The sequence below is a fragment of the Calypte anna genome, chromosome 2 (genome assembly GCF_003957555.1).
Source record: "Calypte anna isolate BGI_N300 chromosome 2, bCalAnn1_v1.p, whole genome shotgun sequence".
In the NCBI taxonomy this organism is placed as follows: Eukaryota; Metazoa; Chordata; class Aves; order Apodiformes; family Trochilidae; genus Calypte; species Calypte anna.
In genome coordinates this window covers 99997938-100070026 of record NC_044245.1, presented here as the reverse complement: position 1 = coordinate 100070026, position 72089 = coordinate 99997938, and the positions used below count along the sequence as shown (strand labels likewise).

At 39.4% G+C, this 72089-nt stretch overlaps 1 protein-coding gene across 1 annotated transcript; it reads left to right on the top strand.

Annotated features, from left to right (window-relative positions):
* The first annotated feature begins 23075 nt into the window (after positions 1-23075).
* On the top strand, positions 23076-48327 carry RAB12 (RAB12, member RAS oncogene family). The gene is made up of 6 exons (XM_030445126.1): positions 23076-23346; positions 36432-36492; positions 44043-44181; positions 44731-44820; positions 45762-45866; positions 46373-48327. The coding sequence occupies exons 1-6, from the start codon at positions 23103-23105 to the stop codon at positions 46484-46486; spliced, it is 753 nt and encodes a 250-aa protein (XP_030300986.1). The 5' UTR covers positions 23076-23102; the 3' UTR covers positions 46487-48327.
* Positions 48328-72089: the final 23762 nt, after the last annotated feature.

Sequence of the window (72089 nt, the reverse complement as noted above, 5' to 3'; positions counted from 1 at the left end):
GACCCTGAACCTGTAACCAGCAAAAAGGGAGAGGTTAAGTCTTGATTTCACCTCAGTGTAGCTGATACAATGCACGGACCTCAGTCCTGGCAGCCTAACTCAGGTTTAACTCGATCTGCTGGCATTAGCATATGTTTCCCTCACAGCTGTACCAGCATTACCCCTCTCCCAAGTCTCACTGTGCCTCCAGCTCTGTTTTATGTTTCCTCTTGCTTTTCTGGTACCTGTGCTGTGGTTTATGACTGAGTAAATATGAGGGACAAGTATGAAAGGCTACAGTTCTTCATCCAGATCTTCAGATGGGAAGAGCTGATATTCTAACCTGCATCTTGAGAAAAACTAACAGAAAGCCAGAGGAAACCAATATTTTGAATGATCCATAACTTCAAAAGGGCGTTAATCTCCCCACAGAGAAATGTACTGGGTTTAGAGAACACTGGGGATGTCTAGTGACTCAGTAGGAGAGATTTTAAAAGGCAAAAATAGGAACAATTGCCTCTCTGACATTCATATTTACTGTTATTGTTATTATTGTTATTATATTATTACTATTATTATCATCATCTTCATCACTGAGTATTTGTATTTCAAAATTTCCTCTGCAGTACCTAAAGGGTATGGTGATGGAGACTACGGGAAAGCTTAAAATAGACATTTTAACTGTAAGGATGTGAAAAAAAATAGAAGCTGACTGCAGAAAAACAACTACCTTTTTTTTCCTTCTTTTCATTTTTTTGATCTTAGATGCCAAGTTAGATCTCCAAACTAAATGCCTCCAAAAGTTGACCAGGGGATGACATTTCTGTTTTGTGGCAGCTCTTCAGGTTATGACATTTATTGTTGATGCTGTCTTTTTTTATTATTTATTTATTTATTTTATATTTTTTACTCCGTACCAGGATGAAAACATTTCCAATGTTTTCACAAGACAGAGCTATGCTAAAGTGCTGGTTTTCAGATCGTGGGGCTGCCCTGGGACACGGTCTCTCTCTCCTGCTTTTCAGTCCTTCAAAAAAAGCCTCTCTGAAATGGATACCTTCCTGCAAAACAACTGACCGGTGAAGCAGCCTATTTCCCATATGATAAATGAACAGCACGCCCTAACCAGCTCTAATGGGCAGGTACGGGTGAGTGGCTCGAAATTGGTATAAGAATAGGAACAAATGGAATGGAGTGAGGGATAGGAAAAATGCCCATTTACAGTGCATTTCTTGTCAAAAGAATAGAGATGGATTTCTCTAAGCATGGTGATATCCCCTCTTGCCCTGAAGGTAGTGTTTCTGAAGAGGGTGCTGCCAGTGCAGTCTCTGATTCATGGAGAACAGAATGAAAATGACAGCGAGCGTATTTAAAATTCGCATCCCAAATATTTTTTTCTTTGCATATTTAGACTCTTGATTGGCATTAGCATGCAGTTTGGTACCAGATGAAAGCACAGACTTAAGTTCATCAAAGATAACAAGTAATTCTGAGTAATGACTAAATGGCATTCCCAGGTATCTAGTTTTAAAAAAGGGCATGAATAGTTCTGGTTGTAATTACCAACTCAGTTTCTATATACAAAGCTAGAATTTATGAATATTGAACTAGGCTCTATTTGACTATGTAAGGTATGTGTCAGTTTACTTTCCTAATGCAAACAAAAGGAAATAATTTAGTCATTATCACTAGAACTGTTTGTTAAAGTAGAAAGGAGATAAATCATTAATTGGGTTGTCATTTATTCATTATGCTTAAAAATATATATATCCACTTGTCACTTTGACGAATCTAGTTTCTTGTCTCATCTCAGCTTATTGACATCAGAGATGAAAAGAGCTTCTTTACTGCATTCCTGCTGGAGCTTAGAGCCTTTACAATGGTTTATTGATGAACTAGTATTTTGAAAATCAAGACTGCTGAGGCTTAAGATTGTAGTTACAATTACATGGTGTTTTGTCACAAAGCTAACAGTTTGCATAGGATTGATGATAGCTTGACATTAAGCAAATAAAGTATTATTATTGTAATTTAGTACAGAATTTTGTAGAAAACACTGCTTTGGACCAATGCACAGACATCTACTCAGTGCTGTGGTATCTCTTTAGTGAGAGAATTTAACCACTTACACACCACTCAATTTGACATTTTTTACTGAATGATGCAAATGCAGAACTGCCAAATCCTGTAAGTACTAAAATGTGAGAGTAATTTCTTCCGGGGGATTCGTTCTGCTGCAGATTATTTATCTTATTTATCTCTACAAAGGAACCCATGCACCCCCATGCTTAAAGACCTGACCCTGGAAGACCTGCCATAAGTGGATGTGATATCATACAAGTCTGAAAGATATTTTGATATATGATGAAACATTTTTCATTTTTTTTAAATATATTGCTGCCTAATAGCTACTTCCTCACTAGAAAACACCTACAGACATTCATTGTACTGAATATATTTTGATAGAGCACTGATTTTAAAAGAACATCTGAAAATCTTGGCACAACAATGGGGAGCCAGGTGAGACACTCGTCCTGACATACCCAATATTAGGTGTCAGGTATGGCTTTAAAACATCCAAGGTCAGTCTCAAAGACTCTACACACCTGTTTTTATGTCTACTGGAGGGAAAATAATTGTATTCAATGCACAAAATCTTGTGTGGCAAAAAAAAGGATGAAGCCTGGGAATTCTGAACCTTAGCTCTTAGACCTGCAGCATTTTCACCCATGAGGAATTTATGGTGTGTGGCAGAAAACATTTGTTCTTTCTTGGAAGATGCACTTTGGGACTTGGTGCTACAGCCTCTTTGTTTTTGATATATATTCTTGAAAGCTATATAGGCAGTCTCACTCAGGGGTAATCTTTTATTTCTCCTAGCTGGATCAGTCCATGAGAAAACAAGGAGGGCACTTTCCACTATAGTGCTACTCATTCAAGAGCATCCTGATGTTGATGGGAAACTTCTTGGGAGGTGTGGTTTGATGGCTCAATGGTGTGTCAGCAGCCTGACCTTCAGTATTACAACTGGAAACTGGAAATTAATAGTCCTGATGTCTGATTAGACTCAGTCATGTGAGGATGTGCAGACACCCTCAGTTTCAGTACAGGTCTAGCTGCATAAGCACTGGGAAGTCAAATTGTTCATTTGGTGTGTCTATTGAGCAAACCTCTAAATCAAGATTAATTTTGAATTGCACCTTTCAGTTAAAATTGGGCATGTGCTGGTGGCAGCTTTAATACTGAAAAAAGAAGGGTTTCAGGTGCCCTGTCAGCTGTCTAGGAATGTAAGCTCTCCACATGGGGAAAATGCTGCCTTTTCTAGTATTGATACACGGTTTGACATCTTCCCAGAGACAGCCAGATCTAAAAAAATATTACACACGATGACAAAACACATGCACCTATATAACACAGCATTGCCTTTCGTGCATGTATGTATTACTGATACAGATCCCATAGGGTGAAATACACCAGCTGATGCTTTAATACCCTGAGGATATTATTCATCACTGACTAAGCCAATAGATTTTCTTTTTTAAGAAATATTTTTCTCAAACAGGTATCTGCCACGCCCATCCCCACATTGTCTCTGAAAGCAATGAGGCCATCTCCATAATTTTGTTTCCTCTTGTTTCCTCTTGTGGCTTTACTTGTTTAGTTCATATTGATGCAATTTCTGTGTTTAAGGGGCTATTTTGCGTTTTATCACTTAAGACTTTAAAGTACCATTACCTGAGTCACAGATTGTAAATTTCACAATGTAGCAGTGATACATTTCAATAGAACTGAGCAAACTTACCATGTTTTATTTTCATTTATATTGAATTCAGTCAGATTACTAGCTTTTGAGCAGGCACAGAGTTAACACCGTTTGTCTGTTACACTTCTACTTACAAGGCATTGCAGTTGCTTTCATTATTAATATTTTGTAGTTTAATCACACAAAAAAAATTAAGACACTTTTCACCCATTTAAATCAGCAAAGATTTGTGAATTTTAACCTAGAACAAGTCATGACTCTGTATTCAGTCCTGGTGTGTGCACTGGAAGTTATGAGTCCAGTTCTGGGCTCCCCAGTACAAGACAGATAGAGACTTACTGAAGCAAGTCCAGCTAAGAGCCATTAAGATGATGAAGGGACTGAAGCACCTCTCCTATGAGGAAAGGTGGAGAAAGCTAAGACTGCTCAGCTTGGAGAACTGATGGCTCAGGGGGATCTAACCAATTCATATAAATAACATGGGAAGGAAACAGAGCCAGCTTCCTGTCAGTCATGCCCAGTGACAAGAGGCAAAGAGCCTGACTGGAAACAGTCCTGGACAATCTGCTTGGGGTGACCCCGCTTGAGCAGTGGGGTTGGACCAGATAGTCCCTTCTGTCCTCAACAATTCTGTGATTCTGTAACAATGTCATAGTCTTCCTGGTCCATCCTGCAGATCTAGGGACCCGTTTTTGTTCCAGAACTACCTAAAATGGGCCATTTTCATCAGATAAAGTTTTGCAATAGATTGTAACTAGAGGTTACCCTTCCAATAATGAGAGTGATGAGGGGTTTGTAAGAGTAGCAGAGACGGAATCAGATGTGACTTCCAGTTCAGTCCAGTCATTTCAGTGTCTACCCCATGATTTTACATGGGCCATCAAACAATGCTCACATTATAACAATTTAGGAGGACTCTGCTATCATTGTCTTTAACCTTAGCTCACTCCTGTGAAAGATGATTTACCTGAGAGGCAATTAAATAAAAGGCCAGCTAGGCAACAAGAGCCTTTTATGAGCCTGAACAAGCTTAGAGCTGAGGAGCTGCCAGGAAGAATTTTTATCACAGTAATTTTGCTGGACTGCTCTCCAGGGAGTTGCAGAGAGGGCTAGGGAGTCTCAGGGAATAGACACTTCAGCATCTGTAAGTTTACAAATACTTTCCCTGCACTGAAGTCCCCATTCAGAACACCACTAAACTTCAGGAAAGTCTAGATCCCATTTTATGTGGCTTAGGAATGTTTCTTATTAGAGCGGGGAAGACCAGATATAAATCTCTGTCCAAAACAGTAATCCTCTTATATTTCATTACTAGCACCCCAAGCCTCTGTGAAGTGTTCTCTATCAGAACCATAATAACAATGGGTTGTGACTAAGTTTTCTATCCCAAGCCCGGTCACAGCAAACACACTAACACATTAAATCTGTACCTACCTTTGATTTATTAGTGCTCCCTAAGCTTTTCCACAGTCAGATGCTGGGTCTGAGGCAGCAAGTAGCAGCTGAGAGGGAAGGGAAAATTATTTTAGCATCACATCTCTGCTATGCCCTACTATGGGAACACTTCATTTCAGGACATGTTATCTTAACAAGCTGCTGCAGATAGTTGAAACGAATCTGTTATTTGTCCTTCCTTTGAATTGGATGGTGTGTAACTCTTAGCTGAGAGCTAGGAACTGACTTCAAGTGCTCTTCTGCTCCATCTAGGGGAAAATTCAAACAGGTGAATTTCAACTAAGCTAGTTGGGTTTTGTCCTCACAGAAGTGAAGGCACAGGCAATTATTGAAGTGAAGCTAGCAGAAATGACTCATTGTCATTGATGAGGAGCAGCTAAAAACAGTCTCTGACTTTCTCCTCTTAGTTCCATGTGTCCTGGTTTGCTCCTCAAGAATGTCTCAGACACTTCTTCCACCATGCTGTTAAATTTTCACTTAAGCTCCAGGGGGAGTTTGACTGGAATAAATTGGTAAAGTTACACTCTTTGAGGTTTGGGTGTTCAGGGAGTGAATTGTCCTGTGCTGGGATGAGTAGAGCTACCCCATGTCTCCTCAAAAATGGACACTGCTTTTAAAAGAACTGAAGTTTGTTTTAGCAAAGGCTTTTTTCACAGTAACCTATAAAAAGAACAAAACTATAGGAGTTCTGTTCTTCAGTCAGTGAATTCTTCTTGGGAGTTGGCCTTTCCTAGTAGTCACTTGTGATTGTACGTGTTCAAGACTATTACTGTACACAAGCTGCGTCTGATGCTTTTATTGCATAAGTATTTCCCACATGAATATTCTCTCCACAGTCTTTTGCACACATGCAAATCTTTGTCTCCAGCAACAGAATCTGTATATTGGTGAGGTAATTGCTATGTATATTATTTTTGTAAATAAATGGAAGCTTGGAACATGCGTATCCCCCTTTTAAAAGGACAGTAGAGGAAAAAATAGTACAAAATAAGAATATATGCTCTACTTTTTCACTGAAAATTGGATATAACTTATTTTTAAATTATTTTTCAGCTCAAACTACCACTGAGTTCTTGTGCTATCACATTCAGCATCCAGATACACTGTGCACTTGTCACAGGTAGGCATGGCTATTTACTGTTGAGGTATTGAATTGAAGTGCTATTATATTCTAGTTGTTTCCTGTAAGCAAACAGCAGAAAAAAAAATCATTTCTTTGGTACTGTCAGGGTGATTAAACTGTTTCTTCTCAGCTCCAACAGCATCTTGCACAGGTCTGAGCCAGTGAACTTCCAGCCAGAGCTCAACCGTTTTTAGAACCAGCTCTGGGTTTTTAACTATTTTTGTTGTAAGAGAGCCATCTTGTGGTGCATCTTATAAACGACAAATAATAATAAAAGAAGACTATTATAGTTCAGAAATTGTGGTCCACAAAGACTCTGGTGATTTTGCATCTTCCATGTATCCTGTCTTCTCAAGACTCCTTTTGAAATGGAAATAACCTAATCTCAAGTTGCACTTCTGAGTCATGGCAATATTTATTAGGGAATGGGAAAGAGGATGTATTTATCTTAGCTATTTTTTTATTTTAAAAAAATGCACCAGAAGGGTTTGTAGTACAAACAAATAGCTACAATTTACAGCACAAAGTTACCCCTTCCCTAAAAACTGGTGTATTAATCAAGGCAGAAGGCAGCTTTATTAGTGTGATATATGAAGTTTTTTCCTACTGCAAGACTTACTATCTATTCTGGAAACCATTTAAATTCAAACAATACTTGTTGTTACTGAAGTTATATTCAAAAATATCTTAAAAACAGCAAAAGCACATTTGAAATGTCATTCGGGATGCTTGCAGATTGCAAGAGTTTTCCGGTGGCAGGGATGTTTTATATCACACTTAAAATTCTTGTTTCCAAATCTGTAGTTAACTGAAAAAAACAGACTCACCTGAATTAGAGTCAGTAAAACTATTCAGAAACTGCTTTGAATTTTGGTAGATTTCCCCTTCCATAAGATGCAAATCTTCACACAATGCTAAATAAAAAAAAGCAATGCAGTGTGCAAAATGTTACTGAGCATCTGAAAAAAACAGTGTTTAGAGGAAAAACAAGAAACCCCAAGTATTTCTAGAAAACAGAATGTCTCTTTGCATTGAAAGTTTTCCCTCTACAGCTTTGAATAAGATGGTAACATTTTGCCTGCATGTATATAACTGTTCATTTCTCCATTAATAAGCTGTAATTATCTATTGTCCTTTCATTGAAAGGAAAAAAGCACTGTGTAGCCAAAGATCATTACTGGTCCACCCTCTGCTATCAGTGAAGTCAGTGAAAATGAAACAGTAATTACAGGGGGTCTTAAGAATGGTATTCAATGAATAACATGTTTTCTAAAAAATCAGGTTTAAACCTTAAAAAGTACAGTCCTGTAGGACTGACTTATTTAATCTTTGCTCATATTGACTAATTTTTGTTCTTGATGGGCAACAGGCTTTCATAAAAACAATGTCACAAGATAAGGACCATTTAAGAATCAAATGGGGAAGGAAAGGCACAAAGAAGAGGAACAAGAGTGGAGTGAACCCTGAAGAGAGCCTCTGCTTCTGGACAGGACATGAACAGGAGAACAGATGTGATTCTTAGAACAACTATTTCTGACCAAGAAGTGAACAGTCCACTCAAGTGAAACTATGAAGATGACTCACCGATGAAAAGACAATCTGCTTTCCTTTAACACCCAAAGAATTAGAATAAAATAAGCCAGGCAGAGATAGCCACAGAACTCATAACAATATTTCTCTGTACTCTTCTGTATCCTTCAACCATACCTCCACGTCCGTCTAGAAGGGTAGCATTGAAAAAAATGAAGAAAGTATTCTAGTAATGTTGTAACTATTGATATATTTACTGGCAAAGTCTTTTTGATTTTTGCTTTTGCTCTTTCTTACTGAAACTTAGTATTCATGTTTAATTTTGAGACCATCACCTAAAGTGAACTTTCAACTCTTCTTTGAGTCAGTCATCTACTAAGACAGGGTAAGCAAGTCAGTGTGATACAGTCATACCTGAGGGGGCCCCTTAAGAGTTAATTTAAACATGAATAACAGCATAGCCAGAACCACAAGCCCAGGCAAAGTAGCCCTGTTGAAGAGTACTCATCTCTGGCTCAGATTTTGCAGTGCCTGTAATGCCTCCCAGTTATAGATGTGTCTGTTCTGAATCACAGTGCTTTGGACTGCGTAATTGCATTTAATTAGGTCACTAAGTCCTCGATGTGAAACAACTTGTATTCATTATCTACTTCCTGGTTGATCTTTAAGTCATCTTGAAACCATCCAGGCAAAGATTCTGTATCATCATCCACACAATTGATTTTTAAAAGAGCGTTGAAGTGATTTAATGACCGCTTTGGAACCTGCTGGAGACACCCTCCTCTGTCAGTCTCATATCACTTGCATTTCCAGGCCTCTCAGTAGTGCAGTTTTAAGTCTATATGATGTGCACTCTGGTTGTCCCACATGAATCACACCTTTTATTGAGAATGTGCAGTATTATATCAAACCCACTGGAGAAAACCAGCACTGCTGTGTCAATACACCTGGCTTGTTCCACAGTTCACTACAAAATAAACATGATGAGTTTGTTTGGAAAGAAAGATATACCTTCCATGAAATGAAGTTGATTGACAATTTAAATTTAAAATTGTATTTTTAACAAAATTTACCGGTTTGTTACTTTCTATGGGTTTTAAGCAAAGAAGTAGATCCCCAAGTTCATTCACTTTTTCTAGAGCTGTGCTGGAAATCCTCACCAGAATGTTTTCAGATTTCCAAGAGAATTTGAAAATTAATATTATTTGACATAATTTCAAGAACTTTAGCATTGCATGAATTTTTTATATAAATATGTTAAATTTTAGATGCTAACAGACATTTTACTTTCTGCCTTCCTTAAGTAGAGTAAATGCTATGCTCTATCCAGGAATTTTTTTAAGATGATCTTGTCATCAATGTCACAAAGAAGCCAGCTTGTACAAAAAAAGGTCCAGACCTTGTAACTTGGATAACTTGTGTGATCAGACACAAACCTGGAGCTAATGTATTAATCTCTGAACAGTGACATTTACTGAGCAGGTGCTTTGGTCAAGCTTGCCATGTGTAACCAAATGTGGTTTCACTAAGGGCAAATCATGCCTGTCCATTTTGGTGGCCTGCTATGACAAGACAGTGGATAGACCCCATGCAGTGCTACAGGCTGGGGACAGAGTGGCTGGAGAGCAGCCAGGCTGAAAGGGACCTGGGAGTTTGGATTGACAGGAAGCTGAACATGAGCCAGCAGTGTGCCCAGGTGGCCAAGAAGGCCAATGGCATCCTGGCCTGTATCAGGAACAGCGTCACCAGCAGGTCCAAGGAAGTGATTCTGCCCCTGTACTCAGCACTGGTGAGGCCACACCTCGAGTACTGTGTCCAGTTCTGGGCCCCTCAGTTCAGGAAGGATATCGAGGTCCTGTAGTGGGTCCAAAGGAGGGCAACCAGGCTGGTGAAAGGACTCAAGCACAGACCCGATGAGGAGAGGCTGAGGGAGCTGGGGCTGTTCAGCCTGGAGAAGAGGCGGCTCAGGGGAGACCTCATCACTCTCTAGCCAGAGGGGGATTGGTCTCTTTTGCCAGACAACTTTCAACAAGACAAGAGGGCATGGTCTTAAGTTGTGCCAGGGGAAGTTTAGGTTGGATATTAGAAAGAATTTCTTTACGGAGAGAGTGATCAAGCATTGGAATGGGCTGCCCAGGGAAGTAGTGGATTCTCCATCCCTGGAGATATTTAAAAAGAGACTGGATGTGGCACTCAGTGCCATGGTCTAGCAATCGCAACGGTGGTTTAAGGGTTGGACTCGATGATCTCTGAGGTCCCTTCCAACCCAGCCAATTCTATGATTCTATGATAGTGGCAGAGCAACTGATGTCACCCAACTGGATTTTTGCAAGGTATTTTACACCATCCCACATCGCATCCTGCTCTCCAAACTGAAAAGACATGGATTTGACAGATGGACCATTTGGTGGGCAAGTAATTGGTTGGGTGGCTGCACCCAGAGCGTTGTGGCTAATGGTTCAGTGTCCAAGTGGAGGCAAGTGACGAGTGGTGTTCCTCAGAGATCAGTATTAGGATCAGGAACATCTTATTTGAAGACACAAACAGTGGGATAGAGTGTATCCTCAGAAAGTTTGCTGACAACACCAAGCTGTGGTGTGGTTGACACCTCGGAGGGAAGGCAGCCCATCCAGAGGGACCTTGACAGGCTGGAGAGGTGGGCCCATGCCAGCCTAATGAAGTTCAACATGGGCAAAGTTCAGGATCTCACAACTGGGTTGGCACAACCCCGGGCACAAATAGAGGCTCTGGGGAGAATGGATAGAGAGCAGCCATGAGGAAAAGAACTGGAGGTAGTAGTAAATAAGAAGCTCGACATGAACCACTAGTGTGCAGTTGCAGCCCAGAAGGCCAGCCACATCCTGGGCTGCACCAAAAGAAGTATGGCCAGCAGGGCAAGAGAAGCGATTCTGTCCCTCTATGTAGAGAAACAAGATAAACCAGGTGCCTCGAGTTGCCAAGGAGTGGGTGTGAGTCCACCTGTGCCTGGTTAGGGCAGGCCCCCTATTACCAGGGGGCCAATAAAGGTGGGACACACACCCACAGAAAGAAGCTCACTCTGGTGCGAGGCATGGAGAGGCCAGCAGCTCATCGAGCCTCAGAAGCAAGAAAGGCTCTTCCTGCTACATCTCTACTCTGCTCTTGTGGTACCTCACCTGGAATATTGTGTACAGCTTTGGAGCCCCCAGCACAGGAAAGATGTAGACCTGCTGAAGGGTTCAGAGGAGGGCCACAAAGATGTCAGAGGGCTGGAGTACCTCTGCTATGAAGACAGACTGAGTTGGGGCTATTCAGCTTAGAGAAGAGAAGGCTCTGGGAAGACCTTAAAAAGGCCTTCTAGTACATGAAGAGGGCCTACAGGAAAGATGGGGTGGGACTTTTCACCAGAGAGGGTAGGACAAGGGATAATGGTTTTAAACTGAAAGAGGGTAAACTTAGGTTAGATATTAGGAAAGAAATCACCACCATGAGGGTAGTAAAACACTGGAATAGGTGTCTGGAATAGTGTTCAAGGACAGGTTGGATGAGGTCTTGTGCAACCTGGTCTAGTGGGAGGTGTCCCTGCCTATAAAGGAGGTTGGATCTTAATGATCTTTAAGGTCCCTTCCAACCCAAAACATTCCATGATACCACGATAAATAGCTGATGGCTTTTCAGGAATTTGGAATTTAAAGCTTTGACACAACACAGCTGGTCATCGTTCATCAGAGCAGGTTCTGCTACCAGGACCTCTTCAGTAGTCCAGACATGATTTAAATCTGTTTTTCTGGCAGATCTCCTGGAGAAGGGAATGATGCAATTAGCTTTCCCCAAACCATGCCTATTTTTACTGCTGGGAAACAAAGTGATGACAAGATGAGCTTGACTGTTCCCACCACCAGTAGATACCATTTTTTTTAACCACATTTAAGTGTCAAACAAGTATGAATAGTTGATGCCAAGTCTCTTGTTCTGCAAAAGGAGATAACATCTGCAGCAGAGAACACTGTGACTATATGGCCCCAAACCTGGCAGTAGCTGTGAAAAGCAAGGGTTTTGGAAACAGATGGGAATGTTGTGCCTGTTCCATACAACTGGTACCATGCTGTTCTTCAAAACCAGTGCTTAATGTGAAAGAACACTCAAAGCATTTGATGGATGAGGCCTCACTATGGTGAAATCATAGGTGAAAAAAAATAACTTCCCAATTAGCTTAAATTGATTTGGTATCACCCGCTGATCAATACAACATGGAGTGTGCTTTGAGTCAGGTTACATTTTCTTGATCACAGCAAAATTCTGGGATACATATTTGCACCTTGCAGTCAGAGAGATTAAACCAGGAGCTGAACATGCAGAGTTTTATGATTCCTAAACTTTGTTTCAAAATCTTAGCCACTCTTACCATTAGCCTGGTTCCTGGGGCATTCTGTAAACTGACTGCATAGCCCCTTAAAACAATCTTAGGTATTAAGAGAAGGATATTTTACAGAAGTGATTAATCTCTTAAGCTAGGCTACTAATTTACTATGTTTTATTGTTTACTTCTGCACTGTTATTTTTTTCCAGACCTTGAAAACAATGTGGATACAGCTTCAGTCTTAGGGTCATCTTACTGACATGGAGAAAACAATTGATCTCTTGAAATTTTTAATCTAAATTTTTTGCCAAAACTTTTTATAAAGTTCATCTGCCTTTCAACATAAGTTTCAAATCTCTTTTGTTCTTCTCAAAAAAAAAAAAAAAAAAAAAAAAAAAAAAAAAAAAAAAAAGGGGGGGGGAGTGCATTTGAGTCAAAAGAAGGATATAATGTTATCTCCATTAGAAAGCAAAACAGTGGTATCAAGCACATGTAGCAGCAATAATCCCATTTTTGCATGTTGCACATCTTATTTCCATGTTTCATTTATCCTAATATGCTAACATAAACACACTATTCATGCCTTTTAGTTCTATATCCTGTCCCATATTTATGTTCAAACTAGTACATCTTCTAGAGGATACAAATACAGGTTTGTTAAGCACAGTAAAATCACAAAGGTTTCCAAGACATTTCACACAGCCATGATCTTCCATTTCTGCAGGTCACTCACACTGTGAGGTCACTCACAGGTTGTGATTGCTGTTGGCATTTCACTCTTAAGCATATTTAAAACTACCATGGATAGGCTTGTTTAAAGCTAGAGATTTGTATTATAAGGATGCAGAAAAAGTCTTCTGTTCCTGTCTATCCTTAATCTGCAGTTGCATGTACAGAATTAGCAGGTAATAAAATATATTAGGAAGGGCTGAATGTTAATGGTAAGAACTCAGGTCTTCACATATTGTTTAAAAAACAATAGATGTCACATTTAAGATGATAATGAGCATCAGAGCTCAAGTGAGATTAGAAACTTATAAGTGAACCTTAATTACATTTTTCAATTTTCAGTAATTGCTTGACAGTAAATCCCTCCTGTTCCAGACAGACCAGAATATGAGCAGGCTTTTTGTGCTTTCCTTTCTTAAAACATTGGAAAGGCTTTTTGCAGGATTTCCTTGATACCTTTTATTCACCAAGTCAGTAAATGAGGGCTTAAAACTAACTGGCCAAGGATATGCTTCAGCTAATTGCACAACATGAAGTCTCTAGCATATTTTTAGCTTTATTCTCACTTGTTCAGATTACACTGGGCAGCAAAAGGCTTCAAATTCAGTTTGATTCTATGAATACTTCATGTATTTCCTCTCACTCACTGTAAAACACTACACAGTTTGCTGCAGTGAATAGGCAGCACCTAGTGGTCTTGAAATGCATAAACAGTTCAAGTTTTTAACAGTTCCAAGTTCTTGAAAGAAGCATTTCATGAGATAGAAGTATTAGTTTTCATATGTGTATGTGTGTTTGCATGGGAGAGAAAACATGCAGCTTGAGACTTGCTCTGCAATCTATCTCTTCATCTGGAAGGACTTTATGCTTTAGTATTTCACAGACAAATACAAGGAAGAAAACCAACTCCTTAGTTTTTCAAAAGCCATCGGAGCCAGTCCACATTTAACAAAAATTTTGCTACTTAAGTACTTTAGGCTTTTAATCTAATTGTAATCCTTCAATTTTAAATTTGAAGCCTTTAAGTTAGTCGTGATAAAAAGCAATATTGATTATTAAACCTCAGAGTTTATTTCTGCTTAAACAAATCTAAAATTTGAAGGTTCTGGAATTGCTAGGAAAAGCATAGATTTAAAAGTAAGGAGGAAACCTGGTTTGTTAAGCTTATTATAACAACCTGAGCTCCAGAAGACTGCAAACTGTGGAGGTATGGTTTATATCTTACCATATACCAGTAGTCAGAGATTATTGGATCATTAGCTTTGATTTTATTCTAAGAATTTGTGGATCCACTTAACTACAGGATCTATTTTTTGATCTCTACTGAGTTTCTCATTTCAACACCAAATATATCTAAGACTATTGAAAAATTGCTTGGAACAGGAGTGAGGTAAATGTGCGTGCGTCAGCAAAGCCACTCTGTACATTTTTTAGTGTTCTGGACTCCACTGGAAACTTCAATTAAAAAAAAAAAAAAAAAAAAAAAAGCAATAAAAAAACCCCTCAAACAGTATACACGAGTTTGATTCCCTCAAAGTCAATGAACAGTGTTTGTTTCCATATCTGGTTACCTTGAATAGCCATGACATCAATGGACCAAGAGATGAGTAGGAAGCTGCAGAAGGCATCCAAACCACCTACTGCCCAATGGACTTCTCTGTTCCCCCACACTACATCCCACACTTCATCTGGACTATGGCAGCTTTACCTGGAGGGAGGGAAAGATGGAGTGAGCTTTATAGTTCTTATACATGTACTGAAGCACTTAAAACTGATGCCTTCTTTTGCAATGAGTCTCATGCTGTATTTAAAGCAGAGAATCTGAAAGCTTTCTGTAAAGCATGACTAGAGCACTAAGACCACATCTGAAGCCACCACTGTGTAGCTATGAAACCACTCCACGGAAGTCAATGATGAGAAAAACATTGCTTCTTTGTGATAAAAAGTTTCTCAGAACCAAGGAAATCAGCAAATTATCATTCTAAGAGAGCCTTTGATTATGCATGGGGAGCTGCTTTCCTTCACAGAGCAGACCAAAGTTCCTGTGGCATATTACACAAACCCATCGTAATAGCTAGAGCGTATTAGATGTTCTACATCTCCAAATTTCTTTTAAAATGAGGGCTAAGTGAGCATCTTTGCTTACTTCCTTCAAGTTCTGCCAAGGATCTCAGCATATGAAGAAATCCATCCTTATTCTAGGAAGATCTGGAAAGCTGTTCACTCCTGCACAAGTACAGGTATGGGATACATGTGTACAGGCTGTTTGTTCTCTGTGTGCATGGATCTGTGTGATGTGTCACAGGAAAACTTATTCAGAAGTGAGAGTGATCAGAATACAGTCCATTAACTCTGACACTAATGGTACTAGAAAAAAATCCCTTCCTTATACAAAATCCTTTTATCATCTTTGTACAAATTTTAAGGTACAATCAGGAAAACATCTCATTCTATTGATTTTTAACACTGCTCAGAAATCAATGAGGAGACCTGCTTAAAATCAATAGTACAATAAGGAATCTGCAGAGCTGTTTACAGTAGGACTTCTAACTTTCTTTGCTTTCTTCTTTGATTTAATCAAACTCAATCTGACATGTTGGTTCTGGATGACAAATATCCCATGCATGTATGGAATTTGTCCAAAATCAGAACAATTTAAATGCATTAGTATTAGTATTGAATTTTCAGGGGGAAAAGGATATCAAGGAACTAAAACAGGGTGTGAGAGCACTCAAAACTCCTTTCAAATCCTTGAATAGCTTCTGATGGTCTTTCCGATGAAAAGGTTCTTTCAGTTCACTCACATAGTAAATAAAACAAATCAAATCTGGAAGGGAATAAACATATTAAAATGAGGTCTATTGCTCAGAATAAAAACACTTTAGAAAGTATATCTAAAATTCACACAAGAATCACAGGTGAACACCCTGAAAAAAAGAGGGAAAAACACTCAGAGCTGATGAAGTTTTTGAAAATAGGGAATAAAATGTATTTGTTTATTTCTACCCAAAGAAAAAATAAGTTGCACATAGAGATCCAAAGTGTTTGTATCTTTCCACAAATTTATAGATAAAGGAGCAATGAAGTAAACAGAAGCTACTGATTTATTTATATGGAGAAGAGATTATCTTAGGAGTTTAGTCTGCATTCTGCTATCCACCTTGAAGAAGCTATACAAAACTTTGAACCTTATGGGGAACAGAGATGTTATCTCTACCCTGTGCTTAGCATTTCCTGCAGAGTAGTTCAAGACAGCAGTTTCTTAGATTATTCTTCTGAAGTGCTATAACTTTTCCAATGCACTGTATAGTACAAGCCTTGAACCCTGCTTTTTGACCATGGTAACATATGCATGTAAACTTACAGTCCCTATCTTGTGTTTCTTTTGACTGCTATTGTATGAAAAATTATTTTACCACCCTTTCCCAAAGAGCAAATTCCAACTAGTTTAGGAAGGAAGTCCTCAAGACTTAACACAAAAAATAGCCATTTAAAATTTTTTCAGCTCAATCTTAAAAAGTACATAGCTAAAAATATCAGGGCCTCAGTTTCCCATTTATAATATGGGCATAATGGTATCCCTTTACACGTGCCATGAAAATAGAAATTAAAATAGAAAATAACAGAAAATAAAAACTATAATATTAGCATAGTTCAGATGCTATGGTGTAAGTATCACAGAACAAGATGTGAGAAAGATTGATTCAAGAGATATTAAATTAACCATACCACTGTACTCAAATGATTAGCAAGAGTTCCATTCCTAGAATGATGACCAGTCCTGTCAATATTCCACCAATATCCTGTAAGCTCAGAGAGATGAGTCTGACAGCCATGCAGGCTGATCTAGTCAATCAGCCTGGCTCACCAAACCTCTCTCCAAATGCATACTTTATGTATTTTCTTTTAAATATTTCTCTTCAAATAAATTCCATCTGAATCAAACCTAGAAAAGGGCTATAAGACATAGCAGAAAGCAAAAGAGACTATGAAAATAAAGAGGTTAAGCCTAGGGCAGGACTGGCATCACGTAGAGGACATATACTACAGGCTGTACAGTGGAAATTAACTGGACAGACACAAAGTGACATCTCCAAACAGCTCATCACATTGAAGCAAGTTTCCTTAAACATTTCTAAATATAAACACATGAGCTAGCTGCCCTAATGGTGTCTGGGATTGTAAAGGAGGGATGGAAACATTAACTAAAATTCACCCTGAGAACACATCTTTAAAATGTTTTAAAACAGTTCTTTCTTTTTCCACACATCTGCTTACTAATAAAAGAAGAGCTTTGTGTTTGGCTTTTATTATTATTATTTCTTTTTGTTTCTTTGCTTTCTAAGAGATCAGAAGTTCTTTTTTTCTGCTTCAACCATGTTGTTGTACCAGTCCTGTGAGCTTTTTTCTGACGGCCAATACCAATTTAATTTGTAATGAAAACATTACAACTCAGACTATACTACCTACTAGCATATTGATTATTTCTCACCAGGCAATTACAAGGAAATCAAAATCCCATCTCCTTCTCTGCTTTTTGAGATAGTTTTTGATTACTGCTTTTTTTTTTTCATTTTGGTCTTTTATTTGTGTACATAAATGAGTCAAAGTGTAGGTCAAGATATCCATAAGAGTTGTACAGCTTTACCAAAACTTCTATATATAGTAATAACAGTACAATCTTCTAATGTAGGTACTTCTACTGATGCACATACACTTAATAGATCATATATACATGTTCCCATTCATGGAAAGTGTATAAACCACATCATAAAAATCTCTTTATACCAGTAAAAGAGTATTCACATTATGAACTGCAGCAGTATTTTGATTTTTAAAATCATGCCTTCTGTCAAATTGATCCATGTTATAACAATGCAGCTCAGATCCCAGTCCCTTCTTTCCCTGAAATCGAATACATTTAATGAAACTAATTAAAATCTCCAGTTCTTGAATATCACCTCTTTCCAGATCAGACAAAGAGCCTTATCTTCATGTTTTTTAATGACTTTTCCTCTAATTATGTGTTTCTGGATTGGGTAGGAGAGGAAGAAATCTAGATGAAGACACCAGTCCTTCTCATGTCTCACAGCCAGAGAGATTAAAATACTAAACTGGTCACCCAGAGATGGCAAGTAACATACACAAACTAACACCGTGGCATATCAAATTCCTTGGAAAAGACATTCCATTAATATAAAGCAGTAAAATTCAGACCATTTGAAAAGTCTATCTGAAAAACTCTTTCCTATGGGCAGCTACTGATAACAGTGTCTGATTTCTACAGAAAATCCAAGCCAAGCTATTAGGGAAAAAAAAACAAAGCAAAGCAAATCCAAAACAAGAAATAACCTGCAATAGAAACACGTTTGGAGTGAAATAGCTGAGAGCATTACAAACTCATTTCTGCAGTACTGCAGGCTGTCCAGATGTTTCTTATCCTGCCTGAGATTTGTAGTCTGATCTTGACAAACGAAGATCTTTTGCTCTACCTGTTGGTTTGGGTTGCTGGCAAGTTGAATCTGAGTCAACACTGTGCCCTGGCAGCCAAAAGAGCCACCTGTCTGGTCGAGGGAAGTGACTGTCCCACTCTGTGCTGCACTGGTGTGGCCCCCACAGCACGCACTGTGTGCAGTTTGAGGAGCCTCAATATAAGAAGGACATCAAACTCTTAGAGTGTCCAGAAGAAGGAGAGCGAGATGGTGAAAGGCCTCAAGGGCAAGACTTACAAGAGTGGCTGAGGTCACTCGGTTTGTTCAGCGTGGAGAAGAGAAGGCAGAGGGGTGACCTAATCACAGTCTGCAGCTTCCTTAAGGGGGGCAGCAGTGGGGCAGGTGATGATCTCCTCTCTGGTGACCAGAGATAGGAGATGAGGAAACAATTGGAGTTGCATCAGGGGAAGTTCAGATTGGACATTAAGAAAAGGCACACTGGGAGGATGGCCAGTCACTGGAACAGGCTCCTCAGAGACATGTCCAGTCTCAAAGTTTAAGGAGCATATGATGACACTCTTAGTCATATGGTTTCACTTGAGGTAGTCCTGTAAGTACCAGAGAGTTGGACTTGACAGTCCATATGGATCATCCCTTCCAACTTGAGATATTTTATGATACTCAGTATTTGGCTATGCTTGTCAGTGTTGAAAAGTTGAAAACAGATGATGAAGGAGAAGTTTGGATCCCACAGACTAGCTAACATGAAAAATCTATATGTGCTTGCTGAGATGGCCCCACCAAGTCAGAGAAGAATGAAGAAGATCAGCAATGGCTGGTGACAGACTGCTAAACGTGACAGACTGCTAAACATGACAGACCGGAGGCACAAAGGTATTTATTTCCTGTATGTGGGTTCTCTGCATCTGTTTACTAAGAAGAAAAAAGCTCTTCTGTTGCACAAAAGATAAACAACCATACTCAAGGCTATGCACCTGAAGCCTAGCATTTACAGAATCACAAAATCACCTTGGTTGGAAAAGACCTCCAAGATCATTGAGTCCAACCATAACCTGACACTGACAAGACTTTCTCTAAGCCATATCCCTAAGCACTATGTCTATATGACTCTTAAGTACCTCCAGGGATTATGACTCCACCAAGGCCCTGAGAAGCCTGCTCCAATGTCTGATAACCTTTTCAGTGAAGAAATTATTCCTAACATCCAATCTAAACCTCCCCTGACTCAACTTCAGCTCCTGTCACTTGTAACTTCACTGAACAGACAGAACCCCACCTCTTTACAACCTCCTTTAAGGTAGTTGTGGAGAGTGATAAGGTCTCCCCTCAGCCTCCTCTTCTCTAGGCTAAACAAATCCCAGGTCCTTCAGCCACTCCTTATAAGACTTATGCTCCAAACACTTATTCAGCTTCATTGCCCTACTTTGGACACACTCTAGTAGCTCAATGCCCTTTCTGTAGTGAGGGGCCCAAAACTGAAGACAGCACTCAAGGTGTGGCCTCACCAGTGCTGAGTACAAGGGTAAGATCACCTCCCTGGTAATGCTGCCCACACTATTTCTTATACAAGCCAGGATGCCACTGACCTTCTTGCCCACCTGGGCACACTGCTGGGTCATGTTTATCCAGCTGTCAATCAGCACACCCAGGTCCCTTTCTGCTGGGCAGCTCTCCAGCCTCTCCTCCCCAAGTCTGTACCACTGCTGGGAGTCATTGTGGCCAAAGAGCAGTACCCAACATTAATAAAACTCATGCAATTTTCCTTGGCCCACTGATCCAGCCTGTCCAGGTCTCTCTGCAGAGCCACCCTACCCTCAGGCAGATCAACACTTCAACCCATCTTAGTGTCATTTGCAAATTTACTAAGGGTGCACTCTATCCCCTTGTCCAGAACATTGACATAGATGTTAACCAGCAGTGGCCCAAGTTCTGAGCCCTGGGGGACACCACTTGTGACAGGCCACTAACTGGATTGAACTCCATTGACCACAACTCTCTAGGCCCAGCCATCCAACCAGTTTTAAACTCAGCGAAGTGTATGCCCATCCAAGCTATGAGCAGCCAGTTTCTCTAGGAGAATGCTGCAGGAAACTGTGTCAAATACCTTACTAATGTCAAGTCAGTTCATTCAATGAGGGACTGGAAATTAATATTGATGTTGCTGATTGTCTGTGTGCAGGTACACAAATAGCCTGGTCAATCTAGATTAGTCTGAATTACCTTGTCTGAAAGTGAGTTGGTAGGACACGAAATAGCATATGGAACAGGGTAATGTGTAATGACCAGTAATGAAGGTGAGGGAACAGTTTACAAAATATCTAGTGGTCTGCATAATTTAGGAAGAATTAAGCAATCCTGAGGATCAGTGTTACGGATGGGTCAGAGCAAGTGGCTGATTTTGGAGAATATTATAATTTTTGAGGAAGGAACTAAAGAGGAAAAAACCAACCCAAATCAAGCCAAAAAGGTTATCTTGCTATGACACTCTCCTTACTAGATTATTTCACTTTCAGTGATAGAATGCCACTTCAAAACCCTAATTATACCATTATATGTAGTCAGTAAGAAAAGGGTAACACACAAGAAGTGTTGAGATTGATTTATTAAACCTGGGTGTTTAGGGGGGGGGTGTTTTTGGTTGTGGTTTTTTTTTATGTTTGGTTGTTTTGTTTTGTTTTGCTTTAAAGTTTAGACAATTCTAGTTGTTTGAAGAACTGACAGTATTTCTGGTGATGAACATTAGTGACAATTAAGATAAAATAAATCTAGTTCTCCTTTTTTGTGTGTTGTTTGGTTGGTTTTTTATTTTCTCAACATAGCCTTACTGCCAAACTGTCTTGTGTTTCTTCAAGATTAGCTCTTCAGAAAATCACTCCTGTATGGCAGTGGCTTTCTAAGTGTCTTTACAGTGCTCAATTTGGCATTCCCTTCTGGAATCTCCTTAGCTTACAAATGGTAGTCAGAATATTGAAAATGAAACCAAACCTTTCCAGACATCCACAAGCTTTGGCTGCCCTCACCTCTGATGTTCAGAAAAACACTGCATCTACTTGTAGATCTCAGCTAAAACTGTGAATCCTTCCTACTCTGGAAGTCAGGCCTGCATCTTTGCTGCTGGCTGTTCCTGAAAAGTCTGGATTCTTTGAACACCAAGTCCTCAGTGCTTGGAAAGATAGAAATTTCCTCAAAAACTACCGTGAGCAACGATCATCTTGATAATTTTCCTTCACATGGTTTATGACACTACTTCCCTTTATGCCATTTTTTTTCTTTGCTTGGAATATGAACAACTGAAACAGTTGTTAAGCAAAGGTCCGTGCCCAGAAGCTATCACGTCAACCTTATGCACTGATACCAGGTTTGGATTTGGTAGCCAGCCAACACCAGACCCACATGTGGTGCCACACACAGCAGGTCAGCCTCAGGCTGGTGTCTGAGTGCTTCAAGGTAAATTTTATAGAATCACAGAATGGTTTGTGTTGGAAGGGATCTTAAATATTATCTAGTTCCAACACCCCTGCATGGCCAGGCACACCTCTCACTAGACCAGGTTGCTCAGTGTCCTACCTGGCCTTGAACGCTTCCAGGGATGAGGCATCCACAACTTCCCTAGGTAATGTGCTCCAGTGTCTCACCATACCCACAGTGAAGAATTTCCCCCTAATATCTAGCTCAAATCTACTTTTGTTCAGTTTAAGACAATTACCCCTTGTCCTGTTGCTACATGTTCTTGTAAAAAGTCCCTCCCCAGCTTTCCTGTAGGCTACTTTCAGGTTCTGAAAGGCCACTACATGGTCTCACAGGAGACTTCTCCAGGCTGAACAACTCTAAGTTTGTCTTGGTAGGAGAGGTGCTCCAGCCCTCTGACCACCTTCATGGCCCTCCTCTGGACTTGCTCAAATAGCTCCCTGTCCTTCTTGTGCTGGGAGGCCTCCAGAACTGGACACAAGGTGAGGTCTCACATGAGCAGAGTAGAGGGGAGGAACCTCCTCTCCTCACCTGGGAGCGCTACTCCTGATGCAGCCCAGGATGCGGCTGGCTGCAAGCACGCGTTGCCAGCTCACACTGAGCTTCTCATCAACCAACACCCTCGAGTCTTCTCCTCAGAGTTACTCTCAAACCACCCTCCACCCAACCCCGTATTTATCCTTGTGGAAGTCCCGCCAGGACCAGCTCGCCCTGGGCTTCGAGGCAAGACCGGACTGTGTAGGCTTCCCGGAGCCCCGCTCACTAAGACGGGCTGAGACGACACGGAGCCTCCCTCCCGCACTCCACCTTCGGAAACGCCCGCAGGCGGAGGCCGGCTGGGCTGCAGGGCTGAAGGAACGCCCCGGGGACGCCCCGGGCCGGGCCAAGCTCCGGGGAAGGGCCGGGGGAGAATCGGGCGGGGCGGGTCAGTGGGCGGGCACGCAGCCGTTCCCCGCCCCCGGCACTGCGGCGCGGGGCTGCAGCTCCGGTGCTGTAGGTGGCGCTGCGCCGCCGGGCCCCGGTGTTGGGCGCGCCGCTCATCGCGGCGGCAGCGGCGGCGGCGCAGTTCCCGTTCCTGTTGCTGTTGCCGTTCGGTTCGGGCCGGGCCGGGCGGTCGCCGTGTCTCGTCCTCGCTGCCCCCCTCCCCTTCCTGCCTGGCAGTCGTCGGTGCCGGTGGCGGAGAGGGCGGGAGCGGAGGGCGCGGCGGGGGGGGCGGGGAGGGAGCGCGGCGGCGGCGGCAGCGCGGCGCCGCATGAGTCGCTGATGGAGCCGGGCTCGGGGCTGCTGCAGCGCAGGGTGGGGGGCGGCGGGCTGGACCTGGGGTCGGGCTCGGCGGGGGGGTCGCCGGCGCTCTCCGGGGGTCAGTCCCGCCGCAGGAAGCAGCCGCCGCGCCCGGCAGACTTCAAGCTGCAGGTGATCATCATCGGATCGCGGGGGGTGGGCAAGACCAGCCTGATGGAGCGATACACCGACGACACCTTCTGCGAGGCCTGCAAGTCCACCGTGGGTAAGGGAGCCCGCCGGGCCGCGCCCCGTCCCGGGGGAGGAGGAGTAGAGGGGAGGGGGTTCCTCGCCCCGGTGCCGGCCGTGCCCACCCTGCCGTAGGGGCCCGGCCGTGGAAGCGCAGGGCTCGGGGTGACGGGCGCCTTCCCTGGCCCCGCTCCCGCCTTCCCCTTCCCACCCCCCACCCCGCATGCCGGCCCCAGGCTTCCCCCTTAGGGGCCGTCCCGTCCCTGTCCTCTTGCCGCCGAGCCTCCCGCCTGGCAGGGTGGGTTTCCCCGGCCCGGGTGGGTTGCTCGACCGTGTGTGCCCCTTGGCAGCGGGAAGCTCACGGGGTTTCTGGCGAGGGAGCCCTTGGTGTCAGGCTGACCAGCTCGGGATGGAAAGGTCGAGGAGGCCCTAATTGTCCTTGCAAGTTTCGAGGAGGTGTTGGGTGTCCCGTTTCAGCCTTACTAACGACAAGCAACACAATTTAAAAAATAAAAATAAATCGGAGATGGTTGGTAGAGCGGGTGCACGTGTCTTAAGATGTTTTGTGTAGGGAAACAGAACTATTTCAGGAGCAGAGAAGTTGCCCAGTGGGATGGGACTTCAAATACTTTTCCAGACCTTAGCCTGATTAACTCCAGATTCCTGTTACGTCTTCCTAAAGAAACCCCCCCATGATGTTAGATCTGAGGAAGTTAATGTTTTGTTTGTGGACGAATACATCTTGAGAACACTGTGTTTTGCTCCTTGCTCAACCAATTGGAGCACAACCTCCTAGTTCTGCAGAATGGTGTCTTGTTCATGATTTAGTCATCTCTACAACTCTTGGAGGTAATTTAGTGCCTGCTGTCTTTTGATGCAGAAATATGTAAAGGGAGTAAAACAAGCTAGTTAGTTTGCATGTTATTAGAGTCCTATCCTTGGAGTTGAACTCTGAAGTATTGCAGCAAGACAGCTGTTAAGTCTGTGTCACTGGAAAGTATATGTGCTTAGCTTAATTGTATCTTGGAATGTGAGGAAAGGTGTGGCATTCGATGGAAAGTGGTTGTATTGCTTTTAAGAAACTGAAATGTTACTATCTTGCCATGACAACTTAATACACAGTTACTCTTAGTTGTGTTTTAATGTGTATTTTATCTCTTGTTTCAGTCTTAGGTCCTTTAAAAATCCAAATCTAGTAGTGCAGATTAGTGCTGTTAGTGTTGATACATTTTATTATTTTTTTTTAAGTTGTTAGCTTTTCCTTATGGGAGTTAGAAAGACAGTGGTAACATCAGGCATAATCTTCAAGTGGCATGTTGTAATGAAATGCTGATCGTTTCTGTAGACTGACAGATTTAATTAAATATGTGGTACAGCTGAATGGAATGTATTCCTTAGAAATTCTCCAGTTTTATATTTTATTTTGAAGCCAAGTGCCTCCTCTTTGGGCTCACCTACAGTAAGGGTTCCATCAGGGTTAGTTTCCTGACACAAGTCTTCAGGGGTGAGAGGAGGTGCTCTACATCCCAGTGCAGACTTCCAGTCTGGTGACTTGTAAGAAAACTGGTTTGTTAGATAACTGTGACAGTGATATAAGCAGAGTAACTTCCTTATTTAAGAAAAGAAACAGGAAATAAATTGTGGTAAACTGCTAGACAGAAGGTTACGTAATGTTTGATATATGAAGTGTGCCAACATAAAGCAGCGTAAGGGAAATCAACTTGTACCAAAATACACAAAGAGAGACTTGACAGTAATGGCATTTTTCTCAAGGTCCTCTGACTAAACTTGAGAGCTGTTGAGATCCCCCCAGATCCTTTGACTGCTAAACGAAAGAGCTTTTCACAGCCAGCTTGCACCCTGCTCTCTTTGCACTAAGGAGTAAGAAAAAGTAACCTCTGCTATTCACATTCCATGTATATTGAAAATAACCCACACTCCAAAATGACCTGAGGTCAGACTTTGATACACAGTTGAAGTCATAAAGCTCTCTCTTTGTCACTGCTTACTGTGGTGGTTTTCAAGAATTGCAAGTGGAGAATGTGTATTGAAACATTGTTGAAGACCTTGTGACTGATCCAGTTTCAGAGGAAGTTATGTAAACTGAATATACCTTTGAAAACTCTGCGTAACTAAACAAATGACTAAATTTTGCTGTATCTACTTTAAACTAATGAAGCTCTATTTAAAATTGAATGCTAGAGTACATATTTTTCCCGTACCTCACTATTAATGGTCTCAAGTTTACTTTTATACTAAACCTGTCGATGTACAGACCAAATAGAACAATACTTAACACCTTGACCTTTTGTATGAAAGTGTACGGGGTAATCAAAGATCTTTTCTGGCAGTGGAAGGGTTGCAGATGTCCAAAAGCTTTGGCTATCTCCCATCCTAAGGGCTGTTTAGGATAATAACACTGTGTCGTTGAAAAATGAAGTGTTTCTGCTGAAAAGGGGATTCAATTAAGGAAGATACATTTTCTTAACACTATTTCACAGAGACTACATTGCCAGTTTGGTAAAGTAAATTCTATAATAAAAGCACAACAACACGTCTTCAGTCTCAGCTCAAGTACTGAAGTTCTTTGAAAGTGTACAAAAATAGCTCGGCAGATTTCAGCACAATATCCATAACAGCACACAGTGTGATGTTGATCTAAAATTCTTTTGATGTATTTATTTTGGGCTTTAAATTGGTTGCATAGAATATTGTGTCAACTTTGTCCGCTATTTACATAGTACGGAGAACACTCAGAATGCTCAGATATTTACTTATGTTTGCATGTGGTTGTTAGATGAGGAATAGGTGTTGCTGTTTTGCAGTTTCAGGTGCTAGATCTGAATATTTGTTCTGTTAGGTTGTAGCTTTTATTACTTGTTTTGGCAAAGAAGTAGCTTCCAGAAGCTTTCCTCTGTATCTGCACTTATGTAAAATTGCTCTGTTCGTGCCAGTGTTAAATCCAGAGTACTTAAGGTAACTTATTTTCTATAACAGAATAAGACTCGTGCAAGGATAATATTGACATCTTATTAGCTTTGTCAACAAACATAAATACACAGTTTTTCTTTTAAAATAAATTTGATCTCTGCTTATAATTAGTTACTTACTGCACACACCTGCTTTATTACACAGGAGCAGAATCCAAAACTATCCCTTGGAGGTTTTTCAGGCTCCTGACCACTAAAATCTAGTATGCCGAATTTGGCATGAAAAAGGATGATCTTTCCAAAGGTAGTCTAAATAATACTAAATAAATAATCAGATAAATACTAATTGCCACATTTGTGAGAAGACTCAAAGATGGGTGGTGAAGGAAGAGCCTTTGCTGCTTTTCCTCTCTGTACCCTGCCCCAAGTAGTTCGTATCCCTAAAGAAAAACATCTTCATTCACATCTCCGTAGTGGTGATGTTATGATTTATATATTGATTTTTAAACATGGTGCTTTCTCACCCTCTTTTTTTTATCAGAATGCCTTTATTTAATAGTCGAAGACCTCTGTTCCCAGCTTCTGTCCAGCTACTGCTCAGTCTCACGGCTGTCTGTCCTACCTGCATCCACCAAGTCTTATCTCATTCTCAATCCCTGTGTTGTTTTTTCGTTCTCAGTCCCTGTGCTGTTTTTCTTCTATGGCAGATCTACAAAATTCCTGTCCATCTAATTTTTCCACAGGCATTATGGTTTTCCCTGGGCTTTATTCACTGACCCAGAGGTACCTGCTCACCGATACCTGAGGCCCCACACTGACACACCTCTCAGGTAGCTGACTCTGGCTCCCTCAAATCAAGCTCCACAACTCATCTTTTACATGCTGGCTTAGCATGTAAAGTTTCTGAGACCTAGTCTTATATTTCCACTTTTTTCCACTGCCTCTGAAAGCATCCCAGGAAAGAGGCCCTGCCCTTGCTAGTATCAGAGCAGTTAAGGTGCTTTGTGCATTGCTGGTGCCTTTTAGCAGCTGTTCTCAGGAAACTACAGTACTGCTTGGAGGAAATGCTAAAGCTTCTCTCAGTTCTAGTTTGAAAGCAAAATCATAGGTAGATCTACTTGGCTAAATTTGTAATAGGAAGAGTTGTTGTGAATCAGATGGGAATGTTGTGATCAGTTTTGGACTTTTTGTAGCCATTCAAATGCACTGCCGTGTTAAAACTCCTTTGACTTCACCAAATTGCTCTTTGACCTTGATTCACCTTCCTTTGATGTTACCATGAAATCCTATGTAAACTGGAAGCTCACTAAATTCACAGAGTTCCATAGCTCTTTCTTCTGAGCAGTCTTTTCCCCATCAATTCTTTTTAAAATACCTGTGTCCAGGTGAAATGCATAACATACATCAAATAAACAATAGTATTTGTGGAAACTTTTGGTTTATTTTTTATCAGAGCAACCTTAAGTAAGGCAGCTTCTGGTTTTAACATGTATACATATGTGCTATAAACACATGCATATAAATGTAATTATATACATATATATGTATTCAGACGTTAAGATTTCTGAGACAGTTCAAACCCTTTTTTCATTCTTGTTATCCTTCAAAAATGTGGAGCAACAAGCCAAATCTTATATTTCGCTTCCATAAGCTTGTCATAGAACATAATTACATTCATTTAAAAGTATCAGCCTATTCATTTAAAAATTATCTATTGGTCACTGTTTAGAACTTCTCTTTAAGTTGCCCCTCAGTTTTTTAGTTACCTGGTTAGTATTCATTCTCACAAGCACTGCAACCATGGTTTGTGGCTTACTAACCATTTAAAAATTAAATTTTCAGTAAGTCATAATAAAAATTCTGTTTTACTAAGAAGTTGAGTGGTGTGTTGTAATCTGAAATTAAGAACAATCTACATTAAATATTCAGGAAAAAAGCATCCTGCATCAGCTAGAAGAATGTTTATCTTTTTGTTACACTTGTATGTGTCAGTGGGCTCTTTCTGACAACTCTAACTCCTTTGAAATTTTCTTTGAAGGTGTTTTTTTTTTCACTTGCTCAAGATGGTACTGAAAACTTAATTTAGGTGGGGAGAGGGAAGAGAAGGTAAAAATAGGTGTCTTTTGCTCTATCACATCATGACAAAGCAGCAGTAAGAAATCCTTTCTTTATACCCAAAATTGGCTCTGTACTGAGAGATTTTTGCTGTTATGCAAAAAATAAAGTTTTGATCAGTAACAAGAATTACTGTGAGATCCAACCCTTATCATCACATATAGGGTGTCAGTGTATACCTCTTCTTATACCTTTTTTTTTTTTTTTGGCTAATGCAGAATAGTGTAAAAAATCCAAGCACCTCATTAATGGTGTGCTGCATTTACTTGACAAACTAGAAATGGAGCAGAGCAGGAGGCTGGAAACTTGCACAGAAAGCAATTTTGCCCTACACAGAACCTTGAGATAATTAGGGACAGTATATGAACCTGCCTGGTTTGTCTTCAGTTCTGTAAAAATAAGCTTAGGAAAAGCAATTTACAACAGATGGAAGTGTTTGCTGGAAGTTGCCTTTTACCTTTAGGAGCAGTCTTGCCACTTGTAATTGGCTGAAAGCAGCTGGAAAGTCATTGTTTGCCTTGGATGGGTCAGCTAAGCCTATTATACAGCTTGGTGTAGTCAGCAGTTGTTTTTGATGTGTAATATTTTGAAACCTCCTAAGGTAACATAACTATAGTCTGAAATAGGAAAACGTGGCAGGTAAATTATACAAATTATCCAGGAATAAGGTGTTGGATGTTTTTCATTAGCAAGAGGTTGGGAAGAAGAGCAAATTTGAAAATTACTTAGTTTTCTCTGGTTTAAAACTGTGCTAACTTCAGCTGATGGAACTATACAGCTACTGGGTTATATCAGCACTGCAGAACTGCCCCAGTACCTCATATTCAGTATGTATATAAGGATATGTAAGTAAAACAGGAGTCAAAATGAAGAGGCCACTTGTATGGTGGAGTTCAGCTTGCAAGGGGAGTAGAATGCAGCTGTCAAACTCAGTCTCTGCTGTGAACAGCTGAACACGTCAGTAGCAAAGAAGAAAAGATTTAAAAAAAAAAAAAGTAGGGCTACATCATTCTGAGTTATGGGCTTTCTTTCTGGGACTTGTGAGTTTAAATATTCATTTAATTTTAAAAATTTTTAGCTAAACCATAAAGTAAAAGAGACAGGCTTTTTAGAGTGCTTTCATTAAAAAAAAATAAAATCCTTAAGTCTTTGTAAACTCTTCACCAGGATGTCCTTCAACAAGAAAGAGCATTAAAGCATTAATATTCTCTGTTGTTAATATTGCAACTACTTAACAGCATGTGGCAGCACTTCTACAACTTGCTTCTTCTGAACTTGATACCCAAACCAAAATGTTAACTTGTCTCATTTTGAAATAGAGTCTGTGTTTTACTGGATAGTGCTTCTCATGATTTAAGTTTAATTTTTCTTCACATTCAGTTTTTCTTCAGGTCAGGTGTTTGCAGACCAGTGGGTCACTATGTTTTCCTCTTCTGTTATCAGAAGTTTTGAAAATAAGTCTTGTTCAGGACGGCACAGAAAGTCTTACTCCCTCCAAGGGGAAGGGGGAATAGGAGCTTCCAGCTCATTCTCTTTGTAAAAATTTTGATGCATGCTTTGAACTTAGCACTGTAAACAGGCTCAAAAGTCTATATTTTGTGAAAGGCTCTATAGTTTTCCTGTCAGTGAGAATGTAAAGAAATGATAACTCGCTCCATTCTCATGGAGTTTGCAAGTCCCAGTCATCTCAGATGTTTAGGAGCTGTAGATTGGATGTTCAGAATAACTTGGCAATTTCCAGAAAAACATACCTTCAAAATTTAGTTGCTGCATGCAGATTACCAAAACTTTTTTTTAATTTTTTTTTCTTTTGTTGGTGTATCTGTTTCATTCTGGTCTGTAGCACATTTGCCAGTTGAAATATCGGTACACTTTTATTTTAGGCAAGCACTCTCAAATGTCTGCATGTTAATCATTCTAGAATTACACATTGAGGCTTTATGGACAACATACACATGATGCTTCCAAATCTCTCTTTAGAAATCTTTAATTTTATACCATGCAGTTTGAAAGAGGTATTTCCACTTCAGTGTGTTTTAAACTTACCTGCATCGCCTATAGCTTCAATTAAAGTGTTTCTGAGTTTTGTTGTTATGGGTTTTTTTCCTAAAAAGGTTTTTGTAAACTTCCCTTCTCCCCTCCATGTACCTTTTGTTGGTGCTTGCTTCCTCCTTCCTGTATGGTAGAAATCAGTACCACAGCATCTTTTCATTGGTTTCAGTAGTTTCTGATTAGGTGCAAGTAGTGTTGTGTTGTATTTAGTTACAGACCAAGACTAACCAAGATAGTTTTGCCTCAAGAAACATGGGAGCTCAGTCATCAGTTGTAGCAGAGCTAAGAAAATTTGTCTGTATAATGCTGTCAGATGTCCAAATTAAATAAACTGTCATAGTCTTTATAATGGTTAGTTATTATATAACCTCTGAATCTTTAAACTTACTGTGTTTTTTAAAATTGGGCTGATTATTTTTCACTGATTGAATTACTGTGATGCAAATCACTAGTAGGCCACTGAAAATTTAATCTGTTGGCATTGATTTTAGTTGGAGGGGGGTGTTTTGTACTCTATTTGCATCTGTTTTCCCTGCTCCTCGTTTAACTTCATTGTCAGGAAATGTTGACCTCTAAAAGGTCACTGTGTGTGCTAAGCAAAACAGTTTCCTCTTCCTTTTTCTGCCACTTAGGAAAAAAACCATTGCAAGCCCAAATGCAAAATGCACAGTATGAAGTTTCTTCACTATATATATTTTTAAACAGATTATTTAGCTTTAAAGGGAGGGGGTAGACCCAGGTGTGTGTGTTTTGGTTTGTATTTTAGTAGATCACTTAGTCCAGGGTGAGAAATTTATACATTATAATCTGTTCTGGGCTAGGTTTCATCTTTATTGGACTTCAGTCTCAAGTTTGGAACAGTGTCAAGTTTGGTTCCGTGACAAGATAACGTCATCCTCACCAACTTGTCCTTATCTAGAACTTCATTAGTGCACTTCTATTTTGAGTGTCTGTTCTCTTTCTTTTAGGGTTGTTTATTTTTGAAAGGAGTGCAGACAGTTTGCTTAGCTGTGCGTTTAGCACACTTGAAAAAAAAAACCCACCACATTTAATTCTACTGGTCCTTTATTTTCCCTGGAAAAAGCCTAGTTTCAGTTGAGCACTTGTTGTTATAGATGTTCTTATTTGCATAAAGCGTATTTTTAACCTAAAGTTAATAGAAGATCAACAAAAAGAATGCTTTGTATAAAATTTTATAAGTCCTTAACTAATAATCTTACCTTACATGCACCACCTAAGTGCTGTTATACTTAATGTCTTATTTGACATGTATCTAGCCTGCAGGAAGAGGGCAGCCACTCATTAGCAGTTTTAAGTGGCATGACAAGCTCAATCAGTATGCTTTGAAATCCATATTAGATACAGAAATCCAAGCCAAAGCCTGGCATCTGTATTTTTGTGCTTTTCCATTAGTCCTTACATGTATGTGGGATCAGTATTTGGATTCCTGAAAAAAAGGCCTTTCCAGAGAAAAATGGGGATTGAAATCTGACATCCAAAACTCACATCTCTAATTCATTAGAAGAGTGGTGGTGGTCAGGATTTATTCATGGTGTGAGAGTAATAGCTTTAGAAAAATGGAATACATTGATTGCCTGTGGTCCATGCAAGCCTGATGTATGGAGAGGAGACTGACTTTTTAATGGAAGGGGAGATTGTGCTGAGCCTTTTGGTTCCACTCACATCCCTGTGACTGCTTCCACATGATCATAAGCATGTGCTTGCTCCACTAGCATGTGTACATTTGGTTATTCATTGACACAAATTTAGCCAGCAGGCATTTAAAATGCAAACTAGGTGGTGTGCAAACCAGCAGCAGTTTGCTGGTGGTGTAGCAGCTACAGAGGACCTTTTACTAATTTTTTTATAAGATGTGTTGCTCAGACTTAATGCAGTTGTCAATGGTAATCATTGATTCTTCTGTTTTATTGAACTATACATAAAGCCATGGCCTTGGTTTTATTTGCAGAATTAAGGACATGAGGTGCTTAAGTGGCTTGTTTGTGTAAGCTGCTGCTGCAGTCCTTTTAGGGGATACCTCTATCTGGAGGTGAATGTGTTGGTACAGCTGTTCCTGGCAGAGTGTAACTCCGGTGCTGGTGAGTCCTGTCTGTCAGTGCAGGTGTTCTACCACACCACTGCTTGGCCAGCTGTGGAGCTTCAAGACTGAGCAAGTCTCTGGCTGCACTGAACTGAGCAAGTGCACAGATTTATTAACCTTGGGTGTTAGTTGCAGTTTGGGATCTCCCTTAGGGAAACAGTAACTGCAAGGACTGCATTTATCGGTACAAACGGCATGAAACTTGAAAACAATCTGACAGTGTGCCAGGTCTTAGAATTAGGTCTAACAAGACCGAGAAAGACACATCTTGCTTAGAGAAAATTAAGAGTTTATTTAAAGAGTATCAAATATTGCAGGCATCAACACTGTACTATTGCAAAGCACTTCAAAAAACCACATCATTTTCTGAGAGCAGACTTAATGTATTGTCTGTCCAATGCTGAACAGAGATGCTTAAAAGAACTGTTTGCAGTTATTTTACTGAAGAATGGGAGACTGCAGCAGCTGGTCCAAATCTTCTGTTCTACAACTACAAATATATAAACATATAAAACTGGCTTACTATACATGAATGGAGATGTGCAGTTGGCTAACTCTCAGTGTCCTGACTAATAAGTATTTGCTACCTGTAATAGTGGACAGTGTTAGTTTCCTAATTGACTTTCAAAGAATATTAGTAGTTTTCCCTCTTGTTTTTAATAGTTGGAGTAAATATATGGATAGCAATACTTTTCCTTTATGTACTTTTGTTGACAAACTAAATAATTTGTTCCACTTAACTTTTTTCTTAACTGAAGATGATATTTGAAATTGAAGTGGAAAACAAATTATTGTATTGTTGTTATAATTAAATTACTACTTTGTATGTAGACTCCAAGCACTACCTTTGGCAAGTAAGTCTGAGGTGCAACATGATAATGAACCCGACAGGCTTAGGAATTTGTTTCTTCATGTGCAAAAGGAAAGTTACCAGATTTTTGCTTTCATTACTGGCAGACATTAAGCTTTTGGTATTGTGTTGATGCTTGCAGAGCATTACTAATTATAAAGAGCAGCTGAGCAACTCTTGCTTAGTTCTGGCAAGCTATCTGACTGAAGTGTTAAATGATTCAAGCAGCCCGGTAGAAGAACATAATTTTCCAGAACTGTTTCTGGTTTTCGTTCCTTGTTGCAAAATTTGACAATAAAGAAATGTTTCATGCTATGACTTTAAGAGGATTAATAGAAACATCTGTCTTTGAAATACCAATGCTGTTGACATATTATTTGTTTTGAAACCATCTCTTTAATAGGTAGGCTTTTTCCTTCTTCATTTCACTCATATGTTGTACCTATTAGTCCCAGGAAGTCCTGAGCTGAAAATTTACTTCACCAGAACAGTTGAATTTTTCTCTCCATAGGTCATTATTTATTTTTCCTTTTAAAAAATACAACAAAACCTTTTTGTTCCTTGATTTGTATAAGACAGCAATATATAAAGCACTTCTCTAAAAATAAAAATAGTTGGTGAAACTTACATGAAATTCTTGTGATAGTTTTTAATACACAAGTTTGCATCAGATATAATTTAGATTTCTTTTTTGTGTGACAACATAACTTTTTTTTACACAGCAGAGCTTTATTCACTCACTGCTCCTCTACGAGTGTAATAGTTACCCTAAGACAAACCTTTCCACCTTTATGAGCATCATAGATAATTTTTATTTTATTTCTCTTGGAGAGGAAAATGAGGTTTTGGGTTTTTTTAAGTGACTTCTCAGATGAATGGCAGACTCACATGTGGTCTGTGTGATAGTGGCAGGACTAGGAATTAGGGATGAGATGTGGGCAGTTATAGTCAGACTTTCTTGAAAAAGAGAAAGGTTTGAAACAATTTCAGTTAACATTTATTATGTCCTTAGCAAGTAAAATTACTGTTGTAGACAAAGCTGTGGCCGTATTATAATTTAAATACATTTATGTAGTGAAAAGGCTCTTAACAATAGAAATGAATGTGTGTTTCCTTAAAAGATAAAAAAAAATCTTGTTAATGAAAAAGCAGGAAATACAGGAACTCTGATTTCCTGCGTGTTGGATAGTAGAGCATAGTTGGATAACTTCACTTCTGCTTTTGAAAAGCTATCTATGCTAGTATAAAAGTGTAGAAAAATATTTCTTAAAGTTAGGATTAATAAATACTCTGAAATGTTAATCATTCTAATATTCTCAACTTGCATATGATAATTTGAAAATTGCCATTAAAATTGTAGTCTGTTTAATATTAATTTTTTAACACTTTAGTTCTTGCATGAGTTAAGAACCCTATTGAAGGGTTGAATGGGATATATTTTCATAAGTATAAACATTACTGTCCTGAATAGCTCTCCAAGAACTGGTGTATAAGTTCATTAGATACTTCCAAGTAAACAGAGAAAGAAGAGGAATGTTGTGGTGGTAACCAGTACTTTTATCTCTATGTATTGTGCAACTGCAAGCTGTCAGTCCAGGGGGATGCAGCTCAGTGATCTTTCCATTTATTTAGTCTTGCTGAATAGTGGCAACCTGCTAAAAAATAGACTTCAATGTATCCTTTACATTTCAATTAGCAAAGTGTATCTGTTTTTTTTAAGTTTAATCCATTTTATTGTTCCATGCTAACAAATCTACAGACATAACAATCTTTAGAAGCACTTTGAAATAAATGCCAAGTCAGCAATGCATAACTAGTTTTCAGAATGTAAAATGTATGGGTTTTCCCATTCCTCACTTCTCAGTTTTGAAAAGCTCTGCCTAAGTCCAAGTTCAGTCTGTTCTGTCTTAACTAATAACATCAGCAGAGATACTCAGCTTTTACCAAGGGTAGGTATTAGGAAAATGTGTATTTTTTTTATTAGAGAAATTTAAAAAAAGCTTTTTTTTCCACTCCATTTTCATCCCTATCCTTGGTATACAATTGTATGTGAAACAGCAAAAGTCCTTCCAACACACGCTGCTTCTACACTTCTGTGTGAGTTTAAGTGTAGTGCTCTGAGCCATGTTCTCATCTTTTTATTTCCCCCTTTTTGAGTTAGCACTGTTGGGGGGGATGGTGTTCAGAGGAAGAATTGAAGCAAGAATCCTCGTATAAATGTATACCAAAATGAACAGGTTTACAATCTAGAAATTCTGTGATATTCTAGGACATTTATGTGCTGAAATATTCCCACAGTTGAGTTGATAATCTTTTGTGTCTAGGTATTGTTTGACCATGGTGTGTCTTACATGTTGATTGCCAGCATAATTTTTTTTTAAATATAAGTAAAATCTCTCTATATAACAAGGTCTTCATAATTATTCGATATTCAGCATGCATTCAAAATGTGTCTGGAGTTTTGAGATGATGTACCACACAGGTATAAAATAAATTTTTAAAATGCCCTCTCTAAATCTAAGCAGTTTGATAGTAAATATTTGCAGGAATTAAGGATGACAATGCTGACAAATTTCTTAGTAAACCAGCTAGCATCACAGCACTTCTACCAAAATACATTAAAGATGCTAAGCATCCAGCTTGGAAATCAGATGTGTATTGTTCTCACTTCACAGGCAGCAAAACTGATGTGGAGGGATTGGTTTCGGTCCATGCCTCCAGGGCATCTGTGCCAGCTGGAAGTAGAGCAGGGTTGTCCTTGACAGTCGATGTGAATAAGGGAGAAATGAGCTGTGCCTGTGTTATTATTACATTGGGTTTACCTGCTGCTGGAATTATTGCACAAAGTAGAATGTTTATATTGTGATGCTGCCAATTTGGGTGGCTCACAGACTATAAAGTGGTTGTCAAATCCCCATTATGTCCCTGAGGTGACCCTTAGTGGTGCAAGGCCTTCTGTTCATTCAGATTGTTACAAGTTGACATAAGAAAATATACTAAAAAAAAAAAAAATTACACCCTCATTGCTTTTGCTTCTTATTCCTCCTTTTCTGTTTACTGTATTTTGTTTATAGGTGTTGATTTTAAAATCAAAACAGTAGAGCTAAGAGGAAAGAAAATTAGATTACAAATCTGGTAAGTAAAACAAATGTGCAACCAGCAGTATGTTTTAATTTTTATGTTCTAGCATGAATTAATATGCTTGTCTAATACTATTAACTGTTATAAGCTGGTTTACCTCTTACCCTATTCTACCTCTCCTCCATTCCCACAAGATATAAGCAAATCCAAGTAGATTCTAGATTTTTGTGAGGGTAGAGAAGGAGGAGAGATAAAGTTAGAAATAGGACATAATATTACTTAAACATTAGTGCATCACAGAGATTTCAAGCCCCTTTTCCTAGAATTAATCACCTACACAAGAAATAGTTCTGCAAACAACAAAAGGTGACTCATAAATAGACATTAAAGTACACTTTGTTGGTTTTTATTTTCTGGACTGTTTAATACTGACCTACAGACAGCATTAATAAAACTGACGTATTTTCTGGACTGCATTTCTGAAATATGTGGTATAGGCAGTGCTGTTTCTTTGATGCTGTGTTAAGTAACTTTAAAGTGAGGGATATTCAAGACCAAGTAAATTATATCCATCTAAACAGCACTGGGAAGTAAAACAATTCCATACCAATAAGACTCTGTACCCTAACTGGTACCAATATCCTACTACAAAAAGCTCAAAGTCTGAGCTAAGCTTTTGCTCGCTGGAATAGGTTACATGTTTCCTGATAAAGATTCTCTACGTCAACTAATAAGGTAGTTGTTATTGCTTAGAAATTATTGAGCTTAAGAGCTCTTCTGTTTTGCACAGTAGTACAATACACAAACATTGTTATTAGAGAATAAACCAGCTATGTTCTGTACATTAATCTTATATACTACTATGTAGAAGCTTAGCTTTGGTTTATTAACAGTGTGTGATGCATAACTGGCATTGTAGTTAAGCTGTTAAAGTGGCTAACAACCCACAGAGGGGGAAAAAAAGCTCTAAATATACCTGTTGTTATACTTTGGGGATATTCTGGTGGTTTCTCATTCTTAACTACATGGATGCAGTGAATTCAGTTTACTAACTCCTCTTGGCAGGTCACCATCAACTCTGTTTGTCACACCATGTGTCTGTCTTGCTTCCCTCTGAGTTAACTGCTGCTTCACCTTTGATATCATCAGTCACCTAACACTTGAATGTTAGTGGCATGTCTTCATCCATCATCTGTCCCTCTTTGGAAACCTATGACCACAAGGCTGGCAGTTGAGCCAGCAATTATTAGCCAGGGTCTGCTGGAGCTCACAGAGGTAACAAAAAATTCTGATATGGAGATGCTACTCTACACCTGGTATGAATTTTTGCTATGAAATGTGCTAAGCTTATCAAACAATTTACTCACGTTGAATAAATATAAGAGAGATGTTTTGTTGGAAAGATGTTAAAACCATTATTTTCCACATATTGAGAATATGCTAGTAGAATGTAGGAAACTTTTTAAACTAAAAATTTATAAGCTGCTAGAATGTGACCATTACTCCTGTGCGAAGCCCTGCTAAAATGGTAGAGAAAACACAATGTAAAAAGTTAATATTTTAATGTATTATAAAATCCCTGAACAAATCCTGCTCTTAAGTGTCACTTTCACTCCAAAAGTGTCTGTTAAAAGTGCTATTCTTATACTTAAAACTCTCTTTGGATCCTTTTTTTTTTTTTTTTTTAAAGGACTCAGATAACCACACCTTTTGCTAGTTATCCTAAGCTAGGTTGTGTATGTTGTTGGGCCTGCGTATCAACTCAGGATCATGAAGTCCAGCAATTAACCCAGCACTGCCAAGACGTCCACTAAACCATGTCCCTAAGTATCACATCTATGTCATTTAAATACCTCCAGGGATGGTGATCAGTTCCCTGGACAGACTGTTCCAGTGCCTGACAACCTTTTCAGTGAAGAAATTTTTCTCAATATCCAATCTAAACCTCCCCTGACACAACTTGAGGCTGTTTCTTCTTATCCTACTGCTTGTTACTAGGGAGAAGAGACCAACCCTTCCCTTGCTACAACCTTGTTGCAGGTAGTTGTAGAAAGCAGTAAGGTCCTCCCTAGGCCTTCTTTTCTCCAGACTAAACAACCCCAGTTGCATCAGATGCTCCTTATTGTAATTTCAGTGTTAGTTAAAAGAGGAAAGCAGTTTACTGAGTCAAGCACTTGGAAGTTTACAAATACAAACTTAGACAGCATGGCTCATCCTAAGTCAGACTCTTTTCATACCTACACAGAGACAGAATTAAGGTTGCCTTGTACTTCCTAGTAGTCCTATGTACAGTAATTACAGCAACTTTACTTTAAAAAAATATTTTGTTTGATTAATAGATAATTTCCTAAGTTCATGCTTTTGTTTTCTTAAAATGATTGATTGCATTTCAAAGCATCAGATTATTTTTTCTTTAGTCATTTGACGATTCAAATTAAAAAATCAAATGAGAACAGTTTAAAAGGAAAGTTTAACTTGTTTACACTTGACCTGCCTCCCCATTGACCACTGATCAGCAGAGCATTCTCCACAGACCTCCACCACTTGAATTTATGAAAAAGAAGCAGTATTGTGTTGAACATATTGAGTAATTTGGTGTGCAAGACATTCTTTTGGAAGCAGCTTTCACACTGCTGTTAGCTGAGTGTTAGTGGAGCAGCATAAGGCTGGACTTGTCTCCTGCTTGCTTCTGCAGTGGGGTACTGTGCTTTAAGAACACCTCTGCAGGCATCTGCTCTTGCTTTTAGCTTGCCTATTCCTATACAGTCCTTGCTAGTCTCTTCCCTATTTCCCTGACTTTCAGTCAGGAAAGAACCTCCTGCTTCTCAGATTATGAAATAGTAAAGCATCACTGAGGACACAGAGTAGTATCCATCTTCTCTGGGCCACGTGGAACATGAGTAGTGCCCCTTAAGCTGCCTGAAGAAGTAGAGACAGTAACTGTGTTGTAGTTTGTGGCTGAAACAAGCTCCTGTCTTCTCTAAGAAGTAATGTTTGGGTGCAGCTCAGGCCATGGGGTAAAGTAACCAGAACTGCTGGATAGCATGAATGTCCAAGTGAATCCAAGCATCTGTGATTAACTAGACAGAGCTCATTAGACCCAGACCAATTAATAGGAAACTCAGTCTCCTGCTTTGAAGCACAGGTGTACCAGGAGCTGCTGGACAGGACAGTCGGGTATCTGACCTTGTCCTCTCACCTGAGTCATCTGGGGAATCAGGTGGCACAATCAGCAGTCACTTCAGCTTCCCTTCTGCAGGGACCTGGTTAGTGGAAGCTGCAGTGCCCTGCCATTGTGCCCAGCTCCCTGCTGGTGCAAAATTGTTACTTACCTTTAAAAAAGTTCACATTCTGCCATCGCAGCGTTTTCTAATGGTGTATTGTTGTCCTAGAAATCTCTGGTGCAAGTAGCAGTCTGAGGAAAAGATCACGTCCTGTCCTAGAATTTAGTTCCTTCTGTTCATTACCTCTGAAATGAATTGTTTCACATAAAAGAAGATTTTTAATATATTTGTGGATTTTTAGGAGGAAAATGATCGACTTGACAAGTAGCATTAACCTCTAAATTGATTTAAACCATTAAAAAAATATTGCCAGTAGATTCAGTAAAAACTCAGAGCATGTGGAAGTATTAAATTAGTGTTAACTTTTTTATTTATGCTTAGAAATATTTTCCTTTCTTTTGCCACTTCGCACCAATGCTCATAAAAATTAACTACAAAGACAGTTTTGGGTCTCTTTATTTCAACTGTTTTAGATATACACAGAGAACATTTATGTAAGACAAAAATTAACCAAACCTATTTTATTGAGATCAACTGTATTTTTGTTCTATTTTACCGAGCTGGAAATTGTGATAATATGACGAGTCAACACTTGAAAGTGGGCTTTGTGTGATTTTTTTCTTTGCTTTTGTTTGCTGTAATGTTTATTTGTGTTTTCAGAGTGATGTCTAGTTTCCTTTTTGGAAGCAGAAAAAGTCAAGCAGTGAGAATGTGGGGTTTTTTGCAGGTTATAGATGGTCAAGGCATCATATGCTGTGTATTTCTGATTACAGTTTAGAAATACCAATGTTTTTCCATTAGAACAGTTTCTTGAAAAAAATCAATACAAGAAAACTGCTTGTAGAATTTAAAAAGGAGTCATCTGTTGTCTTTTTTTTCAGCGATGCTGAATCCCTGGTTTGTGATAACTGATCAAGTTACTTACTATGAGGACTTCTGGAGTTTTAATTAAATTGAACAGACTTATTCTTCTATGTCAGTTCTGACCAGAGCAAATTAAGAACTAGCTACATACTGTTAGGTCAGTTAAATAATGCTTCAATAGCTCCCCTTACTAAAATGCTTCAGCTGCTGCTGCAGGAGTGTAATACATTGGTGAAAAGAGTACAGCAAACTTCATTGTTCCAGCACTGCACCTCAAAGGAAAGCATTTTAACTTCAATATGCTTTTAATGTCAGCTCTACAGTAGAAGTTCTCATTTTTCCTCAATATTGGAAGAATTTACTGTATAGTTTCATAAAAAAGAAGGTAACACCTGGGTAGAAGATGAGATTTTTCCATGTGAAAGATCACCTTGATACATCTTGAACTGCAGCTGATTTCTGTAGCTTGGGATTGTATTCTAAACTTACTTACTGCAGAAATCATTTTCCAATTTTCACCTTACTACTTGAAAGCTAGTACAATGTCAGTGTAATGTTAGAGACCACAAATCCATCTTATTTTTTCCAGTTTTAAAAGGAAACAAGGATTACAATACCACGCTTACAGTCAGAAGCCTGATGACTGGTTTCATTTAAACATGCTGTGGCCATAGAGGTGTTGGTTGTGTGAAGTGTGGGGAAGCCAGTGACTTAAAGCAAGGCAAAGAAAGACAGTCAGAATCCACTCTAATTTAGTGTGACTGGCAGGTGACAGTCAGTGGCCACCTGGCCATTTAATGCATGTGGTGGGCAGCTGGGCTCTCCATGGGTGTTTTTAAACTGGCCACAGCACATGGTGTATCCCCATTAGCCAGCAAGCCAGACTGTGGGTTCTGTGATATTTGGGTGAAAGGGGAGTTCAAGACCTGAGGGTATGGAGAAGAGCTGCAGCCTGGGATTACCACAAAACTCTTAAAGAGCCTGAAGGTGTTGTGGGGTGAGGAGATGCTGATTCAGTACCAGGTACACTGGGAGATACAGCACTTAAGGGGCTAGGGGATACATGCAGTTGGAGATGGCTGGAGTGTCAGAGTGTAATGTTGAATAGTTGGCTCCATCACCTGCTTCTAAGCTTATCCAGCGTGTTGATGGCTGTCTTCAGAGCGGGTAATTCAGCATTAGGGTGTTTATTTCCCTTCAGGTTTTCTAATGTATGAACTGAGAGATCTGGTAGCCCCTTCTGTGGTAGAGTTCCTAAGGGTCCTTAGCACTGACCTAAAGGCACAGCCAGGTGACTCTGAAATAGCCCCTTTTTATGTCTGTATTCCAGTATGGGTACAAAGAAGAGAGGGAAGACCAGCCAGCAAAAAAAGCAACTATTTCCATTATTCTGGCCAAAGCTAGAATTGATGCATTCTTCCACACCAGGCAGGCCTTTTCACCTGCTGTCTGGTTACATCTGCTTAGATCGATGGAACTAATGGGCTCCCATATGTAATAAGCTTGATCAGTAGGCTGGCTTACCAACAGATGGTAGGGGCTGCTCCACAGGGTCATAATTCTCAGAAGTCTGTTGATAAACACTAAAGCAATGTTATCTATATGTGGAAAATCAACGGTTCATACTAGAATTTTGTAATTTTTCATAGAGTGAATGTTCAAAGGACCTTTCAAAAGACAAAACTGACCACAGCAAAGAAGTAATAGAAGAGAAAGCAGAGTTACTTACTCTGTGTAATACTCGTATATGGAACTTCAGCTGCCAGAACTTGTATTTCTCTAATAAAAATGCCTCATTAGTGATAAGAAAGCAACCAAATAACCATGGAAAACTGGTCTGAAATACTAGTAGATCATGATCTTATTGAGACAGGCTACTTGTATTCGCTTTCTATAGGGTCCCAGAGGTCTGTATTAATCTAATTGTGTTCTGAGTAGAGAATGGGATTTGATTAAAAATAAAGGAAAAATGGATGCAATAGGAATTGGTTGTCTTCTGCCACATATCTCTATATGCAATATATTTCCACAGTCTATGAAGCAGAGGTTTCAAAGTTTTTTCTAGTGGACATTTTGTGGCTTTACTTTGTGAAATCACCAGCAAAGATTTGTTGCTATCAAGTACACTTGTGGCAATTTCAGGACAAAGTTTGTCACTTTTAAACCTGTTAAGTTAAAATTCTTAAGGATTTTGTGAAGAGCAAGATAGGTTTGTGGTAGCTTAATCTGCTGCTTGCTGTGCATAGATTTCAAAAGAATTCTTCAGGACAATTGATGTGGCATTTTGTGAACATGACTTTTTTTGGTAACAAGTGTTAATTGTTAATCTCATCCCCAAATTCATCCTCCTCCTTTAGTCTAAAATGTGACTGAAGAGTTTCTTTTGAACTTCAGAGTCCCAATACACGTACATGCGTTTTCCCCCATCCACTCTTAATTTTGGGCCAATTTTGACTTGCTCTAACAGTGAAATTTCAAAATTACCCATTGGCTCTGGGGTCTGAACTCAAGCAGCAAATGCTAGATTGCTCCAAGGCATTGTATAACTTGCTTTATAGTTGTGATACCAGTCACATTTTAAGACTTAAGATATGCACCAGCTATCTTTTTTTTTTACTATAACTGCCAAAGATCTTCCACAAGCAGGCTTGATGATAAGATTAAAAGCAGTTCACAGGTTTTCATGGTGCAACAGAAAAATAGCTCTTCTGTCTCAATTACTCTTGGAATCTAAGCCATTGCTAGTACAGGCAACATGGTGTCAGTGCTGGAAAATAGCCCCCAGTTTAAATGCACCCTCTCTGAAATATTTACAGTTCTGAAAGGGAGAAAGGACATGTTACTTTAACACCTCAGATTTCTAGATGTAAGCATAAAAGCCAGGTATGTACTTTAAAAAAAGCCATACCACATAACAGTTGCTCACTCTTTTCTTTCACTTCTGCCAGTAGCTTCTGCATTAGTTACAGAACCATGGCTGAATTGCTGTGGTTTGATCCAAAAAGGCTCTGAAAGCTCAAATCATAATGATCGATGCATTGATCATTTTCTAGTTGGTTGTCCAGCTGTGTTTGATAAGCATGTATCCATTTCTTTTTCTCATTTTTTTTCAAGGCTATTTAAAACCCAGACAATCAAACCCCAACAACACAAAACCAGCTTCATCTGCTGGTATGTTTTTCATTGGTCACCTTCATTCTCAGACACATCTCAGAACTGTTTGGTGGCCTTTCTTGGTGAAGTTAGTATGGGATAAGTAGTTCTGATACAAAAACTTTTTATGATTAAAAATACTGCTCAATATTTTTTTTCCCCTGAAATTCATACATATAGAAGGAAATGTTCAAAGTAGAGTGTTTAATGAGTGTGGGGGTGTTCTGATTAAAATATAAGCAAAATTATTCTGTACTGCAAATTGGTGAAATATTTGTGCCAATGTTTGCTGCTGCTTCTTAGGGACACAGCAGGTCAGGAGAGATTCAACAGCATTACCTCAGCTTATTACAGAAGTGCCAAGGGAATTATTTTGGTGTATGATATCACCAAGAAGGAAACTTTTGACGATTTACCAAAATGGATGAAAATGATTGATAAGGTAGGCCTTAAGTACTTTCTTTTCTTTTTTTTTCTTCTTTTAAGAAGCAATTTTTTTCCTCAGAGGTACTTTGTAGGACTGACTTTTAACAGCATTGATACAGGATTATTAAACTAGTGCAAATTAATTTTCACAGATTCTTTTATCTCGGATTTAACATTAAAGTCTTGCTGTTGCAAAATTCTCATCTATTTCTGCCTCTTTGAGCTAGAATTGTCCCAGTTAGAAGTGTCAGTAGAAACATGTAAAATTACTCATTTACCTGTCTGCTAAAGGAGAAAAAATGTTTTATTTCCTGTCTGTGAAATAGTCATTATATTCGTTCTTAGATAAACTAAAGCAACTAGTTCTCAAATCACATTTTAAAAATGGAATTTAAAAATTGAAATTGAAAAAAATTTTTAAATAGTGTTTAAGAAGAACTTTTACCTGTAAACTATGTAGGTGTGGTTCCTTATATAGCAGAGAAATTGCTCTTTTTAATGTTGTGTTGGCATTACAAGATCTTGCATCTCTAGGCTTAATTAACTGAAAATGTTTTAATTGCAGTATGCTTCAGAAGATGCTGAGCTTCTATTAGTTGGAAATAAACTGGACTGTGAAGCTGATCGAGAGATTAGTCGACAGCAGGGAGAAAAGGTAAGAACAGGTCTAAGCAAATTCTTATTTACTATTAGAAGTAAAACTGTTGTGGCATTGCTGCTGAAATTCCATTGCTACTTCTTTTCAGCCTTTTAGACCTAAGGAGCACATGGAAAGTGGAGCTGTTCTGTCAAAATCTACACCATGTTTACCTACTTTTATAGAATATGCAATTAAGTGCTTTCATGCTGGAGCAGTGTCTTTGCTCTAAAGAAAGGAAAAAAACTACAAATTGGCTTACACCACACACTAGTACAGAGGTTACTCCTTTCGGGGTTCTGAAAGGGGATATAGTGATAACTTGAATGACAAATGGTGATATCCTTTTGAGCCTTCTTCCAGACATTTTCTTTTTGGTAGTATTTAAGAGAGGCAACACCCCTGCTTGATCTCTTAGCTCACCTTTGTTTTCATGTTTCTTTTGTTCTCCTCCAACTCCAAAAGTGGCAAGAAACCTGATAAGAATAGTTTAGCATAACACTCAGAGCATCATCTTGATCAGGACAGTATCAGTATGAATGTAATACAAATGTTTTCCTTCAGCTGCCTATCATGCATTTGGAAGCCAGGCGTTTTCTATTAGAGAGTCAAAGCTTATAATTCTTGCATCTCTACTACCCTTTTCTGCATTTTAATAATAAGGAAGAGATTAAATCTTCTGAAAATTTCTTCCATTTTGGCAACCTGAAGCAATCCACAGCAGTTGAAGACATTACTATCTCACATTGAAGTCTGTGGCTCACTTATTCAATAAACCAGATTGAAAGGAAAATTAGCAATGTGTGGCAAAATTTTCTATGGAGATTCAGGGTAATGAATTGAATTAGACTTCAGTCACAGATTTGTGTAAACTGGCAGTTTTTAAAGGTTTTATGAGGAGTATATATTTGCTGCTTGCATGTAACTTGAAGTATTAAATTTATTTTCTCTTTCATCAGTTTGCACAGCAGATAACCGGGATGCGGTTCTGTGAAGCCAGTGCCAAGGATAATTTTAATGTGGATGAAATATTTCTAAAACTTGTTGATGACATTCTGAAAAAGGTAAAATATTCAGGTGGTAGTTTCTCTGACCACAGAAGTGGTCACTATTTAAGTACTGATTGCAGGTACTTAGAAGGGCCTACAGAGAGAGTGCATAGAGGTGAAATTTTTGTTTAATACATATCAGGCATGATGTAGTTCATAGACTGAACACTTCAGTTAATAAACATTGCTGTTGAATTTGGTAAAAATCTCCTCCAAATTGCTGTACTTCAGCTTTCCTATAACTTCACTGTGTATCAGCAGCTGACTACACATTTGCATGCTTTTAATTTGTGAGCAGTTCTGTTGTAATTGGTTTCCAAAGTGGCTTTATCATGACAGTGTCTTGTAATTTTTTTTTCTGAAAGATATTCCTTATGCAACTTACTGAAAATGTAGTTCACTAATAAGAACCAAGAGATCCTTAAACTGAGGCTTCGGCTGAGAGTGAACTCTTGAAACAAGGTCTTTGTGCAGAATTGTGTGCATATGACTGTTTACAGGTGATTTTTCTTTTCTTTAAGATGCCACTGGATGTTATAAGAAATGAGTTGTCCAACAGTATCCTGTCCCTGCAACCAGAGCCAGAAATCCCACCAGAACTGCCTCCTCCAAGGCCACACGTCCGTTGCTGTTGACTTGTTACTCCATACAGAGGGAAAAATAGGAGTGGGAGGGTAAAGAAAGTATCTGTACTACTCTGCACTACAATCATTTGGCAGTTTCTTGTTGCACTTTGTTATTCGAGTCAGAGCTACACACTAACTTGTAAATATGCAAATATGCAATCCTATGTAGGATTCAGCTATAACATTTAATTATTACCCCTCTCCCTCACAATTATGTTTCATTGATTTCCCCAGTGTTATAAATACTGTACAGTTGGTGGGGGTTTAGCACACTTCCAGTTGAGGAGGAGAAGAAATTAAATCTATACCTATTCTTGACATAAATGTTGTATTAGTTCTTGTTATTATAAACAGGCAGGCAGAAGCTCTTCTGGTATAAAGATAAGTATATGGTGCTTTGCTAACTATTTCAAGGACAATTTTTTTAAAAAAGAGGACTTTATGTACAAAGCTTTCATAATCAGCATTATGTTTCCTTTCAATGTAGTGAAGACAGTTTTGGCTCTGCTGACTGGATTTATTGAAAAGCTAAGTTTAATTTTTGGCAGTCTTATTTATTTTGTTTAGTGCTGCACCCTTTTTTTGTATACCGAGACATCACATCTGGTGCAGATCTAAGATTGCACTCTGGAGTAGCATATATAATTTTCTGTATAAGCATAAACTTGGTTGCAAGAATCATTAAGTTTCAATAAAGGAATGGAGATATATTCAAGCTCTAAAAGAAGGTATAAAAAGCAATGCTGCTGTCCTAGACAAATTCTTTTAAAAAAAAAAATTTATGATATGTTAAGGAATATATATGTGTATTTGTCTGGACATCTGTGGGGCTGGGGGGAAGGGAACCTAAAGTAAAATTATTTTCTTTTCCAAATGGTGGAAATTATTCCCATCAAAAAATACTGTGTTAGGGTTTTGTCTGATAATGAATTTGTGAATTATATCTTTGGTATATCTTTTATTAAAATGCACTGTTTAGTTTAGTTGTGGTAAATCAATAGTTACCTATTTGAATAACTTGGTGTGTCCTGAATGTTGTGGTATTGAAAAACATTGTGGTCTTTCTAAACTAATGAAGTGCAAATAAAATTTTGTATTTATGAATGACAGTGGAACTGCACCTGTTATTAGAATGGCAAGTATGAACTGATGGGTAAAAGGTAGGATCTGGAGTACTTGTTTTAATTTTGTTATGATTTAATTTTCAGTTTGACAGTTCCTTTAGGTGTAATTAAAACAGCAATGGGCATTGGCTGTTCACCTTGATCACTGCTCTGCTGGGAGAGCAGCTGATGACCTAGCCCAGCTGTTATCTTCAAATAGCATGTGACTGCTTGTCATGCTATCTTAGCAAGTGGTCACAGAACTATTAATTACACTGGCAACACAAGTATGAACCAGTCTTTTTCACACAACAGCTTCTCTACTTCTCATTCTCTGGTGCTGGAACCCATTTTGTCACTTTTGCTATTCTTCTAGCCAAAACACTGGCACTGGCCAGATAGGTATACCATTGACTTAAGCAGCTTCTCTCTGTTTTTTGGAAGGAAAAAAAGATGCAACAAACTGCTAATGTTAAAAAAATTATAAAAAATCAGTCCTTCACAGAGTAAGCTCTGACATTCTGAATACAATACCATGCAGGTCTTTAGCACACCTGGATTTCAACTGACAAGTTAAGGAAGCATGGTTGATATTTGTGCTTATGTCTTCTGCCACCTTGTGCCTAAATGGTTTGCTTTTTTTTATGTAGTAAACTTACAGTTTACTGTCATGTTGGTAAGATAAAATCGATTTCTAAAGCACTTGTAGAATTTCTGTTTTTCTGGTACTGTGGGCAATAGCAAGGATGGGAAAATTATGGAAAAAGGAGTTTTAACTTGACAGCCATTTTATTTTAGCTGATATGTTTTTATTTGTATTTAGAAACTTGTGATTTTTTTTTCCTGCAGTTTTTGAATTTAATAAAAATTACGAGATTTGACTTAGATACACTTTCTTGTAATTCTGTGCTCTTTGTATATAGGTAGATTGGGATCCCAGTTTCTTGTACCAAAAATTTTAAAATATTGCATTTCAGAAATACATTTCTATGAGAATGCTTGAATGTATTTGATTATTCGTTGAAAACCATAAAAAATTCAGGAAACCTGTTTACTTTGCATCCATTATACTATGAGACTGAAGAAGGTGTTGTGTCCTAATTTATCCCTGAAAATTCTGCATGAATCAAGAAAAAAAAATTTTTTTAAAGTTTCTTTGTGTCCTTGCTCCCACCTAGCAAGCGTTTGCACTGTGGTGTGGAAAGATGGGTGGGGAAAAAAGCTCTTCATGCTGCTCCATTGCCTCCCATGAAAGTTCAGCTGTGACCCCAACTGTTGCTGACATCTAATGATGGACTGTTTGAATGGTCTGCATAACCACTGAGAAATCACAGGATGAAAAAAGGGGAAGAAGAGCACTAGCTGCAGCTGCAAGTCTATTCTGAGTTGTGTTAGCAGATCACTGTTCTTTGGTAGCCCATTCCCACACTTCAGGGTGTCACCAGAGGGTGTTTCTTTCTAATATTGACCCAAACATGCTTTACTACTAAACTCATCAGCTGCTGGGAGGTGTTCTAGTCCCTGGCAATTTCTTCGTGCTAGACAAAATACATGGAAATGTCTTTTGAGAATCAGGCATGGCAAGTAGAAATCACAGAAGTGATAGAAATGGGGCAGTAATGTCTGCTCCAAAGTAGTGGTGGGTTTTTTTGACTTCCATAAAATAATGGTAGATGGATCATGGCCATTGAATGGTAGTTTGCCACTGGTTTCATTGTGATGAGGATTTAATCCAGTGAATTAGTGAAATGGCACAATTTCAGTGGTATGTCCAGTTAGCACTGCATCTTGTACCAAAACCAAAGTTTATTTCCAGCTAGAAACTGATACAATATTTGGGTGTGTCTGTGAAGTTTTATACTGGACCAGTGAGTTGAGTTGACAGATCGTCTCTTCTTAGGTGACCAGAGGGGAATTAGGAAGATTGGAAATTTCTCTTGTGTAATAGTGGGTAAGGATGCAGAAAAAGCTGAAAACCACTGGTTTACCAGGACATCTTGAATTATACACTGTTGTGCTGTGTGCTCTGTAGGTATAGTGACACCTCTTTCTTTCACCAGATGTTCTGCTCTCTCAGAGCAAAGAGACAGAACTAACATCAACTGTTTGGTATTTCTGAGGCAGGAGGATGAGAAGAAGGTGGAAAAAAAAAGACGAAGTTAAAAGCTAGGATATGATGACTTGCTAAAGTGAACTGAGGGCTACGTGCTTGTGCCCTTGCTGGAGATTTCAGCATTCTTTCATGTAATTTAATTTAAACTGATACTTATCTCACCATGCTGAAGGGGCAAGAATTTTTGGCATCAGTTTTCCTTAATTGGTTTTCCCTTTTATCATTATTATTTGTGAAAGTGATGCCATAAACTAATCATTACTTAGAGTGCTAGATTTAAGCAGGATTGGGAATTTGATAGGTCTTTCTGACTTGGGCAAGGATTTCTAGTTAATCCAGTTAGTCTTGGAAGCCAATAGTTGTCTTATAGACTAGTTTAAATGGGGCTGTTTTGCTAGCTGTTAGTGCTAGCGTCAGCTCTGTGATCCTTCTGTTCAATGCCTCTACCTTTTTGTGTGTCAAAACCACACTGACATAGGAAGATTTATAGCAGGTACATTTCTGAGATATGAAGGAGAACAAGGTACATAGGAAAAGAGAAGCAGAACAACCAAGCTAGTGATGAAAGAATGTGAACAAAAACCTCTAAAATGGGAATAGAGAATGCAGCCCATTTCTAGCTTGGTCACTTTCCTGTAGTGGGAATTCATTCACAAAAGTTCATCTCTCCAATTTGTGAAAGACAAAAAGAAACTGCACCAACCAGCATGAATTGAATCTCCCTTCTTGTGTTGGCAGTTTTCATTCATCCAGTGGTAGTTTTGCTGAAGTGGAGAATCCTCTCCCTATAATGAAAATGGTCCAATGTGGCAGGTATAAGTGGTACAAGTCTCACTCAATTTGGAGAGAAAAAGCAGGAAAAAGACTGTCTTTCAAATCACCACTGTCATTTATGCAAACTCTTGATTGTGCTAATTGCAAGTCTTTCATGTAAAATAGTGTAAATGGGTCAATTTGAGGTCATAGTCTTTAACGTTAGGAAGAAATTCTTTACTGTAAGGGTAGTGAGACCCTGGAACATGTTGCTCAGGGAAGCTGTGGCTGCCCCATCCCTGGAAGTGTTCAAGGCCCGGTTGGATGGGGCTTTGAGCAACCTGATCTTGTGAGAGTTGTCCCTGCCCATGCAAGAGTGTTGGAATGAGATGATCTTTAAGGTCCCTTCCAACCCAGATCATTCTATGAGTCTATGATTTTTTTACTTTGTGTTGAAAGATGCTAAAACCAGTTTGTTCTAATTTTCAAAAAGTTGAATTGGCTTTGTCAGAATGGCTGCATTAAATATAGGGTTTGAACTGAGTCCAGAGGAGACCCACGAAAATTATCTGAGGGCTGAAACACTTTCTACGAGGACAGGCTCAGGGACTTGAGGTTCAGCCTGGAGAAAAGGCAGCTTCAGGGAGACCTTCACAGTAGCCTTCCAGTAACAAAAGGGACCTACTGAAAGCTGGGGAAGGACTTCCTGCAAGGGATTGTAGTGACAGGACAAGGGGTAATGGCTTTAAACTGAGGGAGGGTAGATTTAGGTTAGACATTAGGAAGAAATTCATTGCTATAAGGATGGTGAGACTGACACAGGTTGCTCAGGGAAGCTGTGGATGCCTCATCCCTTGAAGTGTTCAAGGCCAGGTTGGATGGGGCTTTGAGCAATCTGGTCCAGTGGGAGGTGTCCCTGCCCATGCAAGTTGTTTGAACTAGGTGATACTTAGGCCTTTTCCAACCCCAACTCTTCTATGAGTCTATGATTCACCTTTCTCTTGTATCTGGCTTAGAACATTTCAAAAGGTCAAAATACAAAAGTGGCGTTCGAATAGGTACAATTGTCATCAGTGTGAGCTATGAATATGTTCACACTAAACAAGGAAAAGTGCCAGAGATGGCTCTAGGCTGAAATGAGAAGTTTTGAGCACTGTTGAGTTGTTAAGGCACGGCTTGGATTTCGTGGCAGGGCAGTCGCACTGGGGGAGTTTGTCCATTAGGGGTCACTGAAGCTCCGCAGTGAGAGGCTCTGCTGCCCGTCCGATGGGATGGAGCAATTGCTTCTTGATGCTTCCCACTGAGTCTCTTTGGCCGAAATTCCTGCTGCTTTTCCCAAGCAGCCAACCTAAAGCCAAATGGTAGTGTATAGCTGTAAGCACCTGAACGGCAGCCAAAGAAATACATGAGTGTGTTGCATTGATACAAAGAATTGTTGAGGGATTGAAAATAGACACGTCTGTTTCTGTTTGCAAAGTTGTGTTTGCTTAAGTATCTTTTCCAACAGAAGGGATATTTTTAGCTGACTAGCAGTAATCTGTAAGAGCAATTAAATTTGTTTAGTTGCACTTTAGTTGCACTTCTTGAAGATCCCCTTCAATTACCTATTAAAAAACCATGAAGTATCCAAATGGGCCTTCTTAATTTCATAATAAATTAATCAAAACGTTAAAAAAAACTCAGTGTGATTTATTACTTGTATTTCTATCAGGACTCATAATATGTTGTTGTTGTTGTAATTATAATCCTTATAATTGCCTCTAAAATATCTTCTTTCTACTTTTATTTGATTTAGATGATCTTGAGTTAAATTATTTTTTCTTCCAGCTTTGGCCAAAATATACATAAACTGTGTTCGATGGAAGGTGTTTTTCCTTAAAATTGTAAGTGTCAAATTTTCATTTTAATCTCAAGTACTTCAGAGGTCCAATTCTTTACATTAGGCTGCAATTCTATACTTTAAAGATGCTGCTCTGTCATGGAGTGTTACAGGGTCAATGCTATTGAACCAAAGTTTTATGTTAGTCTGGGTAAGTGTCAGCCCTCGCAAAATATTCCAGCTTTCTGTAGATCCTAACATATAGTTATGAAACAATTGGGTTTTATTTTGTTTATAATTTTAATGTTTTATTTCATGAAGGTGATTTTAGTCTTAAGGAGAGTGTCTGAAGAAGGAATCCTGTTTGGTGTTGGCTATAGTTTTTCTTGTTAGGGGGAAATTCAGATGCTTTTTTAGATTAAAATAGTTGTTTTCCTCTACCCAAGAGCTCACCATCATCATGTTCTCTAAATCCCTGTAACATTGCATTTCAGGGTTATAAAATCTATCGTGCATCTTAATGTGTTAGTACACACAACCCTACAGACACCTTCCTTAGGTATAAAATTGTGGGTCCCTCTAAGCTGGTTAGAGACTGAAGAAGTCTGTCCTTTTTCTTCCTTGGGGACAGTGGTGCAAATTCACAGTAGCTTTATGGAATTGTCCAAGCTTGTATGAAAAGCAGGAGGGAAGGCAGTGGGCAACCAAAATACGTTAGCTGCCCAATTGTGAATTTACTTTATGCTACAGGTTTCTGGCAATTCCTCTTTGGAGGATACTGCAGCTGACCCTAATGGGGCTTCTGGTGGGATGTCAGGAAGGGCTAAAAATCCAAAGAGATTTGCAGCCAGTGACAACTTCCACATAAGGTCATGGCTTTGCTTCAATAAATTTTTTATTGTTTTAGGAACAGAGAAATGGAAGAGACTGCTCAGGCCTCTTTAATCCCTTGTGATTACAGACAAACATAAACCAGCAGCTTTTCTCCCACTGTCATCCTACAGTAGACAAGTGTCAAAAGAAAATAAAGTTTTTATCCTGATGGGTACAAAATCTTCATGGTAAACTTCTGCTGTCCCTGAGTTGATGAATCGTAATAGCACAATGGATTTTTCTTCCAAGAATTGGTCTTAATGGTGTGCATTTCTGTAGGCCCACGTGGTTTATTTGTATCTGCAAAATGCTGCAGTAGTAAATTCTACAGCCTGAATATATAGATTAGGAAAAACTGCTTCCCTTTATTTTGAACATATCATCTGCTAATTCATTTCATTCTTCAGCATTCTCTTATCAGAAGAAACAGGGAACAGTTGTTTCCTCTTTACCTTTTATATGCCACACATAATTTTAAAATCCTTTATCAAATGTTTCCATCAGTTGTATCCTTTGCAGGCTTTAAAAGTCCTAATATCATCAATTGTTCCTCCTATCAAAACAGTTTCATACATTTAAACATCCTTACAGCCCTCCTTGGTACATTTTTTTCTATTACCATCTCTCTTCAACAAGCCTGACTCTGCACTCAATAGTGTGGTTCCAGCATAGGTTTACACAGTAGCATTTTATCATTTAATGACTAGTTTATCCAGAAGAGGATGTTTTCTCTTATCCCATGGGATCATAATATTCCTAAAAGCCTTCAGTGAGGAACATGGTTGAATGTTTTTTGTAAATCCAGGTAGATTACCTGGATCTCTCTCTCCCTGAGGTCTATAATATCTGGATATCACAGATAGCATTAGATCCCCAATTCAGTTTTTCTACATGTCTTCTATTCTTATGGTATTATCCAACTATCCCACGTCAATGTCAGTCTGATGTCCCTTACATCACTCTGTTCAGTGGAATATCCGTGGGAGAATGGAAAATTGGGTATTTTTGCACTAGACACATATAGTCACCAGCCTAAGGAAAGCACGGGCAGGTTGCACTACTTCTGTCATCTTAAGAACATATTGAAAGTGGTTTAAAGGCAGTGATAATCTCCATGTTGACACATTATAAAGTTTAAATTTATGTTGTTTAACTTGCACCACTAGCTTTTCTGTACGAAAATAACTCACCTTTGCATGTTCTTGTGAACTCTGCGGATCCAGGCAAGGACTGCTCAAAATGGAAACAAAATAAATCTTAATTGAAATCAGTTTCTTATTCTCAGAATCTCGTTATGGGCAAAAATGGGGATATACCTTCTATACAAAGCCAAGAATTTATTGTTGGTCTAATTGAAATCTTAAAAGACCTGTAAAGCAATAAGCAGTTACTATGATTAGTCCAGTGACTGCATTTCACAGTCCAAATTATCTAATTAAATAAATAATTGTCACTGGTCAAAGAAAATCAATTTAAATTTTTTCAAAGAAAAGCTCACTGGCACACACAGACACATTAGGTCACAATGACTTAGATGAGGGGATTGAGTATTTCCTCAGTAACTTTACAGATGACACCGAGTTGGGTGGGAGTGTTGATCTGCTTGAGGGTAGGAAGGCTCTGCAGAGGGATCTGGGCAGGCTGGATCAGTGGGCAAAGGCCATTAATGTGAGATTTAACAAGGCCAAGTGCTGGGACCTGGACTTTGATCACAACAGCCCCATGCAGCACTACGGGCACTACGGGCTCGGGGAGGAGTGGCTGGAAAGCTGCCAGGCAGAAAAGGACCTGGGGGTGCTGGTTGACAGCCAGCTGAATATGAGCCAGCAGTGTGCCCAGGTGGCCAAGAGGACCAACAGCATCCTGGCTTGCATCAGGAATAGTGTGGCCAGCAGGAGAGGGGAAGTGATTGTCCCCCTGTGAGGCTGCACCTTGAGTTCTGTGTTCAGTTCTGGGCCCTTCACTACTAGAAAGACTCTGAGCTGCTGGAGGGAGGTCAGAGAAGTGCAACCAGGGTGGTGAAAGGGTCTGGAGAACGAGCCCTGTGAGGAGAGGATGAGGGAATGTGTTGTTTAGTTTGGAGAAAAGGTAGCTGAGAGGAGAACTTATTGCTTTCTACAGCTACCTGAATGGAGGCTGTAAGGAAGTGGGGGTTGGCCTCTTCTCTCAAGTAAATAATTATAGGACTAGAGGAAATGGCCTAAAATTGCACCAGAGGAAGTTTAGACCATATATTAGATAATTTCTTTATTGAGGGCAGTTAGGCATTGGAACGGGCTGCCCAGGGAGGTGGTGGAATCACCATCCCTGGAAGTATTTAAAAAAAGTGTAGATTAGGCATTTCAGGACCAGCTGTAATACACATAGTGATACAGATAGTGGTAAATATAGCTTATGTCAATGGGTGGGGGGGTGATGTTTACAGTTGGAGGCAGTGATCTAAGAGGTCTTTTCCAGTCATGACAATTCTGTAATTCTGGGTGAGGTGCTGATGGTTGGGTTTCTCTTCCTTATATTTGTCAGGAGAAACACAATGTTGACAGCTGCTTCATCACTCTAGGCTCCACTTGGAGTTATTGGCATGTTTGCTGACATACTCATATGCCTTATTCTTTCTTCACTGGTCTGCAAGTATGTTACTTCCATGGATGCTATATGAAGTCCACTTTACATGTGTTGGGTACTTGGTTTTTGTTCACTTGTACTCCCAACAATGGTTTTGTCCACTTCCAAACTGAGTGTAACTATAATCACCTATGGGTGAGTGCTTGTTATCCTGAGCCCTCACTTACCAGCCCAGTCTGGTTTTGTCTAAATTACATCCAGTTGTCACCACGTTGGAGGCCTTTGCCTTCATATCTTGCCTCTACTCCTATGCTGTCATATCTTGCCTCTAGCGCTATGCAATTACACTGGTCACTGGTCACTAATATGTTCCTAAATAAGTCTTTCTATGTGGAATAATTAACTGCCACTAGTTTCTCTATAAAAATTATTGTAGCACATTATTAAAGTAAGCAAAAGTAGACAGGTTGCATAGTGGCAGTCATTACTAGAAAAAAAAATTCAACTGAACAAGCTAGACCAAGGTTTCCAGTCAAGATGAGACACTTTCAGCTAAAGTCTGCTGAACTTCTGCTGTGAGGCTGTGCAATTTTGGTCCAAAAACCTGTGGCGTGAGCCTAGGAACCAGTCTACGACCCATTCACTTCTCTGCAGACTCAGGTGGAAACTGGCTAGACATTTTTTGCTTAGCTGTCTGAAATCAAAGGTTTGCTTAAGTTAAGGAAATCTTCTGTAAAGATGGTGAAAACAAAGTGAAATAATCCTTGCCAGAAGGATGGGAAAGGAAAATACTTAGAGACTCTGTGAGCTGTAAACAAAAAAAACAAAAACAGTAAAGAAAAGTCTAGAAAATTTATCCTAAATGCTCAAGATCCCTTTTTTTTCCCTCTGACAGATGTTGTGTGCCACAGAAAGTGGAATTTGAGTGTGAAGTTTTATTAATAAGTGAAGTGTAAGAATGCTTGAAAAAACAAAGTATGCACGACTTGTATTAAGAAGGTGGTATCCTCCAGGGAATCAGAAATCTTTCTTTAGCACTCACAATTGCTCTTGAAAAATGCTTGAAGACCTGAGAGGTCCTTTAAAGTTGTATTTTTGTCTGTCTCTGATCTTGACAGGAGTAAGAAAGAAGAAAACCAGACAACTACTCTAATATGTCAAACATCGGATTAAAGAGACATCATTTACAAAAAAAATATTAGCAAAGTAATCATATTGTTTTCTTTGGATAACTGTAGATCCTCTGTAGGTTCTTGCAAGACAACACCAAATTAAAACTGGAGAAAGCTGTGTATACTTGTGTATGCTGTGGGTGCTCTGTCAATCTTAACAAGAAGTGTGCTCCCAAATGAGCTGAACTGAACCAGTGCTGGGAATCTGTGGGGACTTTGCTAGGGAACGGATTGCCTTGGGCTTGTTCTGGTCTGTCTCTGGGCACTGATAGCTGAAAGCAATTGAAATTTGTTACCTGTGCTCCTGAAGATCATCTTCTGGTTTAGTTTCCTCTAGGAGAGATCCACTTCCTTCTCCCCAACACAAGTCTGCGATGTGGACTCAAGTGCAGTAAGAAGGGATGGCCATGATCTGAATTAAAATACTACTGTAGGAATCATAGAATCATAGAATCATAGAATTGGCTGGGTTGGAAGGGACCTCAGAGGTCATCGAGTCCAACCCTTTTACCACCGTTGCGGTTGCTAGACTATGGCACTGAGTGCCACATCCAGTCTCTTTTTAAATATCTCCAGGGATGGAGAATCCACCACTTCAGTGGGCAGCCCATTCCAATGCCGGATCACTCTCTCCGTAAAGAAATTCTTTCTAATATCTAACCTAAATTTCCCCTGGCACAACTTAAGGAATGTCTTGTATGGGATCAGAACCATGGTGACTCAAGCTCCTCAAGGGGGAAAGTAGGAAGTTAGGACTGGAACCAGGAAACTAAACAAAAGAAGTTTAATGTGAGAGGAATATGAGGTTGCACTCAACCCTTCAGGGAGTTATTTCTGCAAGTGCCATTGTGAGATATGAAATGTACATGTAAGACACCAGGGTCATCTAAACTTTATTAGATCAAGTTGAAAAATGCAAAAGTTCTGTCCAAAAGCGTGTGGTTCTAAGGGAGAAAAAAAAACAACTGCAAAGCAGCAATGTTGAAAGACAAGTGTACTTCAAGCTGCGTCTCATTCTGCTAACTCAGGTCTTTCTTTGTAATGTCTTGATCTCTTTTGTTGCAGTTGGAGCTAGGGTTACAAGGCTTTATAAAACACCAGCTAATATCTTGAATTACAAAAGGCAGGGAGAAAACCAAGGTATGATTCTTCGATGAAACCATCCACTCAGAAAAAGTTTTTCAATGCAAAAGTAATAACTGCATGCTATTAGCTGTAACTGTAAACCTACGCTCATATAATATTGTGTTTATTCCTGCTGAGTGGATTCCTGTGATTCTGCTCTTTTGAGTCTCCCCTTAATCCCTGCACATGCTATTTTGTGCATTTTCCTTTCTAATACTCAGCTTTTCTACCTGCTGTCTGTGTGCCACATGAAATTTTTGTAAGCATGCAGGATTATCTATGTAGCAGTAGCAAGCACCGGCTGGCATTTGCACGCTACTCTTATTCAATTCAATTACTGACTGTCCACAGGGCAGTAATTGCAGTTTCAGGAAGCTGAGGTTAATGAGTAAATTGAGTTTTATGCCTTCCTGGGTCATAAGATGCTGACGGGTAAAATGTATTTGGATAGGATAGATTTAAATGATGGCTGTTGTGCTGGACTGTGCTAGCAGATCATAAAGAAAACTTAAGTGCCCGCTGAAATGGAAAATATTGTCAATAATGGAGGAGAGCAATCCTTACCTGTTAGATTTCTGTTTTCCCAGTAACTGGCAACAGCATGCAATTAGGTCAGTGAGGAAAAGAGAATTTCAGTTTTTCTTTAATAAGGTCAACTTTGGGTGTGCACTGCACAACTGCTAAGTAAATGCCATAAATATATATCAATGTCTGAGACAGAAGGTTTAAAAGACAAAAGGTTTAAAAGACAAAAGGCTTAAAAGAGGTTTTTGTTTCATGTAGGGGTCCAAATGAAAATTCGGCATTTGCCTCCAGGTGCCATCCCATCTCTGAAGAGGTCAGAAAGCAGTCCCTGGAGCACATCAGTTATCAGCTTGGCTAGCAGGCATCAGAGTAGATTAATTGAATCAGCCATCCAGTTCTAATCTGCTGCCATCTAGAAACTGTTTTCCCACTGAATTAATATGGGGTTTCGTTTCGGTTATTTAAAAAGTGTTGATGGTCTCAGAAAATGTCTAACTTGTCCCAGCTCTGCTATGAGAAGGGAAAGAGGGGGAGGTTATGCTGCTGCAAGGGCTTTCTGCAAGCAGGATTCCTTTTCATAAAGCATTGGGGTTTCCATTTTCCTTTATGGCATAAGCCATAACTAAAATTAATAGGAGGCAGAATGGAAATGTTGGTAGGGATGCAGGACAGTCAGATCTTCTGTCTTAAATGCTGCACAGCAAGTAGTAGTTCAGCAGAGTCAGATCTGCCCTGTGTCTCTTGGGGCACTGGGGGTGTCCTATACTGTCTCTCCATCTTCCTTTGCATCCTTTCAGTCTCCTGTAAGAGGCTTCAGCAAAGACTGACTGGAGGGAGCTGGACCTGTTTCCTTCCTCCTCTGACACAATGCAACAACTGGTCAGCTTTAAAAGGTCTTCATTAGAAATTGTGTCTCAGCCATGGGTAGAACCTTGACCTGAGCACATGACCCATAGTGTCCCTTTCTTTCTCATTTAAGTCCATCAAGGCTGTGTTAGCCAAGGGCTTGGAAGCACAATAACCCTTTAGCTGGGCTTTAGCTGCTTGGTGAACCTGGCCACTCTTGCTTTAGGCAAGAGAATTAGAGGAGTGTTTGAGGAGAAAGAAAATGGAGAATGGATGGGAGTATATCACAAGTATATTGAATTTAGATGAAGAAGTAGAAGTGGAGAAGAAAAGGAAAAAACCATGAAACTAACCAAGCAAATATTAATGAGGTACTGGGAGAATAAATTGTGCTCAATAGTTTTAAACTTGTACTGTGAGCCTATCAGTGTTAATAGGGGTGGTGCTTGCCTTGTCAGCACAGATGAACCATCAAAGCAGCCTCTTGCCAGGCAGAAAGGGGTTAGCTGAGCATCCTACACAGACTGCACACAGGTGCTCCCCAGGCATCCCCGGAGAGTGAGCAGGGCCTGGATCCTTGGGCCTGGATCCTTGGGCCTGGATTTAAGGAGCCATAGCTCTAAAGTCCCGTGCAGGAACTGACAGGAGCTTCCAGAGCACTACTGCAACAGGAGGAGAAGAGTTAGAAGGGATGGAGGAGAAGGAAGAAAGCAGCAGAGATACTGAAATAGAAGAGGAAAACTGGAACAAATGTTGGTAATATGAAAAGCACAGTCTAGATCTTGTCAACACAGTTGTGAGTATATGAGTGGAAACACATTTCAACTAGATACCAACTGTATGTAGTTTTGTTTCTCAAGTACATAGGGCTACTTTATTGGTGGCATGGGAAACTATTTTGTTCAAACTGTGACAGTAACAGCAGCAACACCTTTTTTTCTAGCATTGCAAGATTTAACTTGACATCCCATTTCATGCACAAGGCAGCAAAAGAACGAAAAGAGAGGCCGGTTAATGTAGGTAAGTGTTTTCTGCATTGGATAAATCTACATAATAAATCTACATACATAAATCTACATAATGCCAATACATACCTCATACCTTCTTATTCATCCCTCATGCATTCAAAAGCACCTAAACACATGTCAAATAGTTTTAAAATATAGCTGGCAATTAAAAGAGCAACATTCTCGACCATTCACCTGTGGCAGGGCCATAATTAAGGAATTCCTCAAATTCTCATTTGGAATCACGAGTGCATTTTATTCTATTTATTTATATTTTATGGTAATGCAACATTACTAAGTTCTATCTTGGCCTTTCTTTGCCCTCATAGTTTTGTTTTTTTTTTTTAATTTTCCAGTAACATTGCCTATATTCCATGGTTCTTCTCTAAGCATATGGTCAGATGAGGATGCACTTCCCTAATGACAAGTAGTTATTCTTGAATAATACTAATATTTCCATAACCAAGATGGGTGTTTCTAAAGAAATTACTACGTGAGTACTTACAGCTGTGATAAAAACATAGTACAGCCAAAAACTGTCATGAGTGCATGCTACACACCCAAAATTCCGCTCCAGACCATGTTGGGGCTGAATTTTAAGAGCTGATTTTATTTCTTAGGCCTCTCTATGAAAATCAAATTCTTGATGTTGCAGGATTAGTCAATGGCAAAACCGAACTGGAAGACTGGAAACTTCTCCCACTGAAACTGTGGGTGGAGATCTGGTGATGCATCCTCACTCTCTAACTAGTCTTTGTTCCATGCCAAAGCAGAATGGGTTGGGATTGTGACCCTAAGCCTGTTTAAATAACCCATAATAAGGGTTCTGGTTTTCTCATTATAGACACAGATTTCAGATCTGGGGTTCTGGTGCTTTTTCCTAAGCTCCATGTGATTATATTAGCTGATGGCTCTAGTCCTGAAGAGGGTGTAATTTCATCCTCACATTTCAAAAGTTGACCTCTTCTCATTAGTAATAAGGGGTCACTCATGTGGCTAAAAAAAATAGTAACATACATCTGAATTTCCTACCCATGTGAGCAGTGGAAAAATGAACAGGAGTGGGAAGTAGTCATCACATCATATACTTAACTCATCTATATCTGGATGCCTAAATTAGATTCCTCCACCAAGTGGAGTCAGGGGGAGTTATCTCTCTCACCGATGGGAAAGGCAAGGGAGATTTGGCTTCTAATTTATGTATCAAAAAATTTGATTGCATTTGGTCATGCACCAAATACCTTTAAAATGTTCTGTGGATATTGCCTTCTTCCCAGCCTCTCAACTTCTTAAGTTGCTAACTTTCAGATCCTGCTAAATTTTCAGAAATATACCAGAACATTTTCTCTTGGGCTGTAGACCAGCAAGAAGCAACATAGGAGCTTTCCAAGTTGGAAAAAAAATCACAGAAATATCCAGAGCTGAAGAGAAGCCACAGATGTCTGTTGCAGCCACACCAGTAGCTGCTGTGTTTGGAGCTAGACTCTCAGACCACATGTACTGGGGGCTTAATGAGCAAATCTGGCCATGCCCTTAATCAACATTTGAGCTGAAGGATTGAAGAAGGTCATGTTTTGAAGACCTAACTGCAGACAGTCTGATTGTGATGAGTCTAGAAAGTTATTTCTACAAGGCAAAGACATGAGTCTGGCAGAGCCAGGTAGGCAGGAGCTGTCACGAGAAAAGCCACCAAGCCCATGGACCTCTCAAGCAGGTGCCCAGAGTTCCCTATGGGGCTGTAAGGGCCCCATTGCTGCAACACCCTCTTTGCCATTGACTTCAGCAACCCAAAGGTTGCAAAAACCTTTAATCTGAGTGTAGTTAGATGCAGACTGCTGCAGGTGTAGCTGGTTGTGCAGTAATGGCAACTTTGATTACATTGTCTGTATCCTGGAAAACAGAAGGTCTCGAGAACCGAGGAGAGGATATGATTATAAGAATTACAGGCTTTCCTAAAAGTACTGAGGAAAACAGAAACACAAACAAACTGAAAACTCCATTGATTCTTCTATTTTAAGCCTGATGATCAGCTACATCAAAATTATCTGCCAGGAGCCATCACAGCTGAATCCACAACAAAGGAAACACCAGGTGGATTGGCAGCAGACATCAGAAACCTTCTCAGAGGAGAGAAGAAGGAAGGAATGTAGAACTAGCCTTGTCGCTTCTCCTTTAGCAAATGACTACCTCTCAAAAAGCCTAATTAAGTTTCTGTCTTTAAAATGTGATTTCCATTTGCTCCCTGAGGTTTAAAAATAGTGGGAAGATTTCAGCAAATGATGACACTGTCAGTTGTACTAAATTAGAATGGAGAAGAATAAGAAGTTGCTGCTGTAGCTTTCATGTAGTGATGATCTCTCCTTTTTTTTTTCACTCTTGCACCAGGATGCTGCTCACATGCCAGAGAGGCACATCACCCACCAGAGCTGCTCAATCGTTAGAGTAAGTTTTCCATCACTTTTGAATTCCTGCAGCCTTTGAAACCCTCCATTCAGGTTTACTCATGGACCCCCACCTCCTGTCTTTCCTCATGTACCCCATGTTGTGAAAGCGGGAAAAATTTTGCCTTTATGACTTTTTTTCACAATAGCTTAACTTTGCTGGGGTTTTTGCTTCCTACAATGGAAATCCTCTAGATTTACGCTTCTGTGAACAAAACCAGGTTTCGGTGATGTATATGTGTGGGTTGTAGAGTACTTAATTGTGTGTGGGCAATGTTGTCCTCTGACTCAGAAATATCTTTGCCTGGAGTAAAAATAATATACCAAAAAAACCCACACCAATCACCTTCTCATCTTTTTCCACTCAAAGGCATCATTTTTTTAATATTGCCTTACATTTTTTTTTAACACAGTTTATTGGATGAATGGTAAAAACTATTAGGGTTGCTTCCACTGGAGGCTGTAAATGACAAACAAGCATGTTTTACTACTGTACAGCAACTGGATATATTTGTGATTGAATACTCCCTAATTCAAAAGCATCTCACCTGCTCTCAATATGACAATTGTAATAACATAGCTCCATGCTGTGATTCTGGCATAGTTTCAGCTCTTCCACAGAACTTAAATCATGACCGTATATTCCAGTTATCTTAGGCTTCAGGCTTTGAAAGCTCAATGTGAGTAATGAAGAGAAAGCAATTTGATTAGCTGGTGGAGCTGACTAGAAGGCACCTTCATTACAAAGGGGGTTAAAAAAGATATAAAACTATAGAAAATTGATTAAAGGTATCATAACTATAATAGCATCAAACAGCATAACAAAGAAAAAAATCTTCATTCAGTTGAAATGAATATTTAATAGATAGCACAGTGATGTCCATGGCTTTATATTCTTCTGTATTAATGATTTTTATCACAGCTTGAGGTCCTTTGTCTTGTCCCCTTCTACTGACATCAGCTGGAAGAGACAGAGATTAAAACAAGGGTAATTTCCCCATGGTCATTGCTTGGCACTATTTCTGCTTTGCTCAGCCATTAACTGAAGTTTAAAGGATGAACCACTGTCACTCAAACTGATTCTTTCTTCCACCCTTTTCTAACAGTGTTAACTACTCCACCAGTCACCAAGGAAACGTGTGGCTCCTGTGCCCATCTTATTGCCACCCTACAGCTTTGTATTGGGAACGTCATCATAATCTCATTAGGAGGTTGAATTTGGCATTGAAGCTTGAATTCCCATAACAGGAGGGGAGTGGACTAATGCAATTAAGCAAATTAGCTTTTTGAACCATTGCCAGATATGTGTCCAATACCATAAGCAAAGATAAGTTGTCTTCCTGTTAAAAAAAAATCAACAAAAGCAGTACCCCTGTCCTCTCCCCACGTTATTTTCAGAGCAGTACTGTAGTCCTATACCAGCTAAAGGTCTTTAAAAATGGGAAGATATTTATTCACTTGACCAAAAATCTGAATTGCTTCCCCGTCTTTTTCCTGATACTTCCATCCCAGTGGTTCTGATTATTTTTATCTGTGTAACATTTATACATCTAAAGGTAAAGCAGATAAAAACAAAGCCTCGGGGATTTTAAATAATAACTAAATTCTGCTAATCCATTAGCCTGTTGTCATCATTTAGTTTTGCTCCTCTCTTTTGGTATGTGGCAGTGGTTACCAGTTCAGTACAAAACTCCTGTTGGTTTATTTTGATACGAAGTGTTTCTCAAGTGCTGTGAAGAGCTATTTTAAAATAGACCAAATTTTCTGGAGGCAATTCTGGAGGTATATTCAGCAAATCTCTAGAAATGCAGATTATTAAATTCCTAAGGCAGAGCTTGTCTGCCTCTTGTGTGGGGTTTGGAGGCTAATCCAGTTTCCTCCCCTCTCTTTCAGCCTGCCAAGTAAACCAAGCAGCAAAAGCAGACTATAGCAAGAATAAGGAACCATAACTCTGAATAATGCCCTGGCACGTGAGTTTCAAAAGCAGTGCCTTTTTCTGGGATCCCAAGGAAGGGAGCAGGGAGTGCAGTGGTATCCTTTTGCATATAATGCTGTTGTCTCGGTCCCAGTATTTCATCCTGTGGAGGTGGAACATGGAACACTGCAGAGAGGATCTAGGAGCCTCTTGTGTGTATCAATTACCAAGGAGGTTACAGCATTCTTTGCTTGCTTGTCTTCAATTTTTAATGAAAAGGCAGGAATAATGAGTAGTAGATGCTACCACGCATCTTCTCCTGAATAAATCCCAGCCTCTGCCACCAGGCATTACAGTCAGAAGGCATGAGAACATGGGTTATTACTAAATAAGGGCATTGCTTATATGCTCCAGTTTATATAATACACTGTCCCTCTCCTAAGCTGCTTACAAAACAGATATATACTATGTAGACAGTATACATAGTCCCAAAGGATGGTGTAATCTTAACATTTTTGCCTGAAAATGCAAGTAACTTTAAGACTGAGTCAGTACTGAGAACATCTGTCACAAACTGGAGAATGGAATATGCTACAGAAAATGCTGTGGTTATTTGAAGAGAGGCACGAAGCAAAGTAGTTCAGTGGTTGCAAACTCCCAAAATGCCAGAGCTGAGCTGGTATGGAAGAGAGATCAAAGTACTGAAACAGAAAATACAGGACTGAGGCTCACAAACAAAATGAGCTCTGCACTGTGATGGCAAAAGCCATACAGTTTGGATTAAAGTATTTTAGTATTTATGGTATCAGATTAGATAAGGACCAAAAAAAAATAATAATAATGCTTTTAAATCTCTTTTTGCCTCCTGGTGCCATGACATGATAGAACCAAGGGATGAATTATTTCCCCATGTTCTTACATAACATCACTATAAAGTAGTCATGTTTTGCCTATTTGGTTTTTTTCCATTTATCATGTCTGGATTTAAATGTAGCCTTAATCCTGCATATCCTGCTTGGAAAAGCTTAGATCTGTAACATGTTGTATAGTGTTCTTTAAAAGACTTCACTCTAGTATGCAATAGTTTTGCACTCACAGCATAGATTTCAGTTCTTAACCTTAAACTTGATAGGTTTTTTTGAATAATATTCTTCATTTAATACAACAGAAAGTTTCAAATATGCACACTAATTGAGAGAGAAAACCCAGTAAAACTTTAATATCACTTATTATTTAATATCACTTAGTAGATAAAACATGCATTAGCAACTCCAATTGAACAGCAAATCCAGGAAGACACCAAAGAATACAAAATAAAGCACAGCATCCAGAAATGCTGAGTTTACAACATTTATTTTCCTATACATTTCTCCCAACAGCTTATATTTTCCTCTGACTTTTTTCCCCATGTTTGGGAGAACATCAGCAATCAATGGAGACACAGCCTGTGAATCTACCTTCTAGCTTTAAAACTGATCTGAAGGTTGCAGAACTCTTGTGGTGAGACCAATATTATATGAAGTGAGAGCCTGAGCCTTTGTGGTTGTTGCAGTGGTTCCCCCAAAAGCAGAAGGCACTAAAGGAAGCTCTGGGCTCATCTCAGGGAGCTGAGATGCTGCTGTTACAGACAATTTCCTTGGAAGTAGAAAAGTCAGTATCTGCTTTATCTCTGATAGCACACTTAGCAGTGAAAAGTTACCTGCACTCTTGTCCTGAACCTGCCCATAGTCTTTATAATCAGTGATTAGCCAGAAAAGCACTTAATAACTTGGCAGAACTGTAACCTAGTTCCTCCCACAGTATCTCCTGCACGACACAAGAACAGATACCTACGCCATGCTTCCTAATCACTGATTTCACATCCAGCTAATCAGTATATATTCCTGACAGCTCTTGAAGGGCAAGCACCATAAATGTGGCAGTTTTGGCACAGAATCAGATCTTCAATATCCACCATGAAATTCAGCTTTATATGGAGGGCTGTGACCACTGTCCCCATGGCAGCTGGATGTTACTTGCTCTGGAGGAGTTGAGGTGGGAGAGCATTTCCAAGCACCCATGGCTGGGTTTTCCTGGTCACTTTGTTTCACCCATCCCACACTGATTAGCAATTATTCTTTTCCCACCCCTTCTCTGTTCTCTTTTGGACAGTATGCTTTGTGGTGCTGTGAGTTTCCATCACAAAAGGGTCTCAAGAGGTAGCTTACACAGCCCACCTCCTATGCTAGACTAAGCATAAATACATATGAAAGTGCAGTTTTGCAACTGCATCTCTGTCTTGACCCACTGCCAGACTGCTGCATGATGTTTTCAAACTCTGTCGGCCTGCAACATCTTTCTTACCCCTTGCTACATTTTAGGCTTGGAAAGTGTCATGGGTAAACCTACAAAGATAGGAGGCCAAACCCTTAAGGCAGAGAAAGGTGATTTTGATACTCAGAATAAGCAGGAGTTAGACAAGAAGAGAAATTAGAGGATGGAGAGAAACAAAGGCACAGGCATGCTTCAGGGATGGAGTAGTGAAGGAAGATAAGTTTAATGGCAAAAATGAACCTGCCTTTTTATATTCTGTGTGTTGATTTCTTTCATGCATTCACATGAGCACAACGGGTGTTCCCCTAGCCTGCAGGATCCATTCATATCTCTTTAATCTCTTTGGGAATTAGTTGAAATAGTACATGACTCTGCCTCCCGAGATGATGAACTCTTCTCTTGAATGCAAAAAGGATGGCATGTGGAATCTAAAGCATCTAAAGAGAGCTTTGAAGTTACAAATGATAAGCTTAAAATAATTATTGAGAAGTGCCAATTTAAAAGATGTAAAGGATCTTTCTTGTGCTTCATCAGAGAACAGAAATGTTATGAAAATAGATGCACATCTCTGGAGTGTGGCAATGCAGGTCCTTAGCATGCAGGTCCGAAAATCAGAGGGACACAACCTGTTTTGTAGCCTGCAGAGGCACTGCTGGACTCAAATCCATTACTGTTGACAGACAGCAAGAAAGATGAGTCAAGTGTCTATTCTTTTTCATTCAGGTGATGGCTGTCATACTGTAATGCTTTATATTATTATTATTCATATTGTGCCCCAATTTTAATACCAGCACATAAATCCCACATGCCTGTGTTTTGGGAGAAACAATATTGATTCATGTAGAAAAGGCGACTGGCAGAAAATCAAAACAGAGAAAAACAATAAAAGGAGAGGACCCCTAAGGCTCCTTTTGCAGGAAAGGCTCCATTTCTGATGCGAATGATGCAAAATTAATGCATCCGTGACAGTGAATTAAAAAGTAAGAGCTGGCACTAACATAAACTTCCTGTTATTAAAATGAAGCCTCACTTTTGTGCTCCTCATGACTCTCTCTGCGTTGTGCTGTCTCTCCTCGGAGCAAAGCTGCTTACAGAGCTGCTGAGGGGTGAGTGGCTTCTGCACCCATGAACACAAAAAGCACGAGGACAGCTTCGTGTGCCAGAGGCCCGTGACTGTGTGATCATGCTAGAGGGAGGCACAGCCAGCAGGCAATGTCCATGGCCGTGGTGTCTCACAGCACCTCTGCCAGATCCTTCCTTCTCCCTTCCCACCACTGCCCAGTTCCTCTTTGCCCACTTGGATAGGGCATGTGAGGGATGGGAAGAGAGGAAGGTACAAATTGTTGTCACTGGGGTAGTTTTCCAAATATACTGTAATGGGAAGTATGTCCTAGACCTAGAGGTGTTTTATTAATTGTTGGAAGGTAATTTGATTTGCAAGCTTGCTTTTCTTCTTCTCCTCATCCAGATTCTTTCCTCTTTTCCCTCACATTCTCCACTCTGCTGCATGATGGTAAAATAACAGAGTTTTAAGTGTGCAATATGACTTCCAATACAATGTTAGTTGTCTGTTATGTGTGCCAAAACCAGGCACAGCACCTGTCTTTGTAAAATGACAAATGGTGGATCCTTTTCCCATCTGCAAGTTTTTATCAGCACACATGGTAACAATGCCCACTAACTGGGGTTTTAGATTGTGTTGGCCAACGTAGTTTCTTACTTTTAACCTACAGAGCACCTCCTTTTCAAATCAAACAAACAAACAAAAAATGGTATCTTATCTATTGAAACCTTTCTTGACCATCCTGGTAAAATGACAACAATGAATAGGTTCCTTCCCATGATAATGGACTGATCATTCTGGATCTTACAAGCTCTCTGAGCTTCTTGACTGTCTCTCTATGATACTTCAAAAATACCATTTTTACTAGGATCGACACTGCTCCATTCTGTATTTACTTATGTAATTTTTCTAAACCACATTTTATATTTGATTGCTTAGTTTTCCTTTCTGCTGCTAAGCTCTGATGAAGAGTGTGCTTTAGTTTATATTTTTAAACCCTATAGAGTTCTCTTTTGTACAAGAGAAGAAGGGCTGATCCATGTTCTGTGTCTTGCCATTACATTTTCTACTTTATCATACATTTTTGTTCCATTTCCCTTAATTTAGCTAATTCTAAACCTTTAGAAATCTCTCTTTACCTTATCTAATTTATTCCTGGATGGTGTGGGGTTGAAAGCACAGAAATGGTGTGGCATGGTTCCTTCCACTTATCGCCAACCTGGAATCAGGAGTCACAGCATGAGTTTTGAGGTCCTACCTAATGAAATGGCCAGAACTTCCCACAAGCAATTTAAGAATTGAGATAATTGATAACAATTATCTTGTAAATACCTGAAAAAAGTAATGAATTTTAGAAAAATGTGAGTAGATTTTTAGCAATTTGCAAACATACACAAAAGCTAAATATGCTGAATACCTTTTACAAGCAGTTATTTACTCATCTCTAGTTCTAAATCAGTCTAAATTTAATTTGATACAAACTTATCTATTAACTGATTTCATTAAGGTCTTCATAGAGCTTGTCACAGTCTTCACCAGAAAAACATTTTACTATCAGCAAAGTTGGTGAATGAAGACATTCATTTCATCTGCTAAACTGCAAACAAGTAGATTGAAAATGTCAATTGTATTCTGATATTCCTTGACAAATTTAATACTTAATGGCCTTCAATTTTTGCCAGTTATCCCAATGTAATAAAACTTGCGTAAAGTTTTCAGCTCATTACAAGATGAATTGTAAACAACCTCCCAAGACAGATTTTTATCAAAACTCTTCAGAAGAATTGAAATAAATGGCAACTGCTGTTTACCATGCGTTTCATGAACTCTTGGTATTTAGAAGGTTAGCTGTACTATGAAAATCTCCAGAGTTTCATTTCATTATTTTTAATTAATGTCTATGCTACACCCAAGGCTGAATCATCTCCTGCTCTACCCCAGGGCTGCAGCTGGTTCATGATTTCACCTCTATGCTGACATCCCCTCTTAGCAGGGATCTCCCTTTCTTTTTCACTGGGCTCAATCCAGTCTTATCCAAGTACTCACAAGCTGTGCCACCACAGTCAGTGGGTTTAACTTTCTGCACAGCAGCAAGGCCAATGAATTGAAATGCAATAAATCACTTAGTTATCAGATTGTACCCTATTCTATATAAAATGCGAGTATTTCCAGGACTAAATAACTAGGTCACCTTCTAACCAGCCTCAAAAAAGAGCCCTGAAGTGTTGCGATGATAAAACAGGTGTCTAAATTTTGAGCCATTTTTGGAATTCTAAAAATTCAGTGCTAGGGACACTTCCTGGAGATGCTACAGGCATCTGCTGCTCCGAAAATATTTTTCAGTGAACATTAACTCCCTGTTTTAGTGAAAATCTTGACTGTTGAATTGTTTGTTACAGGTGCAGAGAAACAACACTGTTGGTTCTGCTACTGATCAGAAGTAAAACACTACAAGACAAGTTAAGAAAGCAAGCAAAGCTTATTCTTCTACTTCTGAATTGGAAGTTCCCACAGTATTTACTGAAGTTCACAAATTAAAGTATACTACTTGTTTGCTCAAAGAATGTGGAACCCTGAATATACTATTAATGTTATTTTCAGTAACTTACGTTGTACTTATATTGTAGTTATACAGTGCCTCCATCTTCCCCAGAAATCAGTAGTCCATCTTCCATCTTCCAAATATCCCACTGATGTATGGAAATCAATCTTACTTGCTTATGGCTCTCTTCATATCAGAATAACACATTCCTGCTCATTGCCACCTTTTTTATACAGGCCTTTATTTTGCAATACTTAAATACTGATGGGGAAGACTTTGCATATTCCTTAAAAATAATTGAGTTTTCAATTGCTTGTGGAGCCTTCTCGGCTGAGTCTGAAGTGCAGAGGGCAACTGTGGGCTTGCCTTCAAGGTGCTGCATAACTGAGAGCTTGACTGTCACATGGGGATGCAATGACATGCCCCAAAATTTGGATGGGAGAGTTGATGAGGAAATTCCATGTGAAAGGACAGGCAGGAAAGCAAGACTTCAGTAATCAGCTTTCCTGAACCCACACAGAACAGTAGATGCACCAAAGACAAAACCACTCCTAAACTCTCAGAGCAGTCAAGAAGCAATTTTGATTTTCAGAGACAGCAAAAAAATTATGGAGTGGCTGTTTCAAAAGCCAGACTTTAATCAGAGCCAGCTACAGCTCTGAAGAGAACTGGCATTAAAGCCAAAGATCCTAAAGAGTTAGGATCAGTTGGAAGTGTATTAATTGAAATTACTATAAAGAGGTAAAATGAAGAATACAGCATGTCTCCCCATAGCATCTTAGGCAGAATTGAAGTGGGAATGAAAGAAAACCCATGGGATTTAGTTTCTTCTGGGGACAGCATCCTTAATCATGGCCAGAAAACAAAGAGTTGAAGAGATGCTAGATGTAGAAAGAAATAATACAGTAGGAATGAAACACCACGGAAAAATAGAGAAACTTTAATTGCTAAACATATCAGATATATCTATCAAGTTTATCCGATTGTATGTATGCTATATTGGGATATTGGATAGTTATTGGAGGTGTGTGTGTGTGTGCAGAACATGATATTTTTCTGCATTTTTCTTCAGCCAACTGTACCATTAGAATTGGATAACTGCAATATTCTAAGACTGATGTTTTGCTCAGTGTAAGGTGACACTTTCCTTGCTGAATACCCAAACTAGTAACACTGTCAACCAACAGTCATCTTATTAGTCTGTCTTCTTGGATTTTAAGATGTTTCATAATTCTGTGGAATATATCTGGTGTTGAGTTAATACCAAACTGTGTCGTAGAAACAGTATGTTCAGTCATGTATTTCAGTTTCAACAAGTAGAACCTGTAAAAAATATCTGATTTCAGTAAGAACTTACTACACAATCTGTTGTTCTTTTTTCTCATTGAATATCTGATAAATAATGCTAGCTTTCTGTGCCAACTCCCTGCTGTCTAT

Bases quoted from the DNA above. Each gene is read 5' to 3' on its own strand.
- RAB12 (XM_030445126.1), top strand. From the start codon at position 23,103: ATGGAGCCGGGCTCGGGGCTGCTGCAGCGCAGGGTGGGGGGCGGCGGG. The intron at 23,347-36,431 runs GTAAGGGAGCCC...TTTTGTTTATAG, and splicing joins GGCCTGCAAGTCCACCGTGG to GTGTTGATTTTAAAATCAAA. The intron at 36,493-44,042 runs GTAAGTAAAACA...GCTGCTTCTTAG, and splicing joins AAAATTAGATTACAAATCTG to GGACACAGCAGGTCAGGAGA.